At 40.7% G+C, this 72,089-nt stretch overlaps 1 non-coding gene across 1 annotated transcript; it reads right to left on the reverse strand.

Moving 5' to 3' along the window:
- Nucleotides 1–30,809: 30,809 nt before the first annotated feature.
- LOC145414721 (5S ribosomal RNA) lies at nt 30,810–30,928 on the reverse strand. Its single transcript, XR_013899920.1, has one exon. It is a non-coding gene; the product is annotated as a 5S ribosomal RNA (ribosomal RNA).
- Between the last annotated feature and the right edge of the window lie 41,161 nt (nt 30,929–72,089).

Consider the following 72,089-nt stretch of genomic DNA (forward strand, 5'->3'; position numbering starts at 1 on the left):
TGTTTCGTTTTCCTATTACCATTTCAACCCATTTTTTCCTTTGTTTTATCAGCATTTGCTCCTCTCTCTCCAGCCAATTAGAATCACTAGCCTCCTTCTTTCCTTGTAACTTCCCAACCTACATATTTTTTCCCGATCTTCCTTAACCTTCCAGGCGCCAACGTTCTTATTTTAGGAGGATAATAATAAATATTAACACAAAATCAGTTTACTTATGATTTTTTACCTTTAATGCAAAAAAAAAGTCATTGGTATCTAGTTATTCATATATATTTAAATAATTATTTTTTGGCTCTGTTACCTCCTTTTGCTCTTCTACTTTTCACAATTTTTTACCACTCGAGGCATTTTTGTTCTTCATTTTTTTTTGTTGCTATAATCTTTAGTGACTATTCACCATATAGATATTATTTCCTTAGAAAGTATCACCCTAACTGAAACCATCAGTAAACTAAAAGAGCATAACTTACCAAAGATAGAATATTTTTGTTTTTCCCAAAACGGGAACGTTGGTATGCTGCCCTATAAAATTTACACATGTTCATACAGGAATAAGCAAGTTTCAGATCTAGTACTACATCGCTGCCTTACAGGCTGAAACAAGCTGATACTTGCTGCAACTGGACTTCCCAAAATACATGAGCTCACTGGCCCTGCCTTGATCTTTATTACATATTTACTCGTCTCAGACGCAGAGCCCAAAAGTCTGCTGACAAGGGAAACAACACAACTTTGGATACAAAATGTGGATGCTGTATAGTGCAAATGGGTATCCATACAACTTCTCCATCTACAGTGATAAAAAGGGTGACAGAAAGTCACCGCTGGGATCCCATGTTGTCGATAAAATGTTGCAGCCAGTTGAGAGTGCTAACTAAAATGCATTCTTTGATCATTTTTGTTCACAAACCACAAATTACTGACAGAATTCGCACAAGAGGATATTCGAGCCTGCTAAACTTTTGGTAGTAACTATTATGGTGTGAACCAACTTCAGACAGCAGAAAGGCGTGTAAAGAAAAAAACAACAACAAACTAGTCTCCCAACCGTATTTCATCAAGATGTACAATAAAAGAAAGGGAGGCGTTGATGTCTGTGACAGAATGTTGGCATCGTACAGACCAAATCAATGTTCAAGGAAGAAGTGGAGGTGGAATATTTATTCAAACACACTGAACGTGGCAGTAGTAGCTGTCTTCAGGTTCCATCAGCGTACTGTTCCATCAGTAGCTACATCACACATACAATACAGGAGAGAAATTGCACGAAGCCTGATAAGGGTTGAAGAGATGAGGAAGAGATTTGGAGGGCCATCGGCACCTCTAGTCAAAGCAGCGAGAATTGATGGAGTCAGTCATTTTCATGTGACATGTTCTCCAGGTGGATGCACTCTATGCATGAGGAACACACGGGTGAAGTGCACGAAATGTGTAAAGAGAGTACATAATCGGTGCAGTGAGTCCTTCTGCCAAAAGTGAAATGTGTGATAAAATTATGTGGGAAAGAGGAATGTGGTGAGTTATAATTTTGGTATTTCAAGAGTGTTCAATGTTCAGTATACACAATTTAGTGAAGTACATTTGAGTTTAATATAATCACGACAACATAATTCAATTCTCGTGCTGTACATAAAAATAAATGAACTAGGATGAAGATTGTTTCTATATTCCTTTCAGAGTAATATTTGGGACATGAAAATGCCAAAGTTCCCAATTTGGGAACATACCAAAAAATATATAAAAAAAATTGTTACCTGTAATTTGTGCTTGTAATCTAAAAAGACTATCAGTATAAGCTTACATTCCAAAACTGAAGAAATTTGGAATAATTTATCATTGGTCAGCCATTAATGGGCTAACTTCTCGCTAATGAGGTTATGTTTCCATTCATTATAGTTTCCTTAAAGCTGCTCGTTCCATCCTTGTATTTTAATAATGTTTTTTATATAATGTTCTCTCTCAGTATTCTCTCTACTTTTCCTCATAACTCGTCTCTCCAAACATTTTTCGTCTTTCCTTTTTACTTGCGGCTAAGTCGATGAGTCTAAAAATGGCGCACCTGAGGGATTTTTTTTCTCCTTCAAGGAAAATTTTAATATCAGCTCTTGGAGAGCCCTGTGCGATTTTTTAAAAATGAATTATAAAGTTGCTCAGCTTGAATTTCGAGTTGATTTAACATGTCAGTCGTTGCGCTGGTTGACGCAAAACCTGACTATTAGGCAATTATCAATTTCGACTATAAGGAAGCTTTTTAGCAACTGTCTTATGAAATACAAAGTAGTTCAGTTTGGAATTTGAGATGTCTTGACAGGTCAGCTGTTGCATCAGCTGATACACCAGCTAATTTGTGAGGATATCTTCAGTTGAATGTTTATTTTTCATTGTAAATCCATTTCGAGTGGTTCTCAGATTTCAATGGGAATATCTTCTTAATGGGTCTCAAACAAATTTCAGTCTGAATATACAATGTTCATCCAAATTTTTTTCTCCATTGTTACACCTACCTGCATGGTTTTGTTATAAAACAATTTCACATATTCTGTGATTTTCAAAGAGAGAAACATACGTCTATCTATCTATATACCTAGGCTACTTTCCCCCCAAAAGGGGGGGGGGGCGAGACAGGACGACACACTCCCAATTTACTCATCCACACACACACACACACACACACACACACACACACACACACACACACACACACACACACACACACACACACACACACACACACGCACACACACACGTTCACTTGTACCTTAGTCCCAAGGGGACAAGGGACAGATCCTCACCGCACCACACCGCTCGAGGGTCAACTGCACAGTGCAGTCAGCGACATCCACAGCAGGGCCCGGCAGCAGAGCTGGATTACACCTGCCGCATCATAATGGACCCATCCTCTTACCCACACCTGACCTGATCAGCAGCCCAGACCAAATGCGGGAGAATATCCCTTTGGGGCCACGTGAACATTAATTCCTTCACAATTTCTCTCCCTATCACACGCAACCACCCTTCCATGATCTACAGACATCCCTCTCGCATCTAACGCTCTCTTTACACTGTCCATCAATCCTATTCGTGGTTTTCCTCTCCGCTTTACACCTCTCACATCCGATCCAGTTATCTTTTTCACCACTCGCTCTTTATCCATTCTCTCCATATGCCCAAACCATTGCAGCACTCTCTGTTCAACTCGTTCAGTCCATCCATTCTCTCCATATGCCCAAACCACTGCAGCACTCTCTGTTCAACTCGTTCAGTCATCTCCCACATAACTCTAGCTCTCCTTCACACTTCATCATTTCTCACTCGATCCATAAGCATCAATCCACACATATTCCTCAGACACCTCATCTCCATTACATTCAAACTCTTCCTTTCTGCTACACCGATATTCCATGTTTCAGCCCCATATAATGAAGTCGGTACTACCACACACACATACAGCCTTCTCTTTACATCCATTCTAAGCGAACGACATCTAAACACCTTTTTCATTCCTCCCAGCACCTTGCCTACTTCATTCATTCTAAACTTCACCTCTACATCTATTCTTCCATCCACAGCAACATGTGACCCTAAATACTTAAAACATTCCACCTCCTCAAGTAACTTCCCATTCAGAACTGTATTCATTCTCCTACCATCTACCAACCTCGTACCTTCATCACTTTACACTTGTATTCATTTATTCTCGATTCCTTCTTTCATACACCCTTCCAAATCCATCTACCAACTGTGTCAATCTCTCCTTCGAATCAGCCACCAGCGCAGTATCACCGCAAACAGCAGCTGATTCAGGTTCCACTCTCTACCATCAGCATTCACCAGACTCAAATCTCCACCTAACACTCTTGCATTCACCTCCCATACAACATCATCCATATAAATATTAAACAACCAAGGTAACATCACACATCCCTGCCGCAGCCTCAATCTCACAGGAAACCAGTCACCCACAGTATTCCCCTATTTTACACACGCACTACTATGTACATAAATACTTTTCACTCCTTTTAAGAACCTACCATCTAGTCCATATGATCTTAAAATAGTCCACAAAGCCTCCCTATCAGTTCTATCATACGCTTTCTCTAAATCCATTAATACCCAAAACACATCCTTGTCTATAGCTAAATACTTTTCACACACCTGCCTCACAGCAAACACCTGATCCACACATCCCTTCCCTCTCCTAAAGCCACACTGCTCATCACCAATCACTCCCTCTTTACCCTCGCTAAACTCTCATAGTCAACACTACCATACACCTGGCTTACAACACTCAAAAGACTTATACCCCTAAAACTAGTACATTCATACTTATCACCCTTACCTTTATACGGTTTAACCAGACATGCACTTGCACAGTCAATTGGCATCATACCACTCACAAGACACACATTCAGCAATCTTACTAGCCACTCAACAATAGTCGCTCCACCACCTTTCAGACATTCCACAGCACACCCATTCATACCGTACCTGCAGCTTTCCCTGCTTTCATCTCATTTACTGCCTCGTGCACGTCCTCCATCGTGATAAAAGAATCATTCAACTCTCTCCACACATTTATTTCTTGCACCCTTCCATCTGCCACAGTCTCAGCCTCCCTTTCCTCCTCTACATTTAACATTCATCCATTCATTGCCAGACGCCATGTATCCCAAACGGGGTGGCAAAGGGCTTAGAGTTAATTATTTTACAGGGAGGGGCACTAATCCTCCACATTTAACAATCTTCCAAAATACTCTGCCCATCTCTTCCTTATTGCATCCATCTCAACTAATGTCCTTCCATCCTCTGTTTTTGCTCGCTCTTCCTTCCCAGACTCTCCCCCTCGCCCACTCTTCAACTCCTTCCAAAATATTTTCGTATTCTGTTGAAAATTCTCTGTCAACTGCCTACCATACCTCTCATCTGTGCCACTTTAGCATCACACACAGCCCTTCTCGCCCTATCCCTCTTTTCCTTATACCTCTCATAATACACTGTCACGAATCAAATTCGCGACATTTTCCTTTTGTGAGAAACCACGAACTATTAGTGGAAAACTCACTGTGTATCGCTCAGTTAACCGTTTCTCTCTCCATTTCGGTGGTATACTTTTCAAAACATTCGTCACTGTTTCAAAAGTGACCGATCTAATGCACGTCATAAGTGCTCTACTGAACAATACTATTGTTTCTTTATTGTTCGCCCCTGCTTGCCTCAACTGTTAGCCACGCCCTTTTCCGCTGGCCAGTCCATTACCCATACATCGTATTTGAATTCAGTCAAGTGTCTGTTGTGACGGAGAGAGGTACTGTGCTCCAGAAGTGAGAGAGAGAGGTCAGCTAGAACCCAGACTCCACTAGACTACAGTTCTCCAGTGCTCCCACCCTTCTTTGGGTGATACACCACATTCATTGACCAGTATTTCTTTTCGTTTTCCTAGTCTTAAGAGTTTAGTTAAGGTGTTTTTCCTAGGCGTAAGAATTTAGCTCTTGTGTGAGTGAGTGACTGCGATCTCGTTAATTTAATTTGAAATGTAACGTTAAATTTATTTGTAATCAATAAATTTAACTTCTTTTTCTTGAGCTTAATGTAATGTAAACTCTTGTTTCATTTCTCCGCAATTAAGCTTATTTCTCTTATAGCTTCTAGCTTGCATAAACGTTTGCTATTCATAACTGGTACTTAGGCCAGTCTTGTATCAAGTTTAAAAATCCGTTGTGCCTCCTAGGAGTTAAGCATCAGCAAGAACCTGATACTATTATTAGTATTGGTTATTTATTGTCAGGGGTGAAGTAACTTTCTCCAGAGGCTAACAGTACTAATAAACAGCAATTGAGTAATTAGTCTCTGCTGTGTACTGTTGAGAAAGTTTATAAATTCTCGTTCTTAGAGAATCGTGCGAAGCAAGTCAGTGTAAAGTAATCGTTGCTTGATTTAGTAAGACAATCATTGTCCCTGCTCTGCAATGTTATTGAACATTATTATTTAAATAATATTAGCATTTATTTTAAAAACCCCGTGACAGACACCTCATCCTTTCTCTGCAGCCACACTTCATATGCACGTCTCTTCTCAGCTACAGCCATATTTACTTCCTCGCACCACCATTCACTTCCCTTTCATACACCACCACCCACTCGTCTCACACCACACATCTCTTCCGCCTACCTTACCACAGCACTTAAACAACTGCCATTCCTCGTCCACACCGCCATGATCTTTCACTGCATTCCCCTCCTCTTTCAGCTTCTTCTGATACTCTATCATTTTATCTCTTGAATTCAACTCACTCACTTTCAAAACCTCCCTACCACACCCAACTCTCCTAGCTCTCATCCACCTCATACCTACTCTCAACTTTTCTTTCATCAGGTAGTTGTCAGACATACCTCCACCTTCCCCTCTCAAGAATCTCACATTCAACATTCTTCCTCTTATACTCCTGGACGCAACCACATACTCAATCAGTGCTCTGTCAACAACACTTCCACCCTCCTACCTCACCATGCATACCAACTACACCTTCTGCTGCTACATTTCTCACTCTAGCATTCAGATCTCCCATTATAAATATTTTTCTTCTCAAAAAAGATATTTCCAATCACCATCTCTCATTCAACACACGTCCCTTTCATTCTTTCCCCATTATCATTTCTTCCAGACACACCATGCATACCAACTACACCTTCTGCTACATTTCTCACTCTAGCATTCAGATCTCCCATTATTACCACATTCACATTTGCTCCGAAACTCTGCAGACACTCATCATTATCATTCAAGAAAGACTCCCTCCCTTTAGCATCCCTTTCACTACCAGGCCCATATGCACTCACAAATAGTCCTACCCATAACTCACGTTCAAATCTCTCTTTTACCCACATCAGTCTCGATGACGCCTCTTTCCATTCAGTCACGCACTGTTGAACTTCCGGGCTCACTAACAAGACCACTCCTTCTCTTTCAACACCTGACATCCTTCCAGTCACACATTAAAACTTAGACTCACCTTTCTCTTTCTTATTTATTTCACTCAAAGCTAACACATTCAAGTTTCTTCTCACAAACATTCTCCCAATCTCCTCCCTTTTAGCCTCAATCGTACTACATCCGCGCACATTCATAGACCCAGTCTTTAGGCAACGAGGATAGATCAATCCCCCTTCCCATTCTGTGCCCTGTCTCATTGTAGGAACTAAAAATACAGAGGAGGGTTTCTCTAGTCCCCTCACCTCGTGTGTACAGTATATATATATATATATATATATATATATATATATATATATATATATATATATATATATATATATATATATATATAATACAGAGGAGGGTTTCCCTAGTCCCCTCACCTCGTATATATATATATATATATATATATATATATATATATATATATATATATATATATATATATATATATATATATATATATGCATGTATGTATGTATTCTTTCCTTACTCTAACCTCATACTCTCCTTTCTATATTCATATCAAATAGTTTTCTCTCAACTTCTTAAGAAAAAAAAGTCAGGTTTCTATATTGTCACTTTCCTCATTTTTTACATAAGGCACTTTTATGTGAGACGTGAGACTCAAGCCTAGCTTCGTTCTTTAGCTTAAGCCGAAATGCCCTCATAAAAGCACTCTCCTAATCGCCTCCGGCTGATCAGTGTAAGCAAACACCCGGATCAGCAGTCGACTGAAATCACCATGGCAAAAGGCGGTGAATCAAAGCTAAGCAGCAGTTCTTCCCTGCATAAGGGAACTTTCCTGCTTAATCTTGCAAAGGCACAAGAGTTTGCGATTCTAGTGTCCATCCTTGTCAAGCAATACTTGAACCAGGTCACTCCTTTGTCGACCTTGATGGCAAGAAGTGCTATGTACGTAAAACAGTTGAATGTGCATGCACAGTAATTTCTAGTATATGTGTATATCATCAATCAGTGCAAGCCCCATATTCAAAAGGCAAAGTGAGAACGGCACTTACAAGACAAGACGCCATCTTTGTTTACATATGACGTCATACATCTAGCCTCAGGCTACCTCCAGGGGTGACTCAACTTTGCTCGAGTCTGGCTAAAGCACGGCTTAAGTCCAGCTTCGGCCTGTGCACCACAAAAACGGGAACGGACGTTTGGCTTAAGGCAGGCTCAAACCAAGCTCACGTATGGGCCTTGCAAAAACGCGCCTATATTGCCTCTAATAACAGTTTTCCGTCTGTCACATGTGTTGTTTACATTTTCTTATCAAATTCTCAAACACATTCGTCTCTAGCACCTCTCGTCTCACATTGTTTCTTTTCTTTCTTTTTTTTCCATATAGGCTACCCTAACTTGTGTCACCCCATTTTATGCCTTCACTCAGTCTCTCGGAGATTTGCCATTTCCATATTTCCACTTGGGGGGAGGTAGGCATTGCATTAAATTATTCTAAAAACTTTACCTTTTGCCACCATGTCTTGTAGATTTTCCCTCTGACTTATCAAAAAATCTAACATTTCCTTTTCCTCACTCTTTTAACATATATTATGAATATCTCTTATCCCATATGACACATCATATACTTGTGTATGTGCCAATAACTATTTGGTGGTTGATGGGGGTGCCCATGGTCCACACTCTTATTGTTGTGCTGCTTATTTTTTCATGACCACTCATTCTTTCTCTGTGTGTGTCCTTTTTCCTTCTTGTTTCTCCCATTCTTCCTATCACTATTTATTACTCTTCTTTCGGCCTCAGGTGGCTCTGCACTGAGTGACAAACCAAATGATTTGCTGTAACACAGGAAATCATTTACATTGCCGGAAGGTAACCACACAGCCAGATAACGGGGTGACGTGGAGCCTGCTATGATGCCGGTGCTACTGGGTGGTTGGATGCAAATATGGCAACCACCAAGGAACCAAACTTCCATACTAATCCCCGTGCCTTGTGTGTGGCGAGGTGCTGCCATCAGCAAGGGATCTTCGATTCACCGCACGGGACAGCCCTGCAGGGGCGGTTGCTTGCCTGTGGTTGATGGGCCTGTTAGATCAGACAAACTGGGGCAGTACAACAACAACATCCCATAACTTTCCGAAAATATGATTTTAGTTTATTTCCATCTCTTTTCTCATACACATAAATATTCCATCTTAGGACTATCCTTTCACTTTCACTAAATATTTCATCCGCCACCTCTTTCTGCACAACAGTTCTGCATATTTGGTTTACACTTTATTTTTCTGATGTAGGTGGTAGCGACCATCATCCACTCACGTGAATTGTGCTGACCACTGTGTCTGCCCTCCTCTCTTCCTAGTTCTCTCTGTCTTTCTTTTATCATTTTATTATTCCTATTTCCACTTCAGACAGTAACAAGACAACACCGTAATGGTGGAGGGAGGCGGTCGCAGGCGGTCTTAGCTAAAGCCTTTATGCATGGTCATGGTTACTTTCTGGTAGATATTCACGCTGACAACGTTTTAGGCAGTGAGACTCCTTCATACATGCCCCAATGAGGAAACTGCCCCTTGGTAGGACAACAACATAGTTTTTATGTAGACGAGAAAAATTTGCACAATAGTAGACTTTCATCCGGATCAGAGTCTATAGAAGGTGGGAATCCAGAACATCACTCCTCCGCTTCCTCCGTAAATAATTACTGTTTTGCCTACCAATCTGGTACGGGTGAGTGTGGCAGTGAAAGGTGTCCTTCGTCCAGCTTAAATGCGAAGCGTCTCTTACGGACTAATAAAATATATTTAGTGACTATAAGAAGAAAATTAAAAGAACGTCGTCGTGTGGAGGGGCTAAATTACACTTCACATTCCTCTCATCCACTCCACCACATTCTCTTCACCAACACCTCTCCTCTCTCACTTCTGTGACAACTCTCTCGTCCTCTTCTAAGCCCACACCTTCATTACCACCCCATCTTATTTTAACCATTCGAGACCGGATGAATATTCAAAACCTGAGGACAATATCAAGATACACAGAAGAAATCAGTATCACTGTATGGGTGATGAAATAAATTTCAACGCTTTTCCAGCAACTTTCATTTCATTACTTCCTTCTGCTTTTTCGTCAACACTGTAATCTACTCTTTTCACACAGAAAAACAGTCCTTACCATTATGACTTTTCACGGACCTTCTCATATTTATGATACTGTCCCCTCCCCATCATTAACCCCTCCCCTCTACAGTATTATCACCTCCCCAACACTTTCGTCCCTCCCACTACCATTCCCTCCCCACCATTCCCTCTCTTTCCCAGGAGCATCCGTTCTTCGTCCCATCCTCCCCTCTCTGCAAACCCTTAATCCCTTCCCTTCGTTCCCATCCGTACCACTATCATCCCTCACCATAACACCCGCCCCACCATACTCATGCACCCCCTCCCCCCTCAATCAGTCCATAGCAACCATTCTGACGGCTTCGTTAACCATTTCCTACACCACCCCTCCCAAGTCCTCTACCACAACCACTTTACATCCCGCACACCACCACCCCTCCTCCACTGCACCACACCACACCACACCAATTCCCTGCCCAGCAAAAAAGCCAGGAATTTTCGCTTACAACATTCTGGTGGGCAACTAACAATTTTGAGGGCAGTGAACAATTACAGGCGCTACAGGAGCCGAGACCGACTAGAACAAAGAGAGAGAGAGAAAGAGAGAGAGAGAGAGAGAGAGAGAGAGAGAGAGAGAGAGAGAGAGAGAGAGAGAGAGAGAGATTGAAATGGGCAGGGGAAGGTATTCTTTATAATTATGTCAAGCATCCATCAGCGACTACTCGCCGAGTTACAGTTTAAACAAAGTATTTGGTAGCAGTCATTGTTTTCAAACCCGCGAAAGATTCTGAAAACCTCAGTTAGTTGTCCATGGAAACTCATAATCACTAAAGAAAAGAAAGTCCCAGTGCCTGCAGCCTTCTATGGTACTTTAAGTGTCTGAAGGATGGGACCAGTTTAGTAGCTCTTGTCTGGACTCTCGACAACCACAAAATCTTTCTTCTGTGTTGATGTCCAGAACTGCACTGCATATTCCAGATGCGACAACCTTACAAGGGAACTTGAGAGAGAGAGAGAGAGAGAGAGAGAGAGAGAGAGAGAGATTATTATTTCCTTGTTTCTTACCGAAGCTACCTCTTTATATAACCTAGGAGCCTCTGTGCTTTCTTCTCAACTTCAATAATTATAATGTGTTGGGTTCGGGAACTTAAGGTCACTCTAAATTAGTACACCTGAGTTTTTATCCAGGTTAGTAATGCTGATCTCACTTTCAAACAAAGGGTAGTTGGTTCTTGGATTAGTATGATTTATAGGCATCCTTTTGCTCTTGTCCAGGATAAACAGCATTAACCACCGTTCACAGCACTTTCCTATTATGGCCAGGTTCTTAAGCAGTTCTTCTATTGTCTTGAGTGATGAGTCATTACCTCTTAGCTTTGTGTCATTCGTGGTCCGGGTGACGATGCCACCTACATTGTAATCATTAATGCAAATGATAAATAATATTGATCCTAGAACTGAGCCCTGAGGAACTCCACGTGTAAATATAAAAAAATATATACAGTAAACCCTCAAAGATCCGGACTAATTGGGGCTATAACCCTGTCCGGATCTCGAAAAATCCGGATCTTCCAGAAATTATATAAATTTGCTCATATGAAAGAAAACTTATGGAGCCATGGTGGAAGAGTAAAGAAAGAAAACTGTGCTTTCACTCGGTCAATGTGTTCCCGCGACTCACACTCGGTCAACTGCCTCAGCTCATTGTCTCCTCAAGGCCGTGTTCCCCCTCCCCCATTCACATGTACACACCTCACAAAAGGATACCGGAGAACCGATAAAATTTAAATTAAATTTAATACAGTATAAAATTAATAGGATAGTATAATAATGTGTACAAATATTTTTTTTGTAAAGTTTAATAAATTGTGTATCTTGTAGCCAATGTTTTAAATTGAAAATTTGCCAAGAAATGGTCCGGATCTTCGCAAAATCCGGATCTTTGAAGTCCGGATCTTCGAGGGTTTACTGTATATTCATTTGTTTTTCCTTCTTCTGTTCTCTTATTTAAAAAATAATCTAGGCTGAGGCTGCCTAATTAATTACCGGTATATCTGGCGCCAATGAGTGAGGCAATTTTCAATTCATACAGCTAGTTCTTTTAAATCACATAACCTTTCAGACACTTCTGATTTGGTACACCACACATTCTTTAAAGCCAAACTCACATGAACAATGTCTGACTCCGGGATGTCACCGCCCACCTATCTAGTAAACACTAGTGAGGAATAGAAATTTAGAGTGTGCTGTTCCATGAAACAGCCCATTTGCTGTAAGCAAAGATCCATCCTGTTATTAACTGGAATTCTGTGATTCACATAGTAAAAAAAAAAAACTTGATTTTCCTTACATAAGGATACTATCCAGAGTTCCACATTGCACTTAGCCCTGCCTGCAAGATGTAACTTTCCATTCCTGTGCAGGTGGATGTAACAGTTTTGGGCTGCTAGGGTACAAGTTTCTTTTAACTTGCAGTATGCTGCTTTTCTACTCTTAATTGTTGCTGTTATCTCCATTGTGAACAACCTGGGTTATGATATTGGTGTCTGACTGGATTAAAGGACACATATTTCGTCTGTTGTTCCATAAAGCTGTCTCTCAATAAGCACCAGGTCTCATTCACACGCTGCCTAAGTTCCAGATGCATATCAGAAAATTCCTCAAGACCACTGAAGTTTGCACTTCTAAAGTTAGTTCGGCTATTCTTTGTGCCTTGACTTCAAACTTAGGTAAACAGAAACGGAATCCAATCAAATTATGGTCACTTTCCCTAACGTCTCATCTGCAGTCAGAGTGGAAACGAGGTACCGTAATCTTCTGAGAGAGAGAGAGAGAGAGAGAGAGAGAGAGAGAGAGAGAGAGAGACTTGAAACAAATAAATGCTCTGTTTTGACGAATTAACAAAATATGACATTTTTAAAGAGAAAGAGTATATTACTGACATCGGATGGACAGTTGGAAAGGGAAATTTTGATAACTAAACTGGTAATGAATAACTCAAATAAGGAAATCATGTAATAGGAACTCTACATAAAGCCAATTCCGCTGCTTCGTGATGAACGCATGCAACTCATGAAAAAAGAATAAGCAATACATCTACCAGAAAAAAAAAAAAAAATCATTTATGGCGGAAAGGCGTACACACAGAAGATAAAAAAAATAAGCCAGCCTTTTACAAACATAGTCAGAGATGGGATGAAAAAGAAATTTAGATCACACACACACACACACACACACACACACACACACACACACACACACACACACACACACACAGGCAGGGGGGATTCACTGAGCATCATCACAACTTGTTCGTAACGTCTGTTTGTATTTTTCTTATTGCTGTTTTGGCCACTTTAACTTTCTAGTCCCTGTATTGATAACAGTGACTGTCACTGGTGCAAAATGCGTAACAATGACTAGTACTCCTCCCATCCACCTTCTTTCCATCCTCCCCTAAAAGTGCCCCACGACCTTATCCGTTCCTTGACACTCTCTACCTCCCTTTCCTCTCTCCATATATCCCCCCCTTCCCACACCACATCACTCTTGGATATTATCACAATCTAACTCCTACCGCATGCCCCAACCCCTCCTGCTCACCACCCAACGCTCCTGTTTATCTTCCAGTCTCACTCCGCATCACTCACGACACAGTGTTTATTTCTCGCTACCCGACCCTTCTTCACACAGCTCATACCCTCCTCTCCATATCCTGCGCCTCCCACACACTCTAACTCCCTTCCTAATCACCTAACTGGACCTCCCCACAGTACAATACTTTGACTTCTCTCTCTCTCTCTCTCTCTCTCTCTCTCTCTCTCTTCCTCCATTTCTTATTTCGTCTTCTTTCTCTTACTCACTGTCACCTCATTCGTTCTCTTGTGTATCTTCTCGCTCCTTTCGTTGACCCAATTCATTGTAATGTTATCTGTAAAATTTATTATTTTCAGTCTCAGACGATTCTCTTGAACTTAGAAAGCTTATTTTATGTCAATAGGGTTAGAAAGATTCACTTACTCCTTCGGCACGGTGAAATATTTCATGAGAATATTCTTGTTGCTCCAGAGTTACCGGGTACTTTATTAATTCCTTTCAATACATTGATGTGATTTGCAATAAAATTCTTGCTACTGTTGGGATGGTTCATTACTAAAAAAGTAAAAAAAAACTTTCATAGTGAAGGAGTTGCCTTGTCCTTGTTTTACTAGCCTTTTCTCATGCTTCTTCTTATCATGTTTCCAACACTTTTCTTATTTCCCTACACTTCATTGGTGCTTCCTCATTTTTCTCAGTTGTTTAATGATTCCATTTTTTTTTCTTGTGGTTTTACATATACTCCAAATCTACTACTGAGATGTTTATTAGTTTTATCTCAGTTTATTATCGACTGAGTGATTGCTTTCGTGTGTGTGTGTGTGTGTGTGTGTGTGTGTGTAAAGAGAAGAGGCTGTAAATTTGTCATATCGAAAGGAAATTGGAAAAAAGAAATCTAAAGGTCCATTCATTTCGAGATACCTCGACACACTAAGCATAAGACACTGGAGGTCATAGGCAGTGCAACAGAAAAAGTAATGATGGCAAATCGAGAGGTGTTTAAATGGGAGTCCCGATTAAACTCTTTAACTCCTCCGTGGCCGTGCCTTTGGAAATTGACTTCCCCCCACCCCACCTTCCCTTTTGTTGGCGCCAGAACTATTCTTTAAAGTTTAGAAAATCATTTTTTTTTTCTTTATCACCGTGAAGAAAATCGTCTGGCGCACCTGCCGATGTAATTTTTAGCTTCCTAAGCCTATCCTGTGATTCATAATGAATCGCGGAAATATTCGCAAAATGAGTGGAAACGCCGGTGAAAACTAAGCAAATAAGCCACACTAAGAAATATACATATTTTGGCCCCTCCCCCCAAAGAAAAAAATCATTGTTGCTGAAATGGTTTGAAATTACTGCAAATATGCATTACGAACAAAATCAGTATATAATATGGGAAGTTTTATAAAATAAAATTTATGACTGTTTTCACTATTTTGATGTATATTATGTTTATGCAAGTACAGTTAGTTTTGTAATGAGGACGATGTCGTGTGTGTCTAAAGAGGCAAAAGATGCTATTTTTTGTTTGTTATCAGATAAGGGTGCTGTTTTATGGCAAGTAACATCCTCGCCACTGCCTGGTACCACAACTGAGAAGTCTTCCTCCTGTCAACGGTACACCATCCCCTGGTGCACCGCACAGAGTCTGTGGACTAACATAGTGAGAGGAGGCACCATGTTTGGAAACCGGAGTCAGTCATGGCATACAACATCAACATGCACCGGGTAGAGTCGGTAGACCAATCTGACTCCATGATTTCAAGTGTGGATTGTGCCAGAACCACGATGAAGTGGTACAAAAATCTCGTCATTCACCACCTCGATATCACTGTACTCACTGCTCACTATCTCCACAGACGTACCATAGATACATTGGAGACCTTTGAGGGGTTTGCGAGGGAACTGTTATGGCATATGATCAGAAAGTGTGCAGATGACCAGCCCCACCATCATCCCTGCACCGTCAGCACCGCACGAACTCCCTTGCGGCTCTCTGCATGGCACTTCCCTGAAACCATCCCTCCAACACCAACCCATGCTAATCCCCAGCACAAGTGCCAAATATGCAAGTACTCGAAAATCAGGGCAAAAACTCAGAGGAAGGACACAACACACATCAGTGTGTTGAGTGCAACGTAGAATTGTGCTTACATCCATGTTGCAAAGAATACCACACCCTACAGAAGTACTAAGAAAGTGTGTACTTGCAATATATGATGCTATATATCTGTAAGGTCTTGTAATTACTGTATGTTAGAACAGTAGGGTAAGGTGAGAAATGGTATAGCGTAAGTGAAAAAGATACACACAGTGAATACAGTGTACAAGAATTTGGCGATTTAGATGTGTTCTGTGAGTAAAACTACTCTTATATACCCTATATTAGTGTGTGAAAACCATTATCTTCTTGTATGACCTACCAGCTCCAAGGTAATGAACCTCTTTGTACCTTCCCTGAGTGTCTTGACCAAATCTGGTACAGTTGGCCCTTGCATAGAAGAATAGAATGAGGGCGTGCCGCGGACCGCAAGAGAGTACATGGTGAGAGGGAGGATCCCCCAAAATGGCATTTCTAGAGCCAGTTGAGCACATTAATGGTTGTTTTCCATGGTTTCTCATCAAAACCGAAGTTTTTAGCCAAAAAAACGAAGGACGAAAAGTTGCCGGGATTGGGGTAATTTTTTTGTGCCAGAGTAATCGGGACGTGGCAGTTTAATCAGGTGATCAGGAGGTCATAGCTCAACATCCCAGTAATTTTAGTTCATAATTTTTCCATAAAGTTGTTAACAAACAGACAGACAGTAAAACAAAAAAATAAACTAACAAAGAACCAGATAAATGGAGTGAAAACAATACCCGTCCCTGAGCCCCTCCAGGTGGGGACAGATAATAATCCTCTAATGGTATAGAGAATAAAATAATGCTAATGCCGCAAGAATAGAAGGGCTAAAAAATGGTTTGCATTTGCATTTTTGCATTTGTGGAATTGCTAATTTTAAGAAGTTTGCGAATTTGCAATTGCAGAAGGCAATTTTTTGAGTTTGTGGATTTGCGTTGCTGAAATCAATTTCCGTTTGCTGTGCTCACCTCTGTCCCATTGTCATTCTTGCCATCACTGTCAGCATCAGTACTGTCATGATCACCACTATCATTTCAAAGGTCTGTAATATTAGCAATTGAAAATTGTTTAAATTTTCATTAATTTTTTTATTGCACTTCTGAACACAACAAAACAAAGTACATTAGACTGCTTCTATTATATCACATTTTAATGCAAAATTTAAAAAGTTTAATTAATATATATGGCAAATTATAATTTTCAGTCGATGTATACAATATTCTTCCAAATTAACTGAAAATGAAAATATGTAGTAATGTCATTTTTTAAACATATACATAAACGAAGCAACACTATATATTCAGTGACTCACAAATAAATTCTCTAGTTTTTGTAACTTCACAGTTTTTTTTTGCTCCATAACTTCGTTTGATGGCCAGCCGTATGTGTACTTTCTCTGGTGCATCGTTATGAATCATCCAGCAGTAGTCCGCCATCATAATGACACCCCAATGTTCCTGGTACCCAGTGGCGTACCTGAGGGGGGGAGGGGGGGGGCTGTTTGAAACTGCTCCCCGGGCCCCCTATTGAGGGTGGGCCCCAAAAGCCTTAATTTTTATATGCTTTTTTATTAATATTTAAATATATATACAGTATATATTTAACATCCCGACAACCCTGGCTGAGATATTAGATATTAGGCTTTTTTCTCAACTAAGTTGTGGAGCATATTTGTTCACTGCAAATCTTTTTCATCAAATCTCACTAGATGTTGGAGGGGGGTCCCGCAAAGAACCTAGCCCCCCCGGCCCCCAAATCTCTAAGTACACCCCTACTGGTACCTTTTCTCCATGTCCTTGATATCCTGATGGAATCTTTCACTCTGGTCTTCACTCATCGCTCCCAGATTTTCAGGGAAAAATTCCATATCCGAATCCAAAAAGTGAGCTTTGAGATACATGTTGCAACCCAACTTCTCAAACTTGAAAAACTAATTTCTAAAAATGAATCCTGACTGTTACCTCAAAACTTAGAAATTACTCCACTGAATGATACCCAAGCCTCTTGTTCTAAGTCGTTCACTCCACCAGCAAATTCTGCATTAGAAAACAGGGATGTGTCATGTCTCCATGGTTGTTCAGTCTGCATATGGATGGGGTTATAAAAGAGATAAAGGTTGGGCAGTGGATGTTGGAGTGGCCCTAATGAGAGAGGGCAGTGTTTGGAAACTCCCTGTACTGTTGTTTGCAGATGATACAGCGGTGTTAAGTGAAGAAGGGGTGCTGCAATCCTTGGTGGAAGAGTTTGGAAGAGTGTGTAAGAAACGGAATCTAAAGGTGATTGAAGGGAAGAGTAAAGTTATGGTCTTCAAGAGAAATGAAGTCAGTGAATGTACAGAGAGGTCAGATGAGGAAAGAATGGAAAATAAGAGTGCGTTTAAGTACTTGAGTGGTGTGATGAGTAAGGATGGAAGTTAAGAGGGTGTAGTGCGTGAAAGGGTACAATGAGGAAGAAAGGTTGGTGTTCCTTGAAAGCAGTGATAAGAAACAGGGAAGTGAGCATGGAAGTGAAAAGTTACTGCATGACAGTATCGTGATACCAACTCTAACGTATGGAAGTGAAACTTGGACCTTGTTGGAGGGACACAAGAGTGAGAGCTGTGGAAATGAGTTATTTGAGAGGGGCATGTGGAGTCACATGGAAAGACAGACTGATAAATGAAGAAGTGAAGGAGCATTGTGGTATGGATGTGTATGTGATAGGAAGCATTAGGAGAAACACACTGGTAGTCTGGCCATGTGGAGAGGATGTAGAGTGAGAGACTTACGAGGAGACTGTATGTGAGTGAGGCAGAGGGGGGGAGAGGGAAGGGTAGGTCAGGATGAGATGGAGGGATGAAGTGGAGTGGTATATGAGAGAGGGGGTGTGAACTGGGAGCAGGGCAGTGAAATGGCGGGGGACAGCGACATGGAGGCGATTAGTTTGACGCCACCCCTTACGCGATTCAGGTGTCTAGCAATAGATAGATAGAAAACAGTTTCCTAATATCAGGTACAATAAATATGCCCTCTTTCAATTTGGCTTCAGACAAACCAAGAAACTTTTGGTACAAATACATAAAACAGGCTCCATCTTCCGATAGGGCTTTGACGAACTGGTTCATTAATCCAAGCTTAATATGAAGTGGTGGAAGCAGCACTTTATCTGGATTCACAAAGCAAGGTCTGATAATGTTTTGGCTCCCAGCTGTAGATTTTTTTTCTATTTGGCCATTTCTTCCGAACCCAGTGTAAGTCCTTCGCTCTGCTGTCCCACTCACAGAGAAAACATGGAAACTGTATATCCTGACTGGTGACCAAGTGAGATGCACAGAAATATCAGGTCCCCACATATGAACCAACAATGTTCATTGTGGATGATTCTCTCAAAAAGAGTTGCCAAATGCGGGTACATTTCTTTTAAATTCACAGAGCGAGCAACAGGCACTGATGCACATTTATTACCATCATGAAGAAGTACAGTTGCAAGCAGATGACTTGAGGCCACCTAGTCCACCAACATGTTGGTGTTTTATCTGGCAACAGTGGTAGCTGTGAACTTGACCGAGATTTAGTCAGCTGTTCGGGCAAAACAAACCCAGTGATAATTTGTCAGTGTGCAGTTTTAACTGGTCTCCAATCAATACCATGTAAGTGAACGTATTATACTGTATGATTAACGAGTCATACACATGTTAGATATATTTATAACCATAGTATTACAACACAGACATCCAAATAGTGGTGCGTTCATTCATGTGAGACACACGGGTATCGGTAGTGATTAATTTTGTTCGACTATCGTCGTGAACCAAACAACCTTTACCAGTTTTCAAGAGATATGTCGTAGAGTTATCAGGTTCCCCACAGCCTAGCATTATTATCACAAAAAACACTATCATGCCAGTCATCCCTCACCGTTAACCTCACTTTCGTCGACCACTGACTCCAAAGCAGGTGGGACAGCTATAGGTTCACACCACAGTAGGCGGAACAAGGGGAGGGGGGGTGTGGGAGTTATATGGAGGGTGGTGGGTTAGGAAGGGCGGGACGAGGTGGGACGTGTGATGGGAGGGGGATGAAGGGGCAATTGGTTGGCTGCGGTATTTAACGTATATGAGATTACAGGTTGTAATAGGTTTGTTTTGACATAGAAAACCAATGTTTCTTTAATATTCGAGTGATTAAGTCGAACGATTGCTCGTATAAATGTTCATCATCATGAACGGGTCAACTAGTTCCACCCCCGATACATGACGTCACGTAGTGCCTACGTCACAAACCAAGGTGGTGATGGAGCTGCACGGTCGGGATACCCGTGTGTTTCACGTGAATGAACATACCACTATTTGGATGCCTGTGTTGTAATACTATGGTTATATATACATCTACCACGTGTATGACACGTTAATCATTATCAGTGTAATACATTTACTTGCATGGTATTGATTGAAGACCAGTTAGAATTGCACGTTGACAAAATATCACTGGGTTTGTTTCGCCTGAACAGCTGACTGAATCTCGGTCAAGTTCACAGCTACCACTGATGCCAGATAAAACGCCAACATGTTGTTGGACTAGGTGGCCTCGAGTCATCTGCTCGCAACTATACCCCTTTCAGGCTTCTTTTAGATGAATCCATGAATAGTCTCCACTCTTCTGCAATAAAATCTCTGCCATGTATCTGTACTAGGTCACTTACATCAGAGAAAGAAACCAAGAATCCATATTTTTTTATGTATGGTGCTAAATCTTTTTCTCTATTTCAGTACTAAGAGAAAGTTGTGTCTTGATATAATAAGATTCTGTCTTTTCATCGGGACCCCAAGAGTTCTGCAGCATCTTTGAGGAGACTGAGGTCTCTTACTAAATCATTAACTTCATTCTGAGAGAATTGCTGTGACTTATTGTTTGAACACGCTGGGACAAATTCTTCATCGTCTACTGTAGCACTTTCTTCCTCTGAGTGAGTTTCTACATAATCAAGACTATCAGGTGGAGTAGAGATTGGCAGATCAGGTCCATGTGGTACAGGTCTTATTACTGATGGAAGATTAGGATGGACAGTTTCTTTCTCATTCTTTTTGTTGTATCCTTTTATTTTGCAGGAACAAAAATAACAATCACTACAACAATTTTGGAGTTCCCTCCATATCATCGGAATACCAGAAACAAGAGTCTAATTTTTATCTTTTATCCATTGTCTTAGTTCCTCAACACAACCACAGTAGACACTGTAAGGGGTCCATTTTTTGTCTTCGGTCAACAAGTTTTATTCCAAAGTTGGCGTGATAATTTTATATATACAAAATTACTTATACTCTGTCCCTGTTTTTTCACTACAAATTTTCCACAAATATAGCAAAGAAGATCGGGGATGTTTACACAACCTCTAGACGCCATAATGTTATCCTTAAGAGTACAACAATTTTTGATTTATATGTTAAGAAAAAAATTCAGTACATATCACTGCTTTAATAAAACACCATTAATTTCAATAAATATCACTATGTATAAAATAAAAAGAAACACTGCCGAAAGTAATTTACAAGTTCATTAGTCAACTGAGTCACACAGATATTTTTGCTGCACTCCAATAGTGGTATGACTCATCAGTGTGAGGTGTTCCAGCTGTATTCTGGCATATTATCAAAAACATAACTGTGTTGTTTTAAACATGGATTTTATAAGTACATAAATACATACATCATCTAAACCTGTGTTGCCCCATCAGGAGCGTAGCAGCCTGGGGCTAGACAAATTGGTCCTGACATTTACGAAAGTGACCAGCTTCACTCATCTCTGAGTGGCATCAAGTGAGCAATAAACCCCACCCATCCCTTGGAAATGAACCGACACAGGGTCAACCTGGTTGAAGTGCCTTAATTATTATTATATATTACTAAATTTAAACATATTATCAGTGTAATAAAATGTCTATATCTAAATAATTATATAGTGCGAAATAATAAAATAGTCTATAATTGAAAACAAAAAAAAAAATGTGTTTTGTTTTTTAATGTTACTTAATGGATAAGAATGTTTTCATTTTTTAATTCAGCTCCCGAAAATCTATAAAAATCATATGATGCTAAAAAGCATACCGTCGTCAGAAGTATTACCTCCTTACTGTTATTACAGCGACATCATCACCACCACCACGACCATCATCAGCATCAGCATCAGCATCATCATCATCATCACGTATGTTATCACATTCCAGTATACGCAGAAAACCTACTGACCTTAATCACCATCTTTCTTTCTTTCCTTTCCCACACCTTTCGCTTCTCATGTTTCTTTCATTCTCCCTCACTTTCGCTGCTTCAGCTTTCATTTCTATCAGTATTTTCCATCTTCCTTTTGACTTACAATTCTCTATTTTCCCTCTTCAGTATTTCTTACCCACACATATCCTTTGTTCCTTCCTTCCTTGAATCTCTCTCTCTCTCTCTTTCTCTCTCTCTTTCTCTCTCTCTCTCTCTCTCTCTCTCTCTCTCTCTCTCTCTCTCTCTCTCTCTCTCTCTCCATTTTTTTAGTTTCTATTTTAATAATTATATTTAATGTTACCCCATCCTTTCATCTCGCATTTTTTCCCACTATGTCTCCCTTTCATCCTCCCACTTACCTCAATCTCGCTCAGTGGTAATATTTTTTCAGTTTTTCTCCACCGTAATTCACTCCCACTTCAGCCTGTTTCTTATTAATTTTTTTTTTTTGTCAATAAATTTTCTGGTCTAACAGAGAGAGAGAGAGAGAGAGAGAGAGAGAGAGAGACGCATTGGAAGGTGAATTAGGCCAAGTTTTAATTGTTTAAGCAAAACAGGCGCATGAGTCAGGGCCGAGTGCTTGTGGTACTTAGTACCAGAGTAAAATTTGATATCTTCACCATCACACGTTGTCCCGCAGCGAATATCTGAGATGATAACAATCTCGATAAGGCTATGAAAGAGGCGTTTGTCTATGCGGTATATGAATGGAGGCAGATAAGGCACGGGGCTGGCCTATATGGAGTGACGCTGACCGCACTATGAGGCTGACGGCGGCTGTATGAGGGGGTGGAGGAAGGGAGAGGAAGAAGCTGTGAAAGAGTGGGAAGTGGGGGAGGAGAAGACATTGACCCAGAGATGTGGGGTATGAGAGGGAGATCGATATATGCAAGGAGAAAGGTAAAGATAGTGCAGCCAATACCACAATTAACATGCCCAAACGGGTAATTTTTGAAGAGTATTAACTGAACAGGGAACAGCTGCCAAGGAAAAATGTGTCTCCGCTATTAGCCTGTGTGTGTGTGTGTGTGTGTGTGTGTGTTTTTGGTTGTTTTTGACATGTCAGGAAACAGCACTACTAATTATTTTATTATAATTAATTCTACGGGAATCTTGGTCTCTTTCCTTCATGATACATTTTTTACCTTCAAGGTAAATCAGATATTAACTATCTGGTACACTCTACAGGTTACATTAAGTAAAATCAAAGGGCATTGGCATTTTGAGGTTACTCTCAAGTGTCTAATTCGTTTTTATAATCTTAGTTCAAGCATGACAAGTACGACATTTTGTTTATATACTTAAGTGCTCCGCATTAAGAAAAGTTTTAACTTTCTTTAAATTAAAGCATTATTCTACTTTTTTATTTGAGCTGATAAGCATAAATATATATTTAAAGGGACATAGGCATAGTACTACAAGGGATCTAGAGCTAGTATATATATTTATTACGTATCTCTATGAATGTGCTAGAAAGCGTTTGGAGAATTATACATTGAGGAGGTTTGGCCATGGGGAGGGAACGGAGAATGAGAGGCTGACTATAGTCGCGGAGCACGACGCTGAGGTTGTCATTATCGTACCCTGGCAACCTACTATTCAAAAGTGCGTCCGATGTCGTACCATATTATAAACGACTCATAATATTATTCACAAATATATTACACACGAATATTATTATACACGAACATATTATACACGAATCACATGTGTCTCATGTTATACACGAAATCAGACGGACTTTTGAATAGTAAGTTGCCAGGGCACGATAATAACAACCTCAGATTCGCGCACCGCAACTTAGCAACAATAGAATAGTGTACGTGAGTGAGGTGGAGAGGGGTAGGGGGACGGGGAGACCGATGGGTGAGATGGAAAAATGGAGTGGAGAGGTATACAAGAGATGGGGGTGTAAGCTGGGGGTTGGGTAGAGAAATGCCAGGGGCCAGGGCGACATGGAGGGTATATGATTATGGCCATCTTTTACTGGATTAAGGTATCTGGCTGTAGATACTGTACATATTATCTTAATGGTCAGTAGGGGTGATAGGACAGATTCTGACGGATAATATATTTTGCCTACCTTTGAATGATAAGCGCTGTTAATTTGGGTTCTTTCCCGCGGTTTGGAAACAGTGGTACCACTCCGAACTTCTGAGGCTGTGTAAATGAATGGGAAGGAGAAGAAATATGTAGAGAGAGAGAGAGAGAGAGAGAGAGAGAGAATGGGGGAGGGGGAATAGGAAGAAAAGTGTTAAAAGAACAGCCACAAACATGAGAGAAGGAGGAAAAAGACTGGAGAAAGAAAAACTGAAGAAAGTGTAAGAAACGACAAGGAGACAGGTAAGCAAGAAGATGGAGGGAAAAGCTAAAGGGCCCCTCGCACTTGCTCCTGCGGAGGGCTCTCATGTTTATGTGCTGTTCTTAGTGTAACATTGTCACTTGGATTTTTTGCAGCAAACCAACTGATCGTGTTATTTGCAGCTTCGGGAATGTAACCCAAGTTGTCCAAACGCAAGTCCGAAATACTTACCTGTGGGCAAAAAATTCTACGGAGATCCTATGCCAGGCGCCAGGAGCGGCGTTTTTTTGGTCAAAATGTGATCGCTCATTAAATATAGTAAAAGTTTTTCAATCGTGATGGGACCAAGTTTCTTCACATCAGCGATTCTTTTGCGATTGGTGTGCCAATTTTGGTGCGATTTGAACGTGTAGTTTCGGCTGCCCAAAATACACACACACACACACACACACACACACACACACACACACACACACACACACACACACTGCTATTACTATAGTATATTACAAGTGCTCGTGGTGGGGCCCTCGCACATGCTCCTGCAGAGGGCTCTCGAGTTAATGTGCTGTTCTAGCGTAACGTTGTCACTTGGATTTTTTGCAGTTAAGCAATTGATCGTGCTATTTGCAGCTTCGGTAATGGAACCCAGTTTATTTTAGTTCTACCTCTGGGCAAAAAAATCTAGGAAGATCCTATGCCGGGCTTCGGGAGCAGCTTTTTTTTTGGACAAAACGTGATCGCTCATTAAATATAGTAAAAGTTTTTCAATCGTCATGGGACCAAATTTTTTCAAATCAGCGATTTTTTTGCGATTTTTGTGCCAATTTTGGTGCGATTTGAATGAGTAGTTTCGGCTGCCCAAAATACACACCCACACAGACAGACACACGCCTACTGCTCTAGTATATTATATACAATTATATATATATATATATATATATATATATATATATATATATATATATATATATATATATATATTTGTGGTAGGTGGGGGCGCTCACCATCCACTCACTCAATGTAGTGCTGCTCTCGGGTGTCTGCCCTGTCCTCTCCTCCATCCTTCTTTCCTTCCATCTTCATCTATCTTTCTTTCCTTCATTCTTTCCTCGTCCTTATGCCTACGGGTGACTTTACACTCCCTCTTCTGTCTTTCATTCCTCCATTCTTTCCTCTTCCTTCTGCCTATGGGTGACTTTACACTGAGTGACAAGCCAAATGGTTTCCTGTACACCAGGAAACCATTTACTACGCTGGGTGGTAACCATATAACTAAATTTTGGCGCCTGGTGGTTTAGTGGGTAATTATTGTGCTCCAATCGGATTGAGCCGGTGAAGGTTTATATCCAAGGGGTGGTTGGGGTTTATTGCTCACGTAATGCCACTCAGGGATGAGTGAGGTAGGTCACTCTCATCTTAAATGTCAGGACCAACTGCCTAGCCCCGGGCTCCTACGCTCCTCATGGGACAACGTAGGATTAGATGATGGATATATATATATATATATATATATATATATATATATATATATATATATATATATAGATATATCTATACATAAGGTAAAATCATCATCCGCTATTTGTGATCCGTTTCCAGACCCTGATAAAATCATATCCGCCAGTTGCGATCCCTTTCAAGCGCTGGGTCAGACTGAGTGACGAGACGAGCGTGCTTCATGAGTTATTGTGTACTGTGATGTTATTCTGATGATGTGATGTTGTGAAGTTGGACTTAGGGTTGTGTTGTTATTAGTGGTGTGATATTATTGTTTTAATGTTGCCTGTGTTGTGGTGATATGTATGTCAGCTATGTTCTGCTTCTGTTAGGGTTATGTTACTGTTAATGAAGTGATGTTTGTGTTGTGATGTCATGCATTTTGCGTTGCAATGCACCCATTAGAATTATGAAGTAGTGCTGAATTGCCAGTGCCCGGATACCTCTGTTATAGGGTGATAATGTGTGTGTTGTGATATTGCCTTTAGAGCTGTGGCATTGTCAGTGGTGGGATATGTGTTGTGAGGCTGACAATGGTGTGATATTGTCAGTGTTCTCGTGATCTCATAATTGTGATCATGTTTAGCCGCCAGCAACCAGTTTGCTTTCTTCTATTCTCCTTCTTCTGTACTTAGCCGATGACTCTATTCCCCCACGTCAATGACTCACAAATCATCGTTAGGGTAACAGTTATATCAGGTTGCCCTTTCCATCTCCCTTACTAAATACTCCCCTTGCACAAGCCTCAGCTCACATTCACTCCTTCCTTCTCGCTTTTTCCGTCCCTCCCAACACTCTCACCACATATTATTCTCCGCTCATACATATCCCTTCCCTATCCTGTTGTACTCTCTCTCTCTCTCACTCTCTTTCTCTCCCTAATCTTTAATTCCTCCCTAGTGTCCCGCACCGGGCTTCCTTATCTCCCCTCTTCTTTCCATTCTTCTCTCCTTCCACACATTTCCTCCCTTCTCTCTCTCTGCTTTCTTCTCGATATTCATTTTTTCTCTACATTTTTTTCCAATATCCTTTCCTCTTTCCCACTTCTCCTCCTCTCTCACTCTATTTCTGGCTTTCCTCTGTTTTTCATCCATCGCCCTTATATCTGTTATTACACCCCTTTTCGTTTCCTATCTCATTTCGTCTTTATTTCTTTTCCTTATACCTACCACTGACCTCACAGTTTCCTTTCCTCCGTTTTCTCGTGCTGCCTCTCTCTCTCTCTCTCTCTCTCTCTCTCTCTCTCTCTCTCTCTCTCTCTCTCTCTCTCTCTCTTTATCTTTTCAGTTTCCTCTTCGCTTCCCCCTCCTCGCCCCCCTCTTGTGGCTGTTTCTTTTCCTGGGCCTCCATTCCTTCGCCTCATTAAGATATCGGTTTCCTATAATTCTCCTTTAATTTTATCTCCTTCTCTTCCTCTTCCCCCTTTCCCTTCCTCCTTCTTTCCCCCCTTCTCCTTCTCCACCCCTTCCTTCTCCTCCTTCTACTCCTACCCCCTCTTCTCTTCCAAGCCCTGCTCCTCCTCCTCCTCCTGCTCCTCCCTTTACTCCGTTTAAATACATCCTATTCTCTCTCTCTCTCTCTCTCTCTCTCTCTCTCTCTCTCTCGGTTTTTCTTCGACCTCCTCCCTCATATTCCGTCCCTTCAGCTTTTCCCTCCATCTTCTTGCTTTCCTGTCTCCTTGTCGTTTCTTACACTTTCTTCAGTTTTTCTTTCTCCAGTCTTTTTTCCTCCTCCTCCTTTCTTTCTTTCTTTCTTCCTCTTTCTCTCCCTCTTCCTTTATTTGTGTCTGCTGGAACTTTATTGTAGTTTTAATGCAGTGCCCAGTCTCACTTTCAGGAGTCATGTGCCTCGTCAGTCATGTTACTGAGCCAAAAATGTTTTATGAAAGATTAATTCTGCTGTCTGAGAGAGAGAGAGAGAGAGAGAGAGAGAGAGAGAGAGAGAGAGAGAGAGAGAGAGGTTCTTGGAGAATTGGGTAACGAGACAAGGATTAGAAAAAAAGAACACAAATGGACTTGGTCTGTAAAGTGTTCTTCTTCATCATCTCTCTCTTTTTCTCTACGTGCCAGTTAGTTACCAGTCTGGGTACGAAACTGTACATCTGTGTATAAAAAACGTATGAATATATATATTTACTGACTGGAAAGGACATGCACCAGCCACTCACGTCATGTAATTGACCTTCATGTGACTATATTCGAGTTGAATTGCTACATGGTTTATAAATACTCAGAATAATATATTTTACTACATTGGGTGCAACTATGTAACCCAATGGGCGCCTGTAGGTCAAGTAGGTAAAGGCGCTCCAAGCTGATACGGTCCAGAGAGTTTCACATCCAAGAGAAGGTTGAGATTTATTGCACATATAATACTACTCAGGGAAATGCGACTGGATAGTCTTGTCCTAAAACTCTGGACTATATAGCTCAACCCCAAGTCCTTTCGCTCTTGATGGGGCAATACATGACTGGATGAGAATAAGAATATATTTTCACACACATATCTTTCTACCACTTAATAACTGTTGTCAACTATTTATTGGAGGATATTTATCTGACTACCTGTCTATAAATCTGTCTGTGTATCTACTTACCCTTCTGTTGTTATCTGCCCATCTATCTGTCTATAATTCTATCTATTTATCTATTTATATATCTTTCTCTGATTATCCACCCATTTATATCTATCATCTCTCCGTCCCTATATGTGTCTTTTTTGCATATATATTTTCCTATCTATATCTATTTTCTTAAGGCTTATTTACCAGCCTAATTTAGAGAATAGACGATTTCGGAAAAAAAAAAAAAACTGAGGAAAACACGAAGAAAGCTGAAAGCAACAATAACAAAAATGAGACTAAATAAAAGGAAATGTGTAGGGTGTGGATGTGCCCGGTTTTAGATCACTCAATTATCTTCCCACCTCCCCTCTTACCCCTTCATCGCCATTCATCTTTCCCTGCACTCCTTTTTATATTTCCCTCTCCCTCTCCTTTCACTTGTTTTTCCATTTCCATCCTTCAGTCCTCCTCTTCCACCTTTACCTCCTTATCTCCTCCATCACTTTTCATCCTTATTTTTTTTTTAATTCCCCCTTTCCTTTCTTATCCTTCTTTTTTGCTCAAGTTTCCATTCTCCTTTCCATACTTCAATCTGCCTCCTCTGCTTCCTTCCCTTCCTGAACCCCTCCATCAACATTCATCGTATGAATGCATGATTTATTTTATTTATTTATTTTTTTTTTTTTGTCATTTCATTTTGTTTCCTTTCCATTCCTCTGTCTATCCTATCGATCCTACTCTCCCACATCTTCCTAAACCCCCTATCATGTCGAGTTGTTACCTTCAATATTCTTTCCTTCTTCACCATTGTTATTGCTCCCTTTCTCTTCTCCTTTTCATCCTTTCCTCTTCCTCTTCTACCCCTTGCCAACCCCTCCAACATTATTGATCTTCTCTCACGTCGTTTAAGCTCCTCTTCCTTTTCTTTCATTTTGCTTATATTCCGACCTTCCATAATTCTCTTCTGTTCTTCTTCCTCTCTCCTTCCTAGTTACCCCTCCTGTTCTCCTCTTACATTCCACTCTCGAAGCTTGCTTCGTTTTCTCTACTTTTCGACAATCTTCATTTCTTCTTTTTTTGTTTCTCAGTTCTTGCCCTTCATTTTCACTAATGTTCACTTTTCCGTTATCATTATCCTCATACTGATCATCAGCTCACTATCTTCATTACAATTATCATGCTCATCATCACCATCATGATCATGATAATGATCATTATCATCATCATCATAACTACTGTCCTCAAGTATGCATAGAATAGGAAAGTACTGAACTAGGGTCTATGTTCATTAGGACATAAATAAAGGTGGTGTATCCTGGAATATCTCCCACGGATTGAGCTGTACAATGCTGTTTGCATCATGAAGGTCGGACTTTGGTTTACCAGTGGAATACAGTATGCTACTAGGCGGTTTTTAGCCTCTTGCTTCCACGGTTGACATAAACAGGTAATGGACTGTGCTTCTTAACCTCTTCAGCACCATGAAGTATGTCTTTGTTCAGCAGAGACACCATGAAGCAACTTCTTTTTTTTTTTTTTTTTTTTTTTCAATTTTATGAGAATCCTTTAGAGTGCAATACTTTGTGATAGGTGTATTAAGTCTCATAATTTTGAAAAATGTCTCCCAAGAATAATAAAATCTTTTGGTGTTAACCAAAATTAAGAAAGAAATTGCATCACCATGCTGAAAAGTTAAATTCTAGACTCGCCTTCTCTTCGGGTTTCTGTATTTCCATCGCAGTCCAGGATCCTCTTCTTGTCCGGTACAGACGTTCTTCCTTCTCATTCTCCAATCTCCTGCCATTCTCCTCTTCCCTCTGCCTCGTCTTTACTTCGCCCTATTTTCTGTCTTCCTTCCCTACTAATTTCTGAAGCCCCCTCTTAATTGCTTTTCCATCTCCTTCACCACATACCATCCACCCTCCATCCCAAATTCCGATCTCCTTCCTTCCATCCGACCATTATCATTTTTCTCATTCTCAGTTCCCCGCACGCCCTCATTTGCTGTACTGTCTTAACACCAATCATTTTCGTCTTTGTTCCACGTTTTGATTCCTTCCTCTTCCCTTCTTTCTCTATTCCCCTTTCCTAATTCTTCCACTTACCTTTTATCCTCATCTTCCGTTACTTCAGTTCTTGGTTCGCCCATTTTCTGCTTTTGTTTACTTTATTCCTTTATTTCTCGTTTAGTGATAATTCAAGAAATCCTTTTTATTTGGTTTATCCTTTCTCCTACCCCTCCATTTCCTCTCCCTCTCCTTCTAACCAGGTGAGAGTAGGGTAAAGAGAAGGGAAGGAAAAGAATATCCATCCATCCATTGCCAGACGCCATGTATCCCAAACGGGGTGGCCAAGGGCTTAGAGTTAATTGTTTTACAGGGAGGGGCACTAATCCTCCACCAACCCCACTTGACACGTAGGGATGCCAACAGCATCTGGTGTTCCCAGGCGGTCACCCATCCAAGTACTAACCAGACCCAACGATGCTTAACTTCGCTGATCGGATGGAAAGCGGTGTACTCAACGTGGTATGGCCAATATATATATATATATATATATATATATATATATATATATATATATATATATGTAAGTATTCTTTCCTTACTCTAACCTCATACTCTCCTTTCTATATTCATTCATGGAGTACCGAAGAGGGAGTGAGAATTATCGGAGAGAGAGAGAGAGAGAGAGAGAGAGAGAGTGAGAGAGAGAGAGAGAGAGACAGAGAGAGAGAGACAGAGAGAGACAGACAGACAGACAGACAGACAGACAAACAAAGAGCATAAAAGAATGGGATCAATTTAAGAAAGAGGTGAAAGATAAAATTGGGAGATAGAACAATGAAAGAAATTAAAATGCTAAGAATGAAAAAGAGGAGACAACGGGATGAATGGGTTATGAAAAGAGGAATGGAAAAGAGAGAATAGCAGAGCAAGAGATAGGAAAATGTGAAAAAGATGTGACAAAGGAGAAAAAGAAGGAAAAATTAGGAACGGAAGATATATTTAAAAACAGATGTGTAACATTAGGGGATGGCATCGGGGAGGAGGAAAAAATAAAGCAGAGAGTTGAAAGGATGACAAAAGAGGGCCAGAACAGAACAAGTGTGAGATGCAAGTGTAAAGGAAAAGGAAACTGAAAGTTGAATAAAGAGGAAAGGGGGAAGTAAGACAGTGATGACAGCTTGGTGAAAGTGCAGGGAAAAACATTTACATGAAAGGAGAGGTCAGAGAGAGGAGAAGAAAGGTTAAAGGAGAGGGAAGAAATATAAAGGCATTTAGGATGAGAGGGTGAGTCTGGTAGGAAGGAGGGAGGGCTCGTGTTAATGGGGAAATATATGTCTGAACTTCGATGGACGTGGGTTGATTTGTAGTGAGGTGCAGTTCAAGGGAAGAGCAAGAGGTAAGTTAGTAAGGGGATTTCTGCAGCAGTATGCATGAAGGATTACTAGCTGTGTGGAGGTACATGTGAGATGAAGTGCCAGTAGAAAAAGTCAAATATATCATAATTAGTGAGAAAAGCATTAGCCCCATGCCCAACAATGTGTCAACATGCCTACCCAATAGTACAAACAATTACCTCATGTTTTAGAATAAGTTTTTCATTACATAAGTGTGTGCTAGCTGAGGAAAAAGTGAAATGAAAAGAAGGAAATTTCCTCTCAAATTGTTTCCAAAGTGCAAAGTTGTAAGACAGTGAGGGAAAAATGGGTGAGTATCATGTCCTTCACCTTCTCCCACACACAAACTGGGCAAAGTGCAAGGCTGTTATGGCTGGAAAACCATATATGCAATCCACATGAACTGGGTGATGACTTATGACCATACCTGTGAGTTGGGAAAGTGGGGGAGATTGGTTACTAAAAACAGAAAATTCCATGGCGAGTGGTTGGGCAGCATTACAAATGCTCCACTCTCCCCGGGGAGGTCGGTGTTACAAATGCTAGCCAGAGTGATGACGCTGAGCCCAAAGTCTGGGCCGTGCGCAATGGGTCGGACACATTTTGACTCATGCACCGTAAGTAACCTACCTTCTTTATGTCCCTACTCATCAGGTCCCTACAGACCTGGGCATGCTTCCTTTCACAAGAGGAAGAGTTGTTGTGTAATGTGGTTTTTAATTTGTTTCTTTAACTGCTGTACTCTCAGAGATTTTAAGGTTTGAATAAAAGCAATTCTGGAAAAATTCCCCGTACCAAGAGGTTGGCGGCAGTAAAATTCGCCCTGCGTTTGGGGGTTAAAAGGGAGATGGGAGACCATTATCAAAAATACTTTGACAAGAGAGATCTCTTGGATTTATCTCCTCACTTTGACAGAGTTTATATTCTTGAAAGTGGGGTTATGTAAATCACAAGACTTATATTACACTGTTAAAATGAAGATGAGGGACAGATTGGCAAAATTCCTAGGTTTTCAGAGGGATGAAAAAATAGCCACCTACCACCCTTATGACTTAAGAGAACTGTCAGTCAGAGTACCTGAACCAGCAGCAGCAGCAGCACCAGTGGTACGCGGCGACGTTGGCAGTGGCTGCCGTTGTGGAGGGGACAGCATGGAAAGCGAGTTACATCACGTCCGAAACGTTCCTATGGCTACTGAACACAACTGACAGTATGCCCCAGCCCCACCATTTAGGAGAATCTTCACAGCAGCAGTCTACGCATATACAGATATCATTGGAAGAAGTAATTTTGGTAATCAGTTTATACATGTTTTTGATACCTTTTCTCTCAACTTCTCCAAGGGAAAGATCGATTGCAAAGTATTATATAAAAGGGTTTCTTTCCATCACACTGAATCCATAGCCATAAATTTAGTGGATGAAAATGGGAAGCCTGTGCACTTCCAAAAAGAGCAGGGTGTGACGTGAGTATTGCATTTTAGATCCAAATAAATACCAATACTTCTGCGTTAATCATCGGTGCTGTCCATGCCCTCACACTGAAGTTAGCCTTTCAACCTCAGAGTGAGGAGCATTTCCTCAAATTATTTGCAGAACCCTCTCCAGCAGGGTTCATTGTCCAATATTAAATATTTTAAACCCTCTCCACGGGATTGGGATTATTCAAGCTTTTGCTGGTCTAGTGAAAAGACCGCACTTTTTCTGGTAAAGAAAGCTCTCCCCACTGGACTAAATCTCATTCAAAATGTAGTTGACGTTCTATCAAGGAAAAGTCCAAAGACTTCATTAACCCTCTCACGGTTTTCATATTCATTTGATGTGTATGATCTACTTACTTTCCTCTCGATTTTCAAATGCATTTAGACGCGTATGAACCATTAGATGAAAACACAAGAAAGAAAAGGTGTATGATCTGCTTTCATACGCATTATAGACTTGTATGTCTGACAATCGTGTGCCCAACTGTAAACGTGTGTCTCGCTGGTCCAAGTTGCAAGTGACAATCTTTTACTTTTTGTGGCTAATATATTACAATAAATCTTGCTTTTATTGGGACCAGAAAATAGTACTATAGCAAATTTTCATGAGCTCTATACACTTAATTACTCAAAGACCGCATAATGTTTATATTATTTTGATGTAAAACAGAAGAGAGAATGTATTTAATATAATGATATTTTACTTCCTCAGAAAGTTCCAGTTTCTTTGTGAATGAATGCAGTGCAGTATTCACATGCTTATTTCTAGCATCACAGTATTCACATGCTTATTTCTACATAAATTTTTAAGTTTACAAATTTACAGCCCGAGAACAACAGAAAGCTACACCTTTTGGCTTTCCAACACGTAATATTAACCGGTATCTGTATTAGGGCCCACTCTTTAACGAAAAGTATATATTGTACTTTCAGTTTGGGAGAAATATCTGGCTGGGCCGAAACCAGGAGGGGGAGCAGGGGTGCATGGGCCATGTTTACTGAGAGGGTTATAGCAACGTAGGATTAGTGCAATAAAGGAAGTGGGGGGAAAGATCATGATCGGAGAGGGAAGAAGGAGATAACGGGTTCTGCGCAAAAAAAAAAAAAAAATGTTTGCCCCCCCAAACCGAAGGAAGACGAGAAAGACAAAAACTCAGAGAACCACAAAGAAGAGGAAATATGTAAAAGGGCATCACCTTAATGTACTGTATGCCTCCAGAGCCAGGAGGCAGCATGTCAACTCCATCTGTCGGATACGCAAGGTGAGGGATCATTTTCCCGCCATGCAATACGTGGCAATGGTAGTGGCTAATACCCCGTGAACGGGCAGACAAAGGCAAATTGAGGCAAGCATTGCTAATATATATAATGTGGATATATTACCACTAAACCTTCCACCAGCTGGTGGGAAACTGACAGATCCTTATCCTGAGTACAGGATACCACCCAGTCCGGATTTTACTGATACTCAAACTTATTGATTGAGATCTCTCTCGGGATTACCAGAGATGATGGTGTCACACCTCTGGAGGAGACCAACCACGTTATGTTCGCAAGCGCGATTGCTAGTACAGTATTTCGTGCTGTGGAATAACTGTTGAGAACCAACAGTATCACGTGATCAAAAGGTATATTAAACTTCTCATGACACTGACCCCTGGAAAAGGTAAGAGTTTGGCAAGGGTCGGGTTTTTCCACAAGGATGGACTGTTCTCATCCAAAAAGAGGCTTTGCCAGGAAAATCATTTTGCAGACTCAGCCCCTCGAGGGCTGAACAGATTGGGGAAAAAGGCCTACACATAATTTTCCCATTGCTCGTTGATGTATCATCCCGCGAAAGCTGTTTACCTAGTAACTTTGATATGACGTTTAGGTTGGATTTGGCCAAAAGGAAATTTTACTTGCAGTCACCCAACACTGATATCAAATTTCAGAATCAGATAAATTTAGCCAATTTATGGATTTCAGGGGTTAAAACCCACAGTCTGGCATTCCTGCGCTTAGAAAAGACCTTCCTGGCTAAAGGATTTTTGGATATCCTCTTCTGCAAGGCACTGAATAAGAGTTTTATTATATTCAAGAACCAGACCCACATCATGATGTAAAGTGCGTGGAGGGGAAATTTTATCAGAGAAGATCTATATGGTGGTGACAGATCCACAGGCATTTCAGGCACAATAGAAAGAAAAAAAAAATCATTTCCAGCACCTCGGTCTTTCCCATATCAGTATTCTTGTGAATAAGTCTGCTGCATATAGTATAAAAGCCGAGTTTCTGCATAAGTCGCACAATTATACTACACCACGTTACAATGCCTGGGACTCGAAAATGACTCTATACTAGATTTTGAAGATTTTGCAGGGGTGAGGACAGTGTGTGCATTCTCCTTGTACCTGAACAGTTGCATGACACTGCCTGTGCAGAGAGATGCAAACTTAAGAATCAAACTAAGTTTCTCTTGATCGGATTCCAGCAAAAATTCGATTATAGTTTTTGGAGAAATGCATGGGCATCATTAGAGTTAACTACAGTACAACAGATCTGTTCAGGCAGATGTTGTCACGGGGTTTTGTAAATTTAAAGATTTAAAAATGCTTTAAAAGTCTAACTATCTATCTATTGCCAGACGCCTCGATCCCGTTTGGGGTGGCCTCAAACAAATCGCCTCCAAGTCGCCCTGTCCCCCGCCATGTCACTGCCCTGCTCCCAACTCACACCCCCCTCTCTCATATACCTCTTCCATACGTTAGAGCTGGTATCACAATACTGTCATGTAGTAACTTTTTCACTTCCATGCTGACTTCCCTGTTTCTTATCACTGCTTTCAAAGAACCAGCAACCTTTCTTCCCAGCTGTACCCTTTCAAGCACTTCACCCTCCAAACCTCCATCCTTACTCATCACACTACCCAAGTACTTAAACGTACTCACATTTTCCAATTCCTCACCATCCAACCTGACTTCACCATTCACTGACTTCAACTCTCTCAAAGATCATCACTATACTCTTCCCTACATTCACCTTTAGATTCCGTTTCTTACACACTCTCCCAAACTCATCCACCAAGCCTTGCAGCTCCCCTTCGTCTTCACTCAACAACACAGTATCATCTGCAAACAACAGTACAGGGAGTTTCCAAACTTGTAAATAGAGACAAGGAATTGACATGAAATCAAGCAGTAACTTTGACTTTATGCCGGCTTACTTCTCCGATTCTCTAAGGATGAGATTTATAAACTTTCTCAACAGTACACAGCAGAGACTAATTACTCACGAGCGCTGTTTGTAGTAATGTCAGCGTCTCGAGAAAGTGACTCCATCCCTGACAATCAATAACTAATACTAATAATAATAAACAGGTTCTTGCCAGTGCATTAACTCCTGGCTGGCACAACGGATTTAAGCTTAATACAAAAGGACTGGTCTAAGTACCAGTTATGAGTAATGTAAAACATCTGTGCAAACTGGGAGTGGCAACTAAATATGCTAATTGTGGAAAAATAAAATACAAGTTTAACTAAATTGAGCTAAAAAAAAAAGAACTGTGAATTTATTAATCACAATGAATTAATTTTACGTTACATGAGTCTCAAAATGAATTCAAAATAACAAGGAGAATACACTCACTCGCTCACTCAAAAGCTAAACTTAAACCTAGGAAAAACGAAAAGAAATACTGGTCAGTAGAGGGGGCTAAGCGGAATGACTGGGCGTAGTTACGTAGGACGAACGCTGCAAACATGCTAAACCTCTTCGCCAATTCGCCGTCTAGGTGGAAATTTCTGGAACTCGCTGTACACGAACCTACTCTCACGACGATCAAAGCCTGACTAAGTTCGAATTATGAAAGGGGGCAAGGGATGGCCGTGCTTGCTTCAACGGTCAATGGAAAGAAAGTGAGTGATACACGCCCACAATAAATCACTCAGCGAAGGCGCTAATGTCGCGTGCAAGGACGATCACTCATGAAACAGTGAAAAATGTTCTGAAAACCGTCCCAATCGAGTGAACGCTAGGACGGTTGAACTGAGTGATACTCAGTGAGAATTCCACTAGAATTCGCGGTTTTCACACTGAAACAAAAATGTCACGAACTTATAAACACTCTCGTGCCAATTCGTGACAGATGTAAGGGCATAAAAATATATATAATTCAGGCAATAATATAGGGTTTTTGAAAGAGACTATGGGTCATGAGGCTAAGTTTTGTGGGGTATTTTGCACCAATGAGGTTGGTGGAATGGACGTCAATAAAACCATCGCTGACAAGCCACCACTGCTCATAACTAACACCCCTCCAAGTAATAATTTTAGTTTAGGGCATTGGATTGTTTTTTTATGTAGATAGAAAAATCTAGTACATTTATGTCTTTGATTCATATGGGTTGTGTCCTCGAGTGTATACGCTTTTCTTTAAATCATTTTTAATTTGTCATCGGAGTTTTGTATTGTACTATGATGCTAAATGATTGCAACACAATGATTCTTATGTGTGTGGTGCGTATGCAGTATATACCACACGAGTTATTTCCCTTAAGAGTCTAAATAATTTTGTATGAGAAATTATTAAAAACTGTTCATCTAAAAACTTTTGGCAAAATGGTAAAAGGAGAGTGGAACTGGTAAATATCCATTTAACTCCTTCATACTGTCACACTACATTTTGCCCACACCTTACATTCTGCGAGAACAAAAAAAATCTACTGCTAGAGTTAGTGTCTGAAGGCTAACCTACACCACCACTACCTCCACCACCACAATCAGCATCCATACACCCAACACTGCACCCCCCCTCCCCTTCCCTATTACCTACTCCCACCTAAAGGATCCGGTATAAAAACGGCCTCTCAACAATGCAACAAAGGTAGAAGTTATTCCACTGCAACTCACTGCAAAACCATGCCCTGTGAGCCTCCCACAGTAGCATTAGGTAAGCTTATTATCTACACGTAAAAGTGACAACTCTCTGCAGGTGAAAGAAAATCCATACCGTGTGTGATGGCATAACTTTAACCCACAGCATCCCAACTACTCTGACAAAGAATCATCCCAGTCCAGGCAACTTTTTGACCTCGTTTTTTTTTTTTTTTTTTTTTTGCTGAAAAGGTTGATTTTGATGAGAAACCATGGAAAACAACCATTAAAGTGCTCACCTGGCTCAAGAAATGCCATTTTGGGAGGTCTTCCCTATCACCGCACACTCGCTTGTCGTCTACAGCATGCTCTCATTCTCGTCTTCTGTGCAAGGACCATCTATACCAGACCTGACCAAAACACTCAGGGAAGGTACACAGGGGTTCATTTCGTAGGAACTGGTAGGTCATACAAAAAATATAATGGTTTTCACACACTAATATATGGTATATAAGCATATTTTCCTCATAGAACACATTGAAATCGCCAAATTCTTGTACACTGTACTCACTATGTGTATCTTTTCCACTTAGACTGTACCATTTCTCACCTTACACTACTGTTCTAACATATTTACAAGGTCTTACAATTATATATAGCATCATATATCTTGGAAAGATCATATTACATCTCTTGTAAAATCTGCATCCATGAGATTGGGCATGCTAAGCTGACTCCATACCTTCTTTACCCTTGCACAGTTGTTGACTTTATACATGGGTTTTATTCGCCCCTGTTTAGAGTACAACTCTCATGCGTGGGGAGGCTCCCCACATACAACTCTTCTCAATAGGGTGGAGTCAAAGGCTTTTTGTCTTATCAACTCTCCTTCTCTTACTGACTCCCTGCAATCTCTGTCTCTTCGCCACACTGTTGCATCTTTATCACTTTTTTCTATCATTACTTCTATGGTCACTGCTCCTCTGAGCTGTCTGCTTGCATCCGTCAACCTCTATGACGGTTGCGTACCTCTATGACCGGTGCGTAGCACCCATCTAGCAACAAACTCTCATCCTTTTTTTGTCTAACTCTCTAATGCAAGAGTTAAACATTATTCCCAGCCTATCATTTATGCAGCAGGTCAACTCTGGAACTGTCTCCCTCTGTCTGTATTTCCTACTTCCTATGATCTCCAGTCTTTCAGATGCAGTGTGTCCAGGCACCTCGAAATGAATGGATCTTGAATTTGGCTTTCTTTTGTATTGTTTTTGTTTTTTCTTGGAAAGAATGGTTTGCAGGCTCCTGGCCTTTGGTTCCTTCTTTCTTGCATAACAAAAAAAGTACACATATTCTTAATGGTTCTGTAGGGTGTGGTATTCCTTGAAACATGGTTGTAAGTACAATCCTACATTACATGCAACACACTGAGATCTCGTGCCCTTCCTCTGAATTTTTGGCCCGATTTTCGAGTACTTGCATACTTGGCATTTGCACTGGGGATAAGCACGGGTCAGTGTTGGAGAAAAAGGTTTTGGAAAGTGGCATGCAGAGATCCTCTGGGGAGTTTGTTCGGCTTCGGAGGTGCAGGGGCGATGGTGGGGCCGGTCCTCTGCATACTTTCCGATCATCTCCCGGACCAGTTCCCTCACAAAATCCTCAAAGGTCTCCGGCATATCCGTGGTCAGTCCGTGGTGATAGTGAGCATTGTGGTGGTATCGAGGAGGTGAAAGAAGAGTTTTTTTTGTACCACTTCATCATGGTCCTGGCACAATCCACACTTGAAATCATGGAATCAGATTGGTCTACCTGACACATGTTGATGTATGCCATGACTGACTCCAGTTTCAAAACATGGTGCCTCGTCTCACTACGGTAGTCCACAGACTCAGTGCGGTGCACCAGGGGATGGTGTACCATCGACAGGAGGAAGACTTATCAGTTTTGGATGAGGCGGTGGCTAGGATGTTGTTTGCCTTGAAAAAAATCACCTCGTTCTTGTCAAGCTCCCTCCTAACTTCGGCATGTGCTGACGGTTTCTCTTGACCGTGCTGCAGAGTCCTGTCTCCTGAAGGTGGAGGTACCAAGAGAGAAGAGAGCTAGTGTACCAGTTGTCCAGGTACAAGACCTGACCACGATGAAGGTGCTCCTTAATCATAGTTTTAACCACGGCCCCTGAAAGTCCTATACTCCGATCTTCTGTGATGTCTGACTGTGCACCTGTGCATAAAACTACAGGTATGTCCTGCACATGACCATTCTTTCAGTCACACATCACGAAGATCTTGAACCTGGAATGGTGTCTTTTGCTGGGTATATATTGTATGAAGGAAATGTTGTCTCTCCACAACATGAGACTCTCATCTATGACAAGGTCTCTGAATGGATAGAACGAGGAGCAGAACTTTTCCCGCAGATGATCAAACACCATTCGTATCCTCCTCATTATATAAATTTTATCTACGTTAGCAGGGTCCTCGGCATTGTAGAAGTGGAAGCGACTCATAATTTGTTGAAACCAGTTATGACCCATTACTTTGCCAAAGAAAGGTGTGTTGAGTAATGGCTCCGTGGACCAGTATGCCAAGATTTTTTTTTTTTTTACAATACCCATCAAAAGAACGAGGTCCAAAAATAGGTACATCTCACCTGTAGTTACAGCATAATCATACTGTTTGCTGTGCTTGCTCTGGGTCCCTTCACTCTGGTTGGCTTGATGCTGGCTTCTTAGGAAGGTGTTTGTCTGTTCAACAATCTGCCCCACAAACTCTTGGATGAAAAAGGTCTGGAAAAAATCCACCCTAGAGGAGCCTGCATTCAGACAGGGTATGGTGCAGCTAGACCGCCACTCCGTGAAGGGGTGAATGATGGGAGTGAAGTCATTCCCATCTTCCCAAACCGAGGACACAGTGCCATCTCCATCGTCGCCATCATTGTGAAGTGGAGAAGGTTGGGGAGGAGAGGGGTGGTGGGAGTTGGGGAGGTGGAGAGCGGCCCCCTTCCCCACTCGCTCTCCTCTTCCCTCTCCCTTTTCCCTTCCCCTTCCCCATTCCCTTCCCTTTGCATCCCGTCCCCACCACACGGGGCTGTGGGGAGGAAGCGTGGGAAGAAAGTGGGGAGATAAAGGGCTTGGCTGAGCACAGGATGTGCTGGGCTCAGCTTATGAGGTGTTGGGCTGCGGTTCTTCCCCATGTGGTCACCCAGGTGCGGCCCTCCTGCCCCCACCAATCTTATTTTCACTCGCCTGCCTGCCCCCAACACTCTCACTTTCATTACCCAGCCTGGCCCCAACACTTTCACCTTCCCCAAACAATGGAATAAGGCCTGACCTTAGTTTTCGCCTCGCTGCCCTTTGGCTTCCTGTAACGAAATCCTTGCCTTCCCCAACCACGAAGGCAGACCACAACCTTCGGCTTCATCCTCATCCTCATCCTTGTCGTTGCTTGATCCTTCATCTTCAGGCAGGCGAGAGGCTCTTGCATGTGCATGGGGTGTGGGTGGTGCTTCCCAGGCCATGCGGGACCTCAAATATTTTATCTTCCTTGTGGATTGCACCTCCTCATCACTATTACTGCTAACATGCATAGGCAACACGTAGTCTTTATCTATGACATCGTCATCAATGGGGGAATCACTGCTACCAGTTAAAGTATTCAATAGGTGTTGAATTGCTTTGCTGGATAGACCGCAGCGTGACATGTCTGTCTCAGGTCAGTGCTGGCAACAGAGTGGATGAGCACGAGGCGACCCGTGGGTCACGCAAGGTCAGAGCGTGTCGCTGCCTGGCGACTACTAGAGGAAGGTCTGCCCCACATACCTACCAAAAGCAACCATGAAACTTGAAAAATGTGACGATGCAGAGTTCACAATTGCAGGGTGTTTATATACGTCTCTTGGACTGGGTGTGACAAAAAGTTTGGGTGAAGCCCACATATACGTCTCCAGGATGGCAAGGGTTAATCTTACTATTTTAAGTGTCATGTATCTCTTATATACCTGCTAGTGAAAAAAAGCAACAGTTACCTACATATGTGTGTGTGTGTGTGTGTGTGTGTGTGTGTGCATTGGGAAATATACCTATAAATCCTCATAATATATTCAAGAAAATCTTTTTATGGGTGGAACCCAGACAGTGGGTGAAGGGGAAATTCCTGACGGAACCTGTTCAAACACTGCTCCAATTTTTCGAGCTGGTGAGTTCTTTATGTTCATGATTTTATTTGTTGTAATTAAAGCACTATTAACTGTTGAGATGGATAATCATTCAAGTTTGTTTACTCCAACTCTAAACATGAGTTTGTAGTACTTTAATCAATTATTCGTTGATAATTGATATGCCAGCAATGTTTTTTTTTTTTTTATTCCCCCCGAGTTAGACAATTCATTACTGTTGGTTTACATGTTACTTCTTTTTTTTTTTCTTTCCATGAAAATCTTCACATTCTGGCCCCAGAAAACACCAGATCCACATGGGGTGGTAATGGGGAGAACAGGCAGGGCAGGAAAAACAGCAACACACACGCATTAATCTGACAGATTCTGGACAATCAGTCCGATCAGGCTGATAAGATAGCCAGTGGAGCACTTGCTGTTGTAAATACAGGGAACCTAGAACCCTGCTTCTTCACCACCAGAACACAAATGCTAACACTACATCCATTGAACACTGTACCAACCCACCACCACCATCAGTCCCACTTCACCTGAACCACAACAGTTCCACCAGCAGCAGCAACAGCATCCAGCCAAGGTCCTGAAAAGGAGCCCTCAGATGCTAGTAGCCCCATCATCAGTGGCAGGGTCCAAAAACTTAGACCCCCAACATCCAGTAGCACCACCACCATTCGATCAGACCCTGATCTCTCCACTCCCAGTGCTCCCAGGTTACCACCAAATCACAAGAAGTCTCCATGTGGGGGCGCGGACCAGTCTCAAAGGGTGTCCAACTATTAAGCATTAGGTCAGTATGTAGTTCCAAGCAAATCGGGAGGCCTGGATACACTCCAGGCCCCCGCACACATAGTCATTTAAGCTTCCCGCACTCCAAACCCATCCAAATCAGCATCAAAGACATCCGATCCCTTGCATTCTGCAAACACACGTAATAGTGAGGTTATTGATTTACCGGGTTTAACCCAGCAGTCAGATAACTCACCTTCGACCTCCCAACGGTCGGAAGATAGCCTGAGGTCTTCCGATGAGTTTGTACAATATGCACAAAAAAGGGGTGCTAATATTTGTGCGATGACTAACGACCTCCAAGCAAGTCCAAATGTCACGCAGACTCTTTTATCAAAGATCGACCCCGATATGTTTAGGGACCAGCAGAGTTCTGACTTGGGATAAATTCTGTGACTGGAAGGGGGATCATTAGATAAGTGTAGTTTTTACGAAGATACAGTGTAAGACTCATGGTTGTGGGTAATTTGTTATACTGTATGTAGATTTAACTTATATGATGAGGAATAAAAGATCTGTGATGGAAGGGTAATTAGTAATGAGTAGTGTTAACTCTGTATGGTGGAAGATAGTTTTAAAATATGCAGACCGTTATTCAATTCAGTGCAATCTAATGTTTATCGGTAGAGGGTAGTTTTTATCGGATTAGATGATGATAGGTATAACTAAGTTTCCTTAACATAAGTCATAGGTTGTATGCCATATTAGCCTATTATATGGAAATACCTTTAAGTCTTCATATAAGGTTTATCAAAGGAAGATAATGTTGGCTTTTTAACCTAAGATAATAGGTGAACTCTGTTTTTATTTCTTCTGGTACTGATCATGATACGTTTTTTTCCCTAGTTGGTGTTACTGACTGTTAGTTTTAGGATGACCTTTGTAACTATTTGTTGTATATTTAAGTGGATATGCACGGATCTAACCTGCTGATGAACAAGGATGATATGTACTACTTTAGTTTTGTATGGGTTACTAAGGATTGATAGAGTTGTTGGGCTAAAAGTATTTTAAATGTTCGAAAGCTTATGGACTTTAGGATACCCGGTACCTTAGAATTAATGTTAATTTACGAACCTATCAGTACTAAAGAAAACATTCAATTACTTACGAGACTGTGTCATCATCGTCACCTTCCTATGGAAAATTCCGAAAAAAAAAAAAAAAGATTTATTCACAAAATTAACCCTAACAATAAGTGGTGTTTTTCTTTCGTCCCTAAAACATACAGTCAGTGTCTCGGAGTATGATACATCTCTCCCTAACTAAACACTGTTACTAGTACTGTGGGAGAGAGCTTACAGACACGAAGGTATGCAAAATGTCTCCAGCTCCCTTAAAAAAACGACAACCTCAGTACTATGAAGATGTATGCATACATATCCGTGTATGCGAAAAAATATACAATATTCTCGGGTAATGGGATGGTACAAGGCTACATACTCGTTAGTCGGGAATAATAATAAGAAAAAAAGGTTATACTGGGTTTCAGAGATAAATGTAGAGAAATGTATCATGCTTTGATTTTTTTTTTCTGTTATCAATCTATCTCATGCAACTATACAAAATAACACTTGAGAACAATACTGATACACCAGTGCATGTATTATAAGTATTATTTCCTTCAAAGGATACATTAGCCACAAGACAACATATAATTACTTCTTGGCAGCAATGGTAGTCGTGTAAAGCTTTCATGTCACTTGAGTAGCTGAATGTAACCTCACTCCCTCCACTGGAGGTGGTGGTGACTACAGTCTGCTTCTATGATCTGGTCTCAAACACACAGTCCTGTGCTTGTTACGAATAACCGACCCCTTTCTTTACTTCACAATGGCAACTGTTGGGAAGGCCTTGGAATTGACCTGATAATACTAACTTGTCTGCTCTCGTCAGTCCGGGATCTTCTCAAGGCCAGGGACACACCCAATCAAACTTGACAGACAGGATAAGCGACTCTCGATTTCTATACGATCTACCTGGGACAAGACGAAGCATGATAACATATGTCCTGAGCACAACGTGTAACAACAAACATGGCGTCATATCTTTAACTTGCGCCCTCATTCTTTCTTCATTTTTTTTTTACTTTCCCACCTCCATTCGCTAACTGAGGAATTTATGATTATGATAACAGCACCATGATGAAATTGCACTGTTCAGTCTTCTGGGGGGCATGTTATCTTGATCTATTACCACATATGCAAAACTTTCTTCTGTTATAATCCATAAACTGTACTCAATCTGCCAGCCAATCTTTAGTACATGGGGTGAGCAAACTTGTCAGACAGGTTTCAAAGGCCCACGTACTCTCGATTTCCATACGATCTACCTGTCACAAGACGAAACATGAACAAACACAATAACACGTGTTCTAACCACAACGTGTATTAAACGTGACGTAATATCTCCCTCTGTGTGTGTGTGTTTTTTTTTCCACTACCCCACCCCACATTCATTCGCTAGCTGAGTAATTTATGATTACAGCACCATGATGCAATTGCTCCATTCAATCTTCTGGGGGATATGTTATCATGATCCTCAGTACCACACATGCAAAACAGTCTTCTGTTATACCCGACATATATTTTATTCAAACTTTGGATTGATCGTTATTTCATGGGTGAGTGTAAAATACATTATGTTTTGTACCACATTCGAACATTATTTTGTACAGATACATATGAAGGGGGAGGGGGGTAGGCCTACTTCCTACTCCCCTACTCCCTAAGATTCATTAACAAACGTGATATAATAGCTCACACAGTCCATTGTCCCTCTACCGGTATCAGTCTACCCCATTTTTCAAACTTCTCACTGTTCGTTACATCCTCGTGCGTTCAACACATTCCTGCACGAATGCTCACTTCCAGGAACGAATGGGTGAGAACGTATGGCCGGACAATAACACTCCACCTGACTCGAGCTTGGATTACACAAATTTTGGGGGGGAAAGTTTTACACGTTTGAAGAACATTCAGGTCAAAGGTCATGGGTACAAAGGTCATTGGGTACAAAGCCAGGGTACGAATAGGAGGGGAACCACGGCACGTGACTGGGATATAAGTCACTCACATTTTGGGTACATTTCATACCTTCAAGGTCATTCACATCAAGGCCATAGGTCATGAGTACATACCCCAAGGTCATTGGATACAAATCAATGGTCACTGACCTCAGGCTCAAGGGGTTCCCATTCGACCTTGGATAAGTCACATTTGGGGTACGTTTGATACCTTCAGGGTCATTCACCTCAAGGTCAATGGTCAGGGGCATATACTCCCAAGGTCATTGGGTATATAGGGTACATTCACAAAGGAAATTGACTTCGGGGTCAAGGTCATTCAAGGGCATCACGTGTGCGGTGGTAAATATCCTACTGCTAGATTTAATATTTGCTCTAATGAGATGTTTTGAGATTATTTAAGATTCTTTTTTTTTTTGCTTATGTAGATTTTCAAAAAAAAATTATCTTTCTTAATGAACAAAGATTTTGGTTTGCCGGAACAGCTGTTTATGTGGACAGACTCTTTATATATGATTATGTATAATGCTCTGCATTAACCTTGTTTGATGTAATGCTCTTTCTTGAATTGACATACTTTAGAAATTTACTTCTTCAGCTTCTAAGTATTATTTACATATCATTAGATTTACTGAATCACAATACATCAAGTTCATTGTAGCATTGGTTGTTCCTAAGAAACAGATGGGCTAATTGCAAAGATGGTATGTTAACAATTGTAAGACATTTTGTTCAAAGCAAAACTTAGAGAATTAATTTTGCTTTGCACCATACTTTTGAATATGATTTTATCATTTTATAGTGTTTATTATTACTGTAAAAAATAATCGAGGGTAATAGCCAGATCACTATTCGTTTCCTTTAAAAGAAAAAAAGGATTAAACAAGAGGCTTCCCCAAGAAGGGAATCACAGCAGCTGGGAGCTGATAAATATCTAGCGAGGCTCGGAATATTACCTAGACCTTCACCTACAGTCACCAATTTCGAACTCATAGGAGATTTTCATCCTTACTACACAGCTATAAAATTTGTGATGATATCTTGAGCGGTTGCGAAGTTATCGTGGTAACAGACACACAGAGCTTGACCTACTTTCACCAATATCGAACTCGTAGGAGATTCTCATCCCCACTTCACACCTGTAAAATTTTGTGATGATATCTTCATCAGTTGCAAAGGTGTGGTAACACACACACAGACCTTGACCTACTTTCACCAATTTCGAACTCGTGATCGATTTTTTTCCCTAGTACACACTTGTAAAGTTTTGTGAGGATATCTTGAGCGGTTGCGAAGTTATCGTGCTAACAGAAACGCTGACAGATGGACAGACGGACATACTGAAAACAATACTAGCTTCGCTCTCGCGACTGGTAAAAATGGAGTTGTGTTCAAGTTCTATCACCTGTTGGAAGAACTGGATCCCCTCTCTCTCTCTCTCTCTCTCTCTCTCTCTCTTTCTCTCTCCTTATACTGAATGTGGAGAGAGAGAGAGAGAGAGAGAGAGAACATTTCCAAAGTACTGATTTTGCTCCAACTCAGTTTTCCACCGAAGAGCCGAGTTGAGTAATGGGATGAATAACACCATTCTAGTGAAAACCAAGTACACACATAATCCAGGTGAATGCACTTCCCAGTCCTGGGATTAGATTTTATTTTTTCCATGATATTCATTTTGCTTTTAAATTACTTACACAGGAACCAAATTACTGTACACCAAATAAATGTAAGGTTATTAAAGTTTTCTTCAGGATCAGGGCTTTAATACTGCTGGTGTTTATGTACTAAGTGGAGATTGGATAAACTAAAATGCATAACTTGATTTGTAAGCTGAACCAAAGTTTGTGAGCAGAATGAGCTTATAGAGCTGCTGTGAGAGCTGAGCCCAAGATTAGCCGAGCCTTGTGGTTGAGAACAGAATAACGGTGCTGTTACTCAATCTTAGCTGAACAGAAACATCTGGCACAGCTTGGCTAGAGTACTTGAGTCATCTCGACCATAAAAGCGTTAAGAGCAGTATTGAATCTAGGTATAAGATGAACGAGACAAAGTATGGGACATTGTTTAACCCGCCGTGTGCCAGTGCCATTTTAAAACGGTCTGACATAATTCTGCAGCCAGTGCCAGTGCCGTTATAAAATGGTTTAAAATAAAAAACTTCACTGTGACCATATTTTTCAAGATTTGCGGGTAAAAATTGGCATGCATGTAAGGTAACTGTTCCTCTAACATCGCTCAAGCTGTCAAGGCCATACACTCACTAGCTCCCCCCGCTCACACTCGCCCTGCCTCACTCTGCCTGTGTGCCTCACCCAGTGCTGTACATAGTGAAGGCATTTTGTAAATATTTTCATGTAAGTGTAAGTTGTAAATATTTTCTTGTAAGTGTAAGGACTATATAATGAAGTCAAGTTGTAAATACCTTCTTGTAAGTGCCAGGACTGTACTTAATGAAGTCAGGTTGTACCTATCTTCAAGTAAGTGTAAGATAATGCATTTACAGTGAGAAAGACATGCAAATTGTGATGGATGCTGAAGTAATAAGTAATCAGAAAAGTTTGCTGAACATTGCTATACCTTCCCAGCATAATTATCTGATTATACCTTACATAGAAAATGGCTTTCTCTCACGTACATGGTGAGCATGAGAGAGTGGCTATACCTGTACATGTGTATGCAGGACTTAATAAAATTCATTTCCGAGCCTTGGTGAGCATTTTAATGGCGAAATTCGTTGTTTCCACATCAAAATCTATCATTTTAGCCCCCCCCCAAAAAAAAATAGTCGAAAATGGCCGGCACTGGGGTGACCCACAGGGCTAAAAATAGCCAGCATGCGGCGGGTTAAACAAAAGCTTTGACAATATTTAAAGCAAATATTAAGCTTCAGTGTATTAGCAGAACTGGTCTCAAAAACAAATCCAAGATATTTATGTGTGGTGGTCTAAAAGTAGAGCACTTGTGTCGAAATGAGCTAAGACATTATGTGGAACGGTACAAATCTTAGGAGTACCTGGAGGCTTCTCTATCATAATCTGGCACAATATCAGTTTTCTACCCTTAACTGTTCAGTACTATGTAGTGGCCTAGAATGGTGTCCCTATCCCGTAAACGGCAGAGTTAACGAAAAACCCATAGAACTTTAAAATCTCATCTGAGGCAAAATCTGTACCTGGACTACCGAATGAATTTCAGTTCAAACTGGAAGCATTTGGAGTCTGCATGATAAGAGATGGTTTCAGTTCCAAGCATATACTCCAGCTTATACCAAGACAAAAGTAAAGATCTGGAACCAAATAGGGGTGTGAGGATTTAGTGTGGAGATAACGTTAAACTGAATCCCAAGTCCCGCCCCATAAAATCCTTACAATTATAATCATGTTTATTCCAGATAAAACCTTTTGAAGGGAATCATTAATCATTCTGCAGTGGATAATGTGGCAACCATCAGAACACCACTTGATTTTATTTAACTTAGAGAAATTTTTGCTACTAAATGTGCTTTGCCTAGACCCTTTCTAAGAAAAATCATACTTAGACCTAGTCCTAAATAAAACACTTCTTTATATAGCTTTGAATTATCCTTGCAAGAAGGCTTCAGTACTTTCGAAAACACGAATATTAGAACATTAGGTCAATTTCACATCAGTTTTTTGTCCCGGCATGAATCCTAGAATTAATCTTTAAGTCTTATAATACTAATTTTAATTTGCTCCTTCAGTCTGAATTCTGATGTGCTTTCAGCAGTTGCATTCTGACCAACAATTTTAGGCTTTGCCGTAGCTGACCCCCTCATGATAACCTGAGTGCCGAGTCCAGAAACTTCTCTTTAGGTGAAACCCAATATGTTTAACCCCTATTTGGACCATCACTAGAGTAACTTTTTTTTTTGTTCTGATCTGGCTGCCTCCAGATGGCTTTCTTCAGATCAGAATGGACAAATGTGACTGAATGAATTACACGCATTTCCAATAACCAATACACTGCTTCGATGATTTGGTAATCCGTCATTTGTAAGACAGCGGGTTATGGACAGTAGCACCGGAAACGATTTTATAACATACAAGTGTTATACTATACAAAAATGTATGGTAAAATTAAAGTCGGGCAAGAGAAGGTAAAGGACACGGCTGATAGCAGCACCTTCCCCTGTATTATTCTAAGGGGAAAGAAATAATTATATACCGGTTAAGCACTTTAATGACATCTTCACTGACTTCTTCACTGACAAGCAGTTAGCAATAATTTATAAGAGTCATGAGAGCTCTCAGCTAGAATATTGCTCACCCTTGTGGAATGGATGTGAAGAGGTTGCACTAACAAAAACTAGACAAAATTCAGGACAAAGCTGTTGGAATTATTAATTACCCTGCTATTATAAATAAACTACCTCCCCTACAAGTAGGAGGGAATGTTGCCTTCCTTGCATTATTTTACAGATATTTTTATGGCAAATGCTCAGACGAAGTTGTGTCCATTGTGCCACCTCTCCATGCCTTCCCTCGTGCTACACAGGCATCTGGTAGGGCTCATGACTGGAATGTCACATAGCCATATTGCAGAACTTCTGCCTATCAAAATTCTTTTATTCCTTGAACCGCAACTCTCTGTAACTCACTTCCACGGAGTTGCTTCCCCCAAACTTCAACCTACAGCTGTTCAAGTCCAACTGTTACAGATATTTTATGAATGGAGGACGCCAGGAATCTGATGTATGGATTATATTTTTTATTCACTTGTTTTTCCTTCCTCTGTTCTGTTATTTAAAACAAATCTATCTGGTTAACAGCCCGTTCCAAGACAGCTACCTGCCCAATGCTCTGCCCTGCCCCCTCTGTGTCCTATGTTCAGCTATTTCTAGCACCATTCAGGTGAGCAGTTGATTAGATTCATATCATCCGCAACCCAGACGTGATCAAACAAGCGGTGAATTATGTATGTGTGTCTTGAATTATATCGTGAGCATGGTGTACGTACAATCACCATGACGAGTCTGAGTGGTACAATATTATATCTCAGCTTGACTGACCTCATACTTTCCCAAGGTAGGCTCACACTTGATGAAATGTGATCACCTTGGCCTATGGTACTGACTAAACACTACAGTAATCTACCCATCTGTCTTTGGCCAGACGCCACAATCTCTTAAGGGGTGGCCGTTTGTCTCTGATTTAGTTGTTTTACGGGAAGGGACATTAACCCTCCACCAACCTACCTGCTGACATGTAGGGAACACTTATTGTTGGTTATATGGTTACCACCCAGCATTTAAATGGTTTCCTGGCTTACAGGAAACCATTAGGCTTGTCAGTCAATGTGAAGCCATCTGAAAAGTAAAGAAGAAGAATAAAGTGTTGGGAAGGATGGGAAAAATGGGAAGAGAGGAGGAGGGACAGAAAAAGAATTGCAAAGACGAAGGAAGAAGTAGGCACCACTTCATCAGGTAGCCAACGGCCATATTACGTTGAGTGCACGGCAGTTATAATATAGAAAAAGAAAGAGAACAAATGCAAAGTTAAACGGATGTATACTCTTGGTCCTTCAGTTTAACATAAGCGGCTAATCTGTCATTGACTGTCGTAGTTCCGGCAGAATATATTTCATTACTAGCAGAGTGAGAGTATCCCAATTCTGCTTACGACTCTGTAGCTCCAGCGATGGCCTAGCATTTTTTTTCCCTCCCCTTCCCCCTTTTTTGTTTCTCTGAAACCCTCTCACTGTTGCTGAACACTCAGATATAATTTAGGTCCCCACGATTCTTTTATATTTCAACAAAATTTTCCTCAATCTCGTTCACCATAACCTTGCTTCCATTATGCTCTTGGTTAGGCTACTAATGCTGAGACATCACTAATCAAAAAGTTCGCAAGACCACACTGGTTTCAGATATCTCATTTGCGATTTACAATCCCATAACTTTTCACTCAATGTTTCCCTGCAGTACAGTTTTCCAAGGCTTTATTTGGGCCTCCTCGAAGTATAATTTTAGCCTGAAACTGCAAGATTATACTTTTTACATTTCTTTGTTTCAGGAATGGGTGTAGTACGGCGACAGTACCACGGATGTGTGTTTTTGCAGTTCTCATGGGTGTTTTCACTTCCGACAACGCACTTCGTTCGGGCAAACACCTAGAGATCCTAAATAATAAAGCGCTTTATTGCTATTATAAAGAAATTGTGCTATGGCAGAGGAGCAGTCCTAGTCATACCTGAACGAAGGGAGTCTATCATGAAATTTCCAAAGTCGACTTAAGAGTGTGAGAGATTTTCCCATTTCAGCCATCTGAACAGGTGGAGTATGGAAGAGTGCTTGACCATGAATCATTACCAAATTAAAAAAGAAAAAAAGAAAAAAAAGTACCACCTCTGATAGATGAACGGAAAACAAATCGACCACATAAACACTAGGACCTCAAGTATTTCGATTGCTTGTTATTTCTGAGAGCTGTGTTAGGGGTCATAACAAAGAATTACTGTGTGGCGATTTTATTTATGATGTTATTTTCTTAGAGACCCGGTGATCTGGGTAAGTAAATTTATACTCAAACAGAAATACCACAAACTGAAAATGCATATATTCTAAACATTACCTTCTCATTGCCAAGCAAGCCTATACTTGTCATCTGTTGCTCACCTGCCGGTTCTGCCTTTTAACACTGCATTATCCTAACTTCCGTTTACAGGTAAACCTACGTTATTTCCACCCCCAGACATAAGAACTCTTCAAAACAATGTAACGTATCCGGTCGCATCACTTGTCCTAACTTTCAAGAATGTTTGAAGTACACAGTCACTTCCTGCCCTGATGTTCTAATTAGCAGGCTATTATCGCCCTGCTATCTCTATCATTACAAACAAATCAGGAACATCCATAACCATTTTTTGTCACATCTCCACAGCGTACGATATTCCCACCACATGGAGCACAAAGCCTTATAAACTGTAAGGGCCGGGCTCTACGTGGTTTTGGAGATTTCGTAACATCTTTTCCTTAGCCATCATTATTTCTACACGTTTCGCACCAGTATCCACCTCTGTGTTAAGGGTTACAATTCTGTCGATATTAACACAAAGGAAATAATATAGAAAGACACTGGAAGGCGTGATATGAAAAATAAATCGCAAACTAAAATACAGTTCTAAGTTTGATGCTTAAAGCTCAACAACTGTATTCCTCTTCCTCCTCGTTCAGTTATGCCCTCCTTCCTCCTCTTCGTTCCCCTCTTTTATTTGTATTTATTACCCTGTATCTCCTCCTCCCTCCGACACTTTTCCTACCCTTCTACCCAGTCTCTTCCCGTTTTAACTCCTCCAAGATCAATCCGGTTATGCAAACCAATCCAAAAAGGAAGTTTCTCTAAAAATTGTGATGGAAAACGCGTGTCGCGTTGTGTGGCTTTACCGACGTGCTGGATATGAAAGTTCTCGCCAGGATAAAATTGGAATTCCTGGTCCTGTTTGTGGGATCCAGGAGTAGTGAGAGAGAGAGAGAGAGAGAGAGAGAGAGAGAGAGAGAGAGAGAGAGAGAGAGAAGGGGATGAGGAAAAACCTAAGGAGTGATATACCACGAAAGGAAAAAAAAAAAAAAAAAATGAAGATGACGGACTGCATGAAAAGAAACGATAAGAGATGCATGCTACAAAAAACAGAACAATTAAGTCGAAAAGAAGGGTGACAAAAGAACATTTTAAAGGAAAAATAAAACACACACCAATGAAGGAATAAGGAAATAACCAGGTAATCACTAAAAATCAGGAGACGAAAATAAAGAATGACTATGGCAGAGAGAGTATTATTATGAACAAAGGAAAAAGATCGAGAACACAAAACACACGAAAAGTTATGAAAATAGACAAGTAGAAGAGAATAAGAATATGAAAACTTGCACTATCATGGTAGGAAAAAGATGTAAAGCTAAACCCGGTTAATTCTACAGACTAATTCATTGATTCTAATCCACCACCGGTAGCTGTACTGAATAGTAGGAGTGGAATCGGTGTATTAGTGTGACGAATGGAAAATTATTTTTTCCTTATATATGAATAGTCATTTGCAAGCTAAATACGAAGCGGTGCCAAGGCACAGAAAACCCGTCCCCGGCAGTCATTTTAGCACTGAAGTATAAACACAACAGGATATCTCCTCAGAGATATTATATATCAGCTCCGGAGTGAATCGGTAGAAAATTGACGATTTTATGCCCATTTGAAATTTTAAGCCCAACCCACCTGAAATTGACACCCCTACCGCCACTTGGGGGGTGAACCCCCTGATGTAATGAGGCATGTTATAGAATGCAGATTTGAAAGGTGCACCTTTTGGTTTTGGATTCATGTCGGTATGACAAATTTGAAAGGAGTTATAAAAAAAAAAAAATTCCTTGGGCCTACAGCTTGGGCCAAGGCCCAATTTGGCCCAAAATTTAATCAAGTGATCAGAAGGTCATAGCCCATCACCCCCGTAATTTTAGTCGAAGTCACACCAGTAGTTTTTGTGTAAAGTTGTTAACAGGCAGACAGACAGACAAACAAACAGGCAAACTGAGTGAAAACAATACCCGTACCCCAGTTCCTCCGGGGCGGAGACGGGTAATAGTATTGCTCAGTGTCATTGGGAATATAATAATTGTATTAAATGGGTTCACATTAAGCCCAAGAGAGAGTTACAAGTACCACAAAACACACACACACACACACACACACACACACACACACACACACACACACACACACACACACAAATTTTGAGAGGGACTATGTGGAACATGCATGTCCACACATACTACCAGATATACAAATAGCAGAAAAAGTAATACAGGAGGAGTTAAGTAGATTAGACAGAGGAAAAGCAAGTGGTCCTGATGAAATTTCATGTTGGGTATTACGAGAATGTGCAAAGGAGTTAAGTAAACCATTATTTTTAATTTTCAAGAAATCCTTGAGTCAAGGTAAACTACCTGATATTTGGAAAAAAGCAAATATTGTCCCCTTATTCAAGAAAGGAAATAGACAAAATCCACTCAACTACCGACCAGTATCACTGATCAGTGTTGTAAGCAAGGTATTAGAAAAACTTATAAGAAAAGCTTGGGTAAACCATCTAGAAGAACACAGTATGATAACAGAAAGACAGTTTGGTTTCAGAAAAGGAAAATCATGTGTTACTAATCTGTTGAGCTACTATGACAGAGTAACAAACACAATACAGGAAAGGGAAGGATGGGTGGACAGTATCTATTTAGATTTCAAGAAAGCTTTTGACACAGTACCACACCAAAGACTTTTATGGAAACTGTACCATCAAGGAGGAATTCGAGGCAAACTGTTTTGTTGGATGCAAGACTTTCTTATAAAAAGAGAAATGAGGACAGTACTAAGAGGAAACTACTCATCATGGAAAGAAGTGACTAGTGGAGTACCACAGGGTTCAGTGCTGGCACCAATCATGTTTTTAGTGTATATAAATGATATAAACAGTAACACTGGAAATGAGAGCTATCTGAATATGTTTGCAGATGATGCAAAAATACAAAGGAGAATTACTAACACAGACTCTTGTAGGGAGCTACAAGAAAAATTAAATAAACTTCATGAATGGAGTAGTACATGGCAAATGGAATTCAATGTGGACAAGTGTCATGTAATCAAGTTTGGTAAAAGTGGAAAAAGACCTGATTGGGATTATAAGTTAGGAAATAAAACCCTATACACATCAGAAAGAGAGAAAGACCTAGGTGTGATTATCAATAACAGACTATCTCCGGCTGACCACATCAGCGAGAAGGTACGGAACATGTATACACTGCTTGCAAATATGAGAATAGCATTCACATACATAAATGAAGACATGTTAAGAAGGATAATAACAGCATTCATTAGACCAACCCTGGAATATGCATCAGTAGTCTGGAGTCCTCATCTCAAAAAGCATATAGACAAGATTGAAAAAGTTCAAAGGGCCGCTACAAGATGGATACCAAGCTTAAGGGACCTAAGCTACGAAGAAAGACTAAATAAACTGAATCTACCAACACTACAGGAGAGAAGGAAAAGAGGTGACATGATAATGCTATATAAATGCATATCAGGAAAGGAGAAAATAGACATAAATGATTACTTAACATATGGAGAAGCATCAGCAAGAGGACACTGCAAAAAACTGCATAAGAAGAGAGGTGATAAAGACGTAAGGAAATTCAGTTTCCCAAACAGAGCAATTGATCAATGGAATGCACTACCGAATGAAATAGTGTGTGCCAAAACAATTCACAAATTTAAGGATATGTACGATAAATATGGTTTAAGACACGGGACAGTACGAGCTTGACTCATTCCTGGAAAGATACAATTAGGTAAGAACAATTAGGTAGGTAAGAACACACACACACACAAACACATTTGAAGAACTACACCTGCCAACACAACAGAAGATCTACAACTACAGACACAATAACCACATAATTTCACTTCATTTTGAACAAATAACGTCATCATTGCACCTCATCCTGTATACATCTCGATATCAAACCACCTCATCCATTGCATACATCACACCCCAGATAACATACCTGGAGGTTTAAAGTCATGGTTATCCTAGTGCTCCTTCGTCTAGCTAAAGAGAAAACAGGAGTGTGTTCCTGGAGAGAGAGAGAGAGAGAGAGAGAGAGAGAGAGAGTGAGAGAGAGAGAGAGAGAGAGAGAGAGAGAGAGAGAGAGAGAGAGAGAGAGAGAGAGAGAGACCGGCCTATCCCGACCGAAGTGGGGACAACACAGCCAATGTATCTCTACCAAGCGGCTTAAACTGTCTGGTTGAGATTGTACGTAGGGTGAGAAGTGCTTGTAAGTGTAACTGTAGTGTTGGAGTGGCTTTGGATGTGTGTGCAGTCTGTGAACCAAGTGTAATCGGCCCGCGCAAGCCGACTGGGTGCAAGCATACTTTATAGTATGTGACACTGGTTCAACCACAGCACCCCTTGTGTCTGCCAATGCAGTAGGTGGCCTGAAGGACTCTCCCAAAGTTTATTACCTTGCCGGGGTGCAAACCCTCGTTCTTCAGTGTACGAAAACGCACATTTTACGACTGTACCATGGAGGCTCCATATATCCCATTGGACCCTAGTGTCCCGAGTATTGGACAGAACTGGGATTCTTCAAGTCTTTATAAAGTAGGGAACCCCCGGGTAGGGACCTATGAGCTTTGCAACTATGAGCCGATAGGCGGAGGGCGGTACGCTTAGTGCCCTCACGGTGCAATGCCTCGCCAAGCACCCCTGGGATCCAATGGGATATATATATATATATATATATATATATATATATATATATATATATATATATATATATATATATATATATATATATATATATATATATATATATATATATATATACATATATATATATACATATATATATATATATATATATATATATATATATATATATATATATATATATATATATATATATATATATATATATATATATATATATATATATATATATATACAGTATGTGTGTGTGTGTGTGTGTGTGATTTTACTTGGACGGCTATTACATAGCCTACATACAGAGAGAGAGAGAGAGTAGTAGTAGTAGTAGTAGTAGTAGTAGTCGTAGTAGTATTAGTGGTAGTAGTTGTAAAAAGGAGAGGAGAAACTTCATTGGAGGGGAATAATTTATATTGACCGAAGTATGACAAGAAAAAAAGATAAAAAAATATGAGGGGGTGAAATAATATGAAATAAATGAGAGGAAGAAACAAGCATGAGAACTATAATGACTTAACCCGAGACGTCCCATCGACGTATGGGTACATTGCAACATTTTGCATTTGCCAGTCCCGTCGACGTACTGGTACGTTTTGCAATTGCAAGGTCCCTAATTTGCACAATTTTCAATTTTTGCGCATGATTTTTCGTAAGTATACACGGGACACCTTCCTCTATTCCTCTACAAGATGCCAAGCAGGGACAATGCCTTACACCGCATAACCTCCCTCCTCCCCCCCGCGCGCCATTGTCTTGGCAATTCACCTGTTACCAGTGACCTGGCCAATAAAGACATTCAGGGCCAGAGTGATTCCCCAATCGATGACAATGTGGAGGACAAAGTTTACATAGCATTAGAGGAAGAAACAGTCAGAAATGATGATCAGGTAATGTGGCAAAAGAAGGTCAGGTATGGTGATGAGTTAGTGAGTGAAACAATGCTTATAATGCCTATATTACTGTTGGAAAACCAATATACTCTCATACTACATATAAATTTTTACCAAATAAATAAATAAATACCATTTAGGAGTGGTGTGGAATAGTTATCCTCCCATAGAACTCGTTTGCTTTGCAGCCAGCCTGATAGAAAACTGTGTAAGGTAAGGAGGCACTCCTACTTGTATCGAGTATTTAAAACCTCAGGTAAGCGATTTCTCTATGAATTTTCGATGTTTCTCGCCAAAAGCGGAGGGTTTAGCCAAAAAACTTTTTTTCCAAAAATGGTCAGGACTGGGGCGTGTCGGAGGTGCAAAAGTGGTCTGGACGTGACGGGTTAATGAATCAAGACAAGCCGGTAGGCAACAATGGCCAGCTCTGAGCGGGTCTATCTGTTTTACCCGCTTCTGTTCAGCCTCTACACACAAATGAGGTTCCTTATCTGGTTAGAGCCACACACACCACAAAGCCAGTCAGGAGACAGGGCTTGTGTGCTGGGCAATCCCCAGGTCCTGTCCTAACTCCTTACTATTTTTTAATCAGCCCATACCCCACTGACCGGGCTAATGTATGGCTCGGCCTGCACTATAGGTGCAGGAAATCTGTAAACGAACGAACGAACGATGGTTAGAGCCTAAAAAGTACCCTTTCTCACCTCTCTTGCATAAACACAATGAACATCAAAAAATGTGAAAAGAATCTTATTTTTAAAATGAAACTTCCCATATTATGTACTGATTTTGTTTCTAATACACATGTCTAGTCACTTCAAGCCATTTCAGCACTACTGAAATTTTGGAGGGGATTGAAATGTGGATATTTCTTAGTGCGATGTTCTTTCAGTCCTCTTCTTATTTTTCACCGGCGTTTTATGCAGTCATTTGGCGATTTTTTTTTCGGGCTTCATTGCGAAGCATAGAATAGTTTAGGAAACTAAAAAATGCACTGCCAGATGTGCCAGACGTTTATCTTCAATTTGGTATATAAAAAAAAATCGATTTTCGAAATTTGAGAGAGAGAGAAAAAAAAAAACTTGCGTAGGGTGGTCATTGTGTCCGGGTGTGGTAGGAATCGGTTAATTCTGAAGGGTAGAAGTTCCTGCGACAATTAGACAAGACTGCCAGGGACACTGAGGTCAATCTTCGCCGGTTTGCCACACGAAAACTAGAGGAGAGGAGAAAAATGGATGGAACACTTCTGATAGGAAATGAGCTCACGATTACGCCTGAAGAAGTCAGAGCTTTCAACGCCAGTTAGCAAAACAGGGAGAGTGAGACGATAAGGAAGAGAACTGATGACAGGAGAGGAAGGGAATGGGACAGTTAGAGAAAGAGAGAGCAATGAAGCGAATTTTGTCAGGGGAGAGGGATAATGGGGCAGGGGTGGGGAGGAAGAGAATGAAGTAGCTTGAGCGAGACAGGAAAAGAAGTAAAGTGAACAGAAGTAAAAGGATGTAAAAGTTTCAAGGAGACACAAGAAGTAAGAGACAAGTAATACCTCAGAATGTCTTACGACCCATACCAAGAGAGTATTATGAATGAAACCACAAGATGCAAGTTGGTACTCTAACAATAGCAGAAAAGTATAGCAAAAAATGAAGATCTTCAGCACCCATCTGCCCCATTCGCACTGTGTGCACGGAATGGAGGTAGTACAGTTAGCTGGAGTAAAAATGCCGAGCCAGCATATTTTGCAGAAAGACAAGAAATGATTCAATATATCATTATACCACTCAAGAGTGAGAGCAGTTGAAATGAGTTTTTTGAGAGACGCATGTGGAGTTGCATGGAGAGACAGACGGACAAATGAAGGAGCACTGTGGTGTGGATGTGGGTGTGATAAATAGAAATAGGAAAAATACAGTGATGTGGTTTGGCCATGTGAAGAAGATAGATAGATAGAGAGAGAGAGAGAGAGAGAGAGAGAGAGAGAGAGAGACTAACTAGGAGAGTGTGAGTGAGGTGGACGGGGGGAGAGGGAGGGGGAGGCCGAGAATTAGGTGGAGGAATGGAGTGGACAGGTAGATGAGAGAGGGTGGCATGAGTTGGGGGAGGGCAGTGAAATGGCGAGGGATAGGGCGACATGGAAGCGATTTGTTTGTGGCCACCCCTTATTTCTTTCCTGTTGCTTCATTATTGTCGCCACCCCCACCCACCCCGTCCCATTAACTCATTCTCTTCTTTGCTTTCTGTCCCTCAGCCTCTGCCTCTTTCACTTCCTCTCTCTTATCATTCATTCTCTTTCTTATCATCTCATTTTCCCTCTCTTTTTGCTTCTTTCCCTATGATTCTCTCTGTTTCTATTCTTTATCATAATGCAACATACTATTCCTTGGATTTACTGTGTCGCATATATCTGAATCTGTGTTGCACTCCTCGTTCTGAACTGCTGTTTCTGTGTTTTATTGCCGTCGTAAAAGAAAACCAGATATACAAAAAAAAAATAATAATAATAATAAGTCTTACCGAGATCTTCATCACCCTAGAATGGGCATAAGTGGTAGGAGTGAGAGGGGAGGACTGTGGTGGAGAGACATGCAGAAATGAACAGGAGGAAGTGAATGTGAATGACTGCGTGGGGAGTGAGATAAACAGACTACGGTACAAGGAAAACAGCGACAGAACAGCACGTCATTGCCAGGATGTTCATTAATGGATGAAATGACATCGGTACCTATCCGATGACAAAAAATAAGAGGAAAACAACGGGATTTCGACTTCATACTAATTACTCGCACGCAACCAGTAAAAACAAAGGCAGGCATTAGCAAAGTCAAGAGAATACTGTTATGCAAGTCTGACAGGAAAAGATGGACGTGATGAGGAAATACCAGTTTTAATCGACTATACAGTGGAAAAAATATTTAGCTTATTAACAGAATTTTAATACCAAATTTTGCTCTGACTGTAGCAACATCAGCCTGAGATCTGTTTGAAAGAAATCAAAATACCAGTTATCTTTGTTTCAATGGCAGCTGCAGTAAAGAAAATGTGTACTTTTATGCCTATAAGCCATATTTGGACATTGAAATCTAAGCACACTACAGTGATTTTCGAAGCATCACAAAAATGAGTGGGCGCGAGAGGGAAGGAATGAGTAAGAAGCAGAGAACAAGTGGGTAAGAGGTTGCGAAAAGATATGTGCGGAGTAGAGAGAAAATGTACGAACTAAGAAAGAAAAATGTAGATATTATAAATGATATAATAAGTGAGAAAACGGGAAAAGGAAGGAAGGAATGAAAAAAAAAATCAGGAAAAAAAGAAAAACAATATGACAGTGGAGGAGAGAAAAACTGATTGAGAAGAGACGTGAGAAAGAAAATAATAGTGGGGAATAAAGCTTGCAAAGGAAACAAAGGAGGGAAAAATATCGTAAATCAAAAAGTCAATGTGAGGATGACAAGGATCAGAAACTATAGAAAAGAATGAATAAATAATGATATATGAGAGAGAGAGAGAGAGAGAGAGAGAGAGAGAGAGAGAGAGGAGAATAGAGATAAAGAGGGTGCCAAGTGAAGAAGATATTATGTTGGGCCACTCGTGCACTGCCTGTCAAGGGGAGAGGTCAGGGTCAGGAGATCTGAGAGAGAGAGAGAGAGAGAGAGAAAGAGAGAGAGAGAGAGATGATAGGTTGAGATTCTGAGTGAAGGGAAGAAGAGAAGCGAAAGTAGAGAGTAAATAAGAGGAGGGGCAAGAACGAAAACATCGGAAGGGAGGGGAGAGGACAAGGAAGCTGTGTCTCCTTGAAACTCTTACTTCCAATTACTTCTATTCACTTCTCTTCCTGTCTCACTCAAGCTACTTCATTTTCTTCTTCCTTACCAAAATCGCTTCACTGCTCTCTTTAACTGTGTCCCATTCCCTTCCTCACCTATCATCCATGCTCTTCCTTATCGTCTCACTCCCCTTCTCTTCTGATTCCCTCCCGACATTACTTCCTCTACTTCTCATGTTTCTCATTACTTTTACAACTGACTTATCATCGCATTTTCGCGTACATCCGAAGATATATTGCACTTCTTGCCGTCTTTTGTCTCATACTGCCTTTTCTTTACTTTCATCTTAAAGGAAACGAGATTTACCAAAAAAGTTAGGGAAAATAAGACTTATGCCGAGACCTTCATAATACAAGAGTGGGGATAAGTTTAAGGGGCGGACCGTGATGGAGAGACAGTCAAATATGAAAAGAAGGAAGTGATTGTCATTCTGTGAATGAGTGTGTGGGGAAATTGATAAACAGACTACAAAGAAATTATTAATGGTTAGAAATGTCATCAGTATCTTCAATTAAAAAAAAAGAAAGAGGAAAACAAGAGGATTTCTCCTTCTCCGTTATTACTCCGACCGAAACAAAGAGAGAGAGAAAAAACAAGCATTAGCAAACTCTACAGGACACTGTCATGCAAATTTGATAGGAAAGGATGAAAGTGATGAATGCATATCAATTTAGTCGACTTTATTGTGAAAAAATATTTGCATTATGGAATGATTTTTAACAATGCATTGTCTTCTTGCTGTAGCAACATCAGCCTTGGTGTGAAAGAAATCAGTCTACCAGTATGCTCAGGTTCAATGAAGTTGCCGTAAAAGAAAGTGTACAGTATTTCAAAGTAATTTGTAGTTTTGTAGTAAAATATTTGAGAGAGAGAGAGAGAGAGAGAGAGAGAGAGAGAGAGAGAGAGAGAGAGAGAGAGAGAGAGAGAGAGAGAGAGAGAGAGAGAGACGAAAAGATGTGTAGGGACATTTCAGTCATATTTCAAATCAGTTTAGACTATTTCATCACATACTCTGCAAAAAGAGAATGAGGAAAAGAAGTGGACTGAGGACTGCCAATATGAGAAGAGGAGGAACTAGATCGAAATGTGTCGCATGAGAAGTATAGTATGTGGGAAGAGCTGGACAGGAAAGAATGAGTGGTAATGAGAAAAATAAATGATAGGGACTGGAAGCAAAGAAACATGACAAGAGTTGGAACGAGAGAAGGAATGAGTTAGGAGAAAATATGTGGGTAAGGGGCTGCAATAAAATATGCGTACTGGGAAAACGTACGAGGGAGGCAAGACAATAAAATGATGATGCACAAGGTAAATGAAGTGAGTGGGAAGGAGGAAGAACGGAAAGCAGAGAAGCGAAATAGATTTCGTATTATGAATTGAAGAGGAAGAAGATGAAAAAGAGAGGACGGTAGGGGAGGAGCGAAATAGGAAATAAGGAGGGACGAGAGATTGAGAGTAACAAAACTGTAAACATGAAGGATGGTAAAGTTATGGAAAAAAGAGAAAATAATACTCGTATAATTTCAAACGTCAATGCGATGGGACAATGATCACTAAATATAGAATAAGAATGAAAAGAGAGAGAGAGAGAGACAGACAGACAGACAGACAGACAGAAAGAGAGGCAAGTGACGAAGATATTGTGGGACATCGTGCTCCGGCTGTCAAGTGGAGGTCAGGGTCACGAAGCCTCAGAGAGAGAGAGAGAGAGAGAGATTACAGGTACAAGTAACACTTGAGAATGTCCTACGACCCATACTAGTTAGGTGCAGCATCTGCTTTCTCTTCATCTGCGTGTGTGTGTGTGTGTGTGTGTGTGTGTGTGTGTGTGTGTGTGTGTGTGTGTGTTTATCCTAGAAAGAAGGAACCAAAGGTCAGGAGCCCGCAAACTCTTCCTTCCAAGAAAAAAACAAAATACAAGAGAGAGCCAAATTCAAGATCAGATCATTTCGAGATCCCTGGACACACTGCGTTTGAAAGACTGGAGATCACAGCTAGCAGGAAATACAGACAGAGGGAGACAGTTCCAGAGCTGACCTGTTGCTAAAATGAAGGACTGGGAGTAACGGTTAACTTTGGCATTAAGAGAGCCGGACAGAAAAGGGATGAGAGTTTGTTGCTAGACGGGTGCTATGCGCTCGTCGTAGAGGTGAAGGGATGCAAGAAGAGAGTTCAGAGGAGCAGTGACCATTGAAATAGCGACAGAAAAGAGATAAAGATGCAACAGTGTGGTGAAGAGACAGAGGATGAAGGGAGCCAGTAAGAGGAGGAGGGTTAATGAGATGAAAAGCCTTTGACTTCACCCTATTGAGAAGAGCTGCATGTAGGGAGCCTCTCTACACATAAAAGTTGTACTTGACACAGGGGTAACCCGTGTGTAAAGTCAACAACTGTGTAGCGGTAAAGAAGGAATGGAGTCGGCTTAGCACACCTAATCTTTTGGAAGCAAATTTTACAAATGTAATATGAATTTTCCAAGATAAGTCCCGAGTGAATGAAACCCCAGGCATGTTCAAGGATGATGCAGGACTAAGCTGGATATTATTAAACATTAGTGGGTACTCCTGTGGAAGATTTTGTCGGGTTGATATGGGTAAAAACTGAGTCTTTGATGCATTAAAAACAACAAGATGATTTTTACCCCAGTCAGGGATACGAACTAAGTCAGACATTAGGTGTGCCATAGCCTCATCCATTGTTTGCTGAAGTAACTGCTGAGATGGACGTTGTGGGAACCGAATGGAGAGATGAAGCGTGGAATCGTCAGTGTATGAGTGGATAGGGGTAGATGTTCAGCTTAGAAGGTCATTGATGAATAAAAGGAAGAGAGTTGGTGATAGGACAGAGCCCTGAGGAACACCACTGTTGATAGTTCAAGGAGGAGAACGATGGCCGTCTACAACAGCGGCTATAGAACGACGAGAAAGGAAGCTAGCAATGAAGGCACGGACAGAAGAATAGAAACCGTAAGAGGGCAGGTTGGAAATTAGAGATTTATGCCAGACTCGATCGAAAGCCTTTGAGCTGTCAAGTTCAATGGCAAAGCTTTCCCCAAAGTCCCGAAAGGAGGATGACCAGGAGTCTGAAAGGTAGGTGAGAAGATCGCCAGTGAAGCGTCCATCACGGAACCCATACTAAGAATCAGAAAGAAGGATGTGAGAGGAAAGATGCTTTAAAATTTTTCTATTAAGAATTGACTCGAAAACTTTTGAAATACAGGATGTTAAAGCAATTAGACGATAGTTGGAGGGTTAGGAATGGTCACCCTTCTTTGGGACTGGCTGAACTAGAGCAAACTTCCAGCAAGAAGGAAAGGCACAAGTTGATAGACAAAGGCAAAAGAGTTTATGTAGACAGGGTGTAAGCACAGAGGCACAGTTCTTGAGGACAACAAAAGGGACTCCATCAGGCCCATATGCCTTGTTAGTATTGAGGCCAGTGATGGTAGAAAATACATCACCTGAAGAAATTTTTATGTTGGCCACGAGGAAGTCAGAGGGGGGAAGTGATGGAGGAACAGCACCGGAATCGCCTAATGTGGAATTGGAGGAGAAATTCTGAGTGAAGAGATCTGCTTTATCAGTGGAAGAAATAGCTACAGAGCCACCAAAGTAGAAAAGAGGAGGGAAGGATGATGAGGCAAAGTTGTTAGAATGGTTTTTGGCAAGGCGCCAGAAGGAGCGGGAAGAATTCGAGTTGAAGAGATGAGAGCATTTAGTACGGATGAAATTATTTTCAGCAGGGCGAAGAACAGACTTAGCACAATTCTGGGTAGACGTGATTCAGGAGTGAGTTGGCTCTGGTACTTTTAAAGGCCCTCAGCTTGTTGTGGACAGCATAAGAACAAGTGTGATTAAACCAGGGCTTTCTTGCATTAGTCAAAGGATATCAGAAGGGAATGTATGCTTCCATGCCCAAGAGAAAAGCCTCCGTAATACTCAAGGCACACTCAGATGGCTCCCAGCCTTGGAAACTGTAATAATTCCATGGAAAATCAAAGAAGTACTGCCTGAGGGCCTCCCAATCCACAGCTCCAAAGTGCCACAGGCAGTACCGTAGCGATAGATGGCAGAAATAACAGAAAATAACAAAAATATAAAGAGATTATAAAATAAAAGTAACAATGTTAAAATAATAAGAAATTCCCATTGTTATAAAGAACCTACAAAAAATTAAAATTATCTTGCCGATTATCCAACCACTTACATTTAAAAATAAAAATATTATCACCATGGCAATACATCACAAAACTGCAGTGCCACTTCTGGAATACACAATGAAGTTTGGGTTACATTACCTGCGTCAGAACATAGAAAAACTCTAATTAGTGTAGCACAGAACATAGAAAAACTCGAATTAGTGTAGCACAGAACAACCTAAAACCTTGGCATGCAATAAACACCTCGATGATAGCCAATAAAGCGTTAAACCTGCTCCCTTACTGAAGTGCTCAAAGAGAGTAACATCAGTTGTGTGTTTAAATCATCATGGGTGCTGAAAACGCTGGGAATTTCAATTTATTCACCTTTGTCCCAGAGCTACCGTCATGTGGGAAGATTTCAAAACTTATTGATCACAGGATTAAGCATGATACTTTTCTTTTTCTTTTCCACCAATGACGTGACTAAGAAATGAAACAGAGAGTCCGGAAAATGTACCAGAGGGCTCTAACAAAAATATTTTATAACAAAACTAGATGATCGCCTGCCACCAGGTGGAATAATGTATCCATCACTGTACTAGATAATGGAACTAGAACAAACATGTTCTAATGCAGGTTAACCAAGTATCTATATGTATCATGTAGTTTAGAGAATGACCATACACATCTAAAGAGCTATAACAAACCATACTGATGGCCTTTTCGTTCAAGTTGCCTCAATGTATTGTGCGTTTATAATCAGTTATTTATTGAAAGATATTTTTCAGCACAACTTAATGTAAGTATGTTAGGCTCATACTCCTTGGCACTGACAGGATAAAAATGTTAGGTAATATAAAATGTACATATGCTAAAAAATCTGTATAACTGTACACCTTATAATTTCAATATTTATTTCTGTACTACATTCAGCCACACCTAAACACTGGTCTACATCACTTTCGCTGACTAGCAGCTCGTACCAGATTAGGGGTATTTCTGGCATGCTAAGTCCTAAAATCACAACCATTTTCAGCTAGAACATCAAATTTTCCCATAAAATTCTGATTCCTGTCATTGAAATGGTCTCAGTGTAATATAATGCTGAGGCAGATGAATATAAAATGCCAACATACTCAGTGACCCCAATATTTCGGTTGCTACCGTGTACATGCGGTATTTACCCCTTTGTCAGTCTGAGAGGCAGTGACCGGAAGCACCTCCGGCTGATAGGATTCAGCAGCCGACAACAGAACGCCTGGTAGGGAGGGGTTAGTTGTCTACAGAATGCCCGGCAGGAAGGGGTTAGTTGTCAGCTGGATGAATGCGGCATCGGTGCTGTGCTAATCAATCGACCTTGCTATTGCTTCAAGTATACTGATTGTGTTGCAGAAGACAATGGCTTCTTGTAGAAAATGTAAAACCGATCCTGATGTGTTTTGCTATAAATGTGGATCTTTTACCACCCCAAAACAGTGCACAAAAGTCACATTTTGCAAAGAATATCACACTTACTTTGATGTTCCTCTTGGTGACCATGAGAAACCATGGGCCCCTCCATAAGATGTGCAGGACATGTGTTGAAATCCTCAGACAATGGACAAAATCTCAGTGGAAAAGTCTCAGTTTTGGAGTTCCGATGGTATAGCGGGAACCCCCAAACCACGTGACTGATTTCTGTTTCTGCATGGTCAGTGTGCCTGGTTTCAACTCGAAGCCAAAAACCTGCACTGAGTATCCCAAATTTCCCTCAGTGTTACAGCCTGTTCCTCACTCGGATGAAGTCCCTGTACCTACTTTCACCACTTTGGATGTTGCAAGTTCGGATAAAAGTTCAATGCCTGAACTATCTGATATTAATGATGATGAATATATTGCTTCAAGTAGCGATATCAAGAGTACGAGGCCATTCATGCAGGCTGAGCTGAACGATTTGGTAAGGGATCTCAATCTGCCAAAGTCATCTGTGGAATTTTGGGGGTCAAGGCTCAAGAATAAGAACATGTTGGCACCCGGAATAAACATCAAGTACCGCAAACGAGAGGCAGATTTGCTGAATTACTTCACAAAGGAAAATGGTTTTATTTAATGAAATGATATTAAAGGGCTGACTGAGAAGATGGGATGTGAATACACGACAGATGAATGGAGGCTCTTTATTGACAGTTCGAAGAGAAGTTTGAAGTGTTTGCTATTGCACAACGGCAACAAACTTGCCTCCATTCCTATTGATCATTCTGTCAAGTTGAAAGAACATAATACGCAGTGAAATTGGTTCTTGAAAAAATCAAGTACAGTGATTACTACTGGATGGTGTGCGGTGACTTGAAGGTGCTATCGATGGTTTTAGGGCAGCAAGGAGGATACACCAAGTTTCCTTGTCTTCTGTCTCTGAGACAACCGTGTGAAGATGGAACATTGGATACGGAGGGAATGGTCATCCAGAGAACAGTTCACAGTTGGAAAGAAGAACATCAAGAATGTTCCACTGGTCCAACATCAGAAGGTTCTGCGCCCCCGCTACATATAAAGTTAGGTCTGATGGAACAATCCGTAAAAGCTCTCGATAAGGAAAGTGCATGCTTCCAGTACCTTTGCTTGAAGTTTCCCTCACTTTCGGACGAAAAACTCAAGGTGGGAATATTCGACAGCCCACAAATAAGGCTGCTTATAAAGGATGAGGAATTCGTGAAATCCATGGCATAAGATGAAAAAGATTGCTGAATTGCATTTGCCAGCGTACCATAATTTAGAATTTTCTTGGAAACGAGAAAGCAGAAAACTATGAATCCATCGTGGAAACTCTCCTGACATCGTTGAGAGACTTGGGGGCAAACATGAGAGTGAAAGTGCATTTTTTGCAGTCACGTGAGCTTTCTCCCAGAGAATCTCAGCACAACCAGTGAAGAACAAGGTGAAAGGTTTCACCAGGACATCAAGACGATGGAGCACAGGTATCAAGGGAGATGGAATGCCAACATGCTGGCAGACTACTGCTGGTGCTTGCAGCGCGACTGTTCGGACACTGAATACGCTAGGAAAGCTAAGAGAAGGAAATTCCAGCCTTAGCTCAACAGCCAGTGCAATACCATTGTCTTGCACATCACATTTATGCATCTTTGTGGTACCCATTCCAGTGAATTTCCACTTCAGTGCCGTTTAATGCCGGCCGTATTCACTTTATTGCATAAATATACTCAGTGTTTTGTGAAAAGTTTTTACGTTCTACATAATTTTTTGAGAGTATATTCGAAATCAGAACTCTCGAATTGTTCGAAACCAGCATGAATCATTAAATCAGCAGATTTTTTTTTTTTTTTTTTTCAAAATGTAGACCAGTATAATATTTCCTCAGTCACTTATGTACTGCAGAGTCAATCTTCTATTTTTCATACACTTCACAGCAGAAGGCTCTAGACTCCTAGACGGTAGGTGATAGCCTTCTCTTTTCTTACCCCATCCTCAAACCCTTGATGTTCCTGACATTTAGGTTAAATAATATGCCATTTTATTAGAATTAAGATCAGAACAACTGAAAAGGACCGTAAGATTTTTGTGGTCCGTGTATCTCTCTCTCTCTCTCTCTGTTTGCCCGTGATGGGAGGCTGGTAACCTTGTACCCTCACTTGCTCTTAAAAGTCATGCATTTTTCTTTGAATTCGAGTACATCCCCTGTCTTCCTCACAGAGTTCTTTCCATTTATCTTCGTGCTGGGTTGGTGTACTTTATACTTTGACGTAGACATCGTGATTCTTCATTCATCTTCCATAACCTGCTGACTTCCCCTTTCTATTTTTTCTTCTCTGTATTAACATGCTCAGGCTTGTATGGCTCACTCTCATGACAATAAAAGTTTCTGGCATTAGTAAGAAAAGATTACTGGGCTTGTGTCGGCTTTGAGAGTTAACAGCGTGTTAACACCATGGTTTTTATAATGTACTCGTATTCAGCTGAATAAAATAATCTTCTCATTAGCTGAAATTCTTAAATAGAGTTGTTCCGACCACGAGATAGTTGAATTATCTTCGGTAACCTGTTCGTACCGTCTGGCAGTCAGTTTTTGCATTGCCTTTAACTGCATCTTTTGTCTTTTATAATAACGACCCGTCTTCATAATTTTTCCTAAATTATTTAACGCATCTTTATTTTACTATTAGTTCTAAGTAATGAAATGTCTATCTGTTACTTCTTGTTCCATCCATTTTCATGCGTTTTTCTTTTCCGTATCTACAAGTTTATATCCATTATTCTCATTAGTTTTTTCTCTCTCTCTTTTTTTTTTTTTTTTTACAGCAACAGAACAGAGGAAGGAAAAACAAGAGAAAACAAACAACCCATACACATGATTACAGGTGTCCTCCATAAATAAAAAATCTGTAACAGTCGGACTTGAACAGCCGTAGGTTGAAGTTTGGGGGGAAACCACTCTGGGGACGCGAGTTCCAAAGCGATGCAGTTCAGGGAATAAAAGAATTATGATTGGCCGAAGTTCTGCAATATGGCAGTGTGAAAGTCCAGTCATGAGAGCTACCGGATCCCAGTGTTGCGCGGGGAAGACATGGGGAGGTGGCACAATGAAAGAAACTTCGTCTGAGCATTTGCCATAAAAGTATCTGTAAATTAATGCAAAGGAGGCAACATTCCTTTTTATCTGTAAGGAAGGTAGTACATTTGTAATAGTTCAGTTATTAATCATTCTCATAGCTTTGTTCTGAATTTTGTCCAGTTGTTTCGTGCAACCTCTCCACACCCATTCCACAAGGTGATTCCTGCTGAGAGCGCACATGAATCTTGTAAATTATAGCTACCTGCACGTCAATGAAGAAGTTAGTTAATCCAAGTTTCTTTGAAGCGGTTTTAACAAGTGATCTAACATGAGAGGTCTAGCTTAGGGCACTGTTAAGTGAGACACCGAGAATTTCAATACTTTTTGAAATAGGAATATTAGTGGCACTGAAGGTAATATAGGACTCAGGCCATATCTGTCTATTAGTAAATTGTATAAAATTCGTTTTCCTAGCATTAAATGATGCAGTGTAATTTTGTCCTCATTCCGTGATCTAACGTAAGTTTTGATTTATGGTGACTGCCGTGCTGAGTATTGAGACAGAGATGTTAAACTTTGTGAATGGATATTTAGATATGAATGAACTGTGAAGTGTTGAGTCATCTGCATATGAGTGGATGGGATTATGGGTGACAGATAAGAGATCATTAATATGAATTAAGAATAGGGTTGGAGCTAGAACTGATCCTTGCGGCACACAGACATTAACTGAGAGGAAATTGGAATATACATTATTACTTTTATCATTATGTTGCTCAGATATGAGGATATCTGAGGAACAAGGGAGTTTGGATCGCAGAGAACGGTGCCACACTCTGTCAAAAGCTATACAAATATCTTGGGCTACTGCATAAGTTTCTCCATGTATGTCAATTGACTGATGGATGATGAGTCAGGTGAGTGAGCGAATCAACAGTGGATCTTTTGTGGTGAAGACTATACTGTCTATCACTAATTAAGTTGTTTGATTCAAGGTGTTTAAGAATTTGTTTATTAGTTACAGTGTCAAATACCTGCTCAAGAGAACATGTGATAGCTATTGATTTGTAATCAGTAAGGTCAGAGGAACGTTCTTTCTTTGGAATTGGATGGATAATGGCTTCTTTTCAAGAATCAGGGAATGGATAGGTGCGTATGCATAGTAAGAATAATTTAGCTAGAACAGTTAAAAGTTCTGAAGAACACCTTTTCAAAATAACTGAAGGAATTCCATCTGGACCTGGAGCTTTGTTTGTTGTTAAACTGTCTAGAATGGATTTTACGTTATGTAATCCGTATCTTAAGTGGAGCTGTTT

Source organism: Coenobita brevimanus, chromosome 100, assembly GCF_032717465.1.
Source record: "Coenobita brevimanus isolate Jiangsu-jjx chromosome 100, ASM3271746v2, whole genome shotgun sequence".
Taxonomy (NCBI): Eukaryota; Metazoa; Arthropoda; class Malacostraca; order Decapoda; family Coenobitidae; genus Coenobita; species Coenobita brevimanus.